At 34.7% G+C, this 72,089-nt stretch overlaps 1 protein-coding gene across 1 annotated transcript; it reads left to right on the top strand.

The window, feature by feature from the left end:
• Positions 1 to 16,165: 16,165 nt before the first annotated feature.
• Positions 16,166 to 68,973, top strand: LOC149793977 (talin-1-like). Its single transcript, XM_089967910.1, has 15 exons — positions 16,166 to 16,450; positions 19,482 to 19,733; positions 29,224 to 29,321; positions 32,256 to 32,385; positions 35,159 to 35,308; positions 36,146 to 36,295; positions 41,264 to 41,384; positions 44,998 to 45,061; positions 45,417 to 45,521; positions 46,291 to 46,380; positions 47,856 to 47,921; positions 52,589 to 52,690; positions 54,981 to 55,057; positions 59,408 to 59,533; positions 61,505 to 68,973. Exons 2-14 carry the CDS (start codon positions 19,577 to 19,579, stop codon positions 59,523 to 59,525), a joined length of 1,428 nt encoding a protein of 475 aa, XP_089824036.1. The 5' UTR covers positions 16,166 to 16,450; positions 19,482 to 19,576; the 3' UTR covers positions 59,526 to 59,533; positions 61,505 to 68,973.
• Positions 68,974 to 72,089: the final 3,116 nt, after the last annotated feature.

Here is a 72,089-nt window from a genome sequence, read left to right as displayed (position 1 = left end):
AAGGTTTTTATTTTATTAAGCTACAAACTGTGTATTGTTATAAAGTATTGTTATAAAAATCTGAATAAGTTACGTCTATTTGACCGAACTACGCGTAACTGTATACAACTGTATAGGTAATATACATTAAAAACGAACTGTGCATCATCTACAGTTGACTAGGTAATATCCAGTAAATAAAGTGATACACTATAATGATTTATTGCCAGCTAACCAATTTGAAAATATTTGTAAATATTTGAAAATATTCGTGAAACTTTATTTAAAAATTTCCAAAAAGATACTAATATATTTTTTAAACAAACGTTTTGTTGACATCGTATTGATATCGGGAATAAACAATTAACTGAAAAAGTTCAGTGTGTATATAATTGTATTCAAACAACCTCAGTCCATTTAAGTAGTTACAAATATTTATATCACAAATGGTGTTGAGAAATAAAGATTATATCATTTGTACAGAAAAATATCTTTATGAATAAAACTATACTATTTTAATAGTGCACGGCATATCTGAGAATTGACTTGGCAAAACAAGTCAAGCGATTGGTTTTCAAATTAAATACCATTATTATTACATAGTTTTAATCGAAGAAAGACACAAGGTTATTGTGTACACCGTAGTTTTAAAAACAACCGAAACATAACTTTACAATTTAAAAATTCAGTTTGGCTTTTTCACTCGAATAGATTGAAAAAATATCATCCACTTAAAGTTATGATTAATTCTTAGCGTCGTCACATACTAGCCGTAGCGTTTATACAACCGGTAAGTTATGTTACCAGTAAAGACATTTCATGACGGAAAAAAATACCGGTTTTTCTTTTTTGATGAATAAAATATCTATATTTCTGTTGATAATCATGTGTTACCATTGTTTCCTGTAGGTATGGAACAAGTGAAGTGACGTTGAAAATAATGACATGTCCTGACGGCGAAAATGCAGATACACATTTACATTTGGTAGACTAAACATCTGTAATACCATTGTTTGAGCATATTTGTTTTTCCCTCACGTGTAGAAACTGTGACGTCAGTAAAGACATTTCCTGACGGCGCAAATGCGGATACTCGTTTTTACGTTTGGTCAACAACAAATCTATATTTCTATAGATAACTGTGGAGTATATTTGTTTTCTTAAAGTATTGGTTCCTTTGCCATTAAAACATTTCCTGAGGGTGAAAATGTAGATACATGTTTACGTTTGGTCGAGAAAACATATATATTTCTGTAGATAATTATTTATTACCATTGTTGGAGGATATTTGATTCATTTAGGTATGGGATATTTGACGTTTAGTACAATATCAACTCTGAATTGTAAAACATACGTATCTTAATACTTTCAAGCAATATTTATACCTATTTTGCGATTCCAATATTTTTCTTGCCAGTGAAATGGAAACCGATATTGTGACTGGTAAATTAGCATTGCCCTCTCTCGCATCGGCCCAAGCCGCGATCGCCGACATTAATATCGAATATAAACTTTCTTCTTCATGAAATATATAGTGTTCGTAATTCGCATTCCATCAGCTTTTTCATATGCCGTGATTTCTGTACACAAAATAGTCTTATATCAATAATAACGAACAAAAATTCCGCTGCTATATGACATTGTGTATGCATAATATGGGAAATTATTGAATAATTACTTTACGCAAAATTGTAATTTTTGGTTATTATAAAATACATAAATTTTGTACGTTCGTAAAACGATATAAATAGAGAATATTTGCTTGTATCGTTTCAACGGTTGTAATTTATCTAGTGAGTAAAACGTTCAGTATTTTCACTGTACCAGTAGGTAAGCACATATTGACAAATCACTTTGCTTATGTATTTTTTGTCGACGTTAATGTCTTAATGCGATGTACAACATATTCCCGTTAGCGCTAATAGTGCCGCAGTTTTGTGCTGATAGCAACGGAACTTGGTTAGTATTGTGGTCATTATCAGAAGATGCTCACACCAATAAATCACATTGCTTCAGCAATATTGCTCGAGTTATTGCTCTTTCATCGTGTAGCTGAATGTCTTTTATAATACAGTATGATTAGAGCATGGCTTTTCTTGAGGTTTGGGATGGATTGTTGTAATAAATTCTAAATATTACGGTCATCCATATCACGGCCTATCTGTTTGGCTATCTATTTTTGCATGCATCTAGGTCGAGTGGTTGGCACTCCGTCGGTATATCTTATTGTATAACAGTAGTCAATCTAGGTCACTTTGTAATATCAGCACCTATTTGTCATCATACGCCAGAATGTCATCTGATCTCCGCTATAGTTGTGGCATTTGTTGCGGCTAGCCTGCTTATCACTGCCGTGTGGAGGCTTCGACAAAAGATTGATAATTTCAAGTAGATGTATGTTGCTGCCTTTGCTTCCTTATATATTGACTTATTTTCCAGATCTGAAACATGTTCTTAAATGTTTTTGTTACTCTGTAATGGTAATACATGTGAATCACCATCGCCAACAACTTGACTTGGCTAATGAAGTACCACAAACGAGAAAAAGCTGTTCATCGATAAATAATACAAATCATATTAAGTCTTACTAAAACTGATGGGGAATAATTGATAATTAGTTTTTTATTAATATCGAAACATACTAGGTTATATCATGCTAAGAAAATTGAAGGTTTTCTTATCCATTTTCTATTGTGTCCAGATATAAATCAAATTTTATCTGAATCTTCAAGTATTCAGTATGATATGTATTTAGAACAGATGTGGTAACAAATCGTATATGTTGGTAAAAAAATCACTTTGGGTCAAAAACGATAAACAGGAACTCCAAAAGGACTTGATCCACACTGTGATTAGTATTTTAATTTCCTTCAAGCGAGACACGTAGAGAACGTTAATTTTAATGTATGTATATGACGTAATCTTCCAGTTATTTAAATTATGCATCCACTGTTGATGATCACCACGCATAGTCTGACCGACAGGAATGTTAGGGGAAATACCAGCTTCAGTTCATGTAATTGCTACGACAACATTAAGATAACACCTACTTCTGAAGAAACTAGAATAATCTCGACGTAAAACTATAGTTCAGATAATCTGATCGTTCTCACCCATAATGAAAGTCGTGTCAAAGTTAGGTTAGGTAGGAAACGTCAATATGCACAAGGGTTAGTTTCATTTATATCGTCTACGTGATCCATAACAAATTATACATTCACTCTATGCTACCATTGTCACGTCAAAATCGTAGGTCAGAACCTACTCATGAATATGACTATATGCACGAATGTGATGAACTGCAAACTAAATGGCGGTCTGATGAACTATGTGTCCGTTCGAATTTATTATGTATGAATCAGACCGAACGTATTACAGAGCCACCATCTGCATATGATAACGTGATATGCATTAGCTATATGACATTACGACCACCCGCACTTTATCTCGCTCTAACCAAGAAAAGGATGGAAGAAATTCCTCCTGACTATTCCTGACCTTGGCTTACATGTGTATACAAGAAAACGTCATCACGAGGCAACCCATCAAATTTCGATACAACGATTAAACAAAGGAGAGCTAGAATGACCTATTGTACTGTCTCCTGTTCTGAGCTCGGACGTCGCGATTTTATCAACGAAGTGCTTTCTTAGTCTACCTCTGTCTTACATGAGAGGTTTGCAACGGACACAAACGATTCCCAATTTTGGTCAATACACAGTCGATCTCAAAAAACGAGGAACGTAAAGCGCTTTAGCTCTAGCATGTTTGCGCCTAGATCAGAATCGTCGAAACTGTAAGGTATAATGTTAATAATATTGATATAATTTTAATGGGTGAATGTTTGATCATCTTCAAAACCTATTATATTGACCTATGTTACGAGTCGAGTCTATGCTCTTAAAATAAGTAACAGAAAAGAGTGAAGACAACAAGCTGTGCACAGTTTAACAAACGATTTATTTCTCTATAATACAAAGTGAAAAAGTGAGAAAAATGAACTTAGGTTATTTCGACCTAAATCCAAAAATAATCCAAGAATTAAAATCATAGAATTTGTCTACCTTTGATAGAAAATATTCTTGCAGGAAATGCTTTTGAAACTGATCAAACGATGTAAATTCTGTTAAACAAATGGAACAATTACGAACAATATCGGCCCTACAAACGTTATATAACATCTCAATAGAATTTTACAAAACTTTATAGCGAGTATTCGCACGTTGGACGCATGTACCTTTGTATAAATAATATAGATCTACCGTCAACTATTCTAAACGTCTCTGCAAACGCAAAATCCAATTGCGTTTCCTCAGTGAGGAACTACTGAACTAATTAAGACCAATTTTCGCAGAAAGTATTTCACTAATCCATATGGTATTGTCCATGAATGCCTCTTGCATTTGGTCTCAAGTATCATATCGGCAGTGAAAATAAATCGGGGCTCTTGTATTGGTAAGTCAAGCTTATACTTCCTGCACACATGAAGCTATAATTGGGTTGTACTTATTGTCGGATGAGCGAGAGTTTAAACCTGAAGAAATTTGTAAATTATAGTTTCCATACGAAACTTATGGGAAATTTGCAAAACTGCTTACAATCTTAGCAACCTATATTGTTTATAAGTTTCATTAATTTGCTTTTTTGTCACCAGATCAGACATATCTAAGTGCAACGCAAAGCTTACATTATGAGCTCTTGTCTGACAGAGAAATACGACATCGGAGATGCCAGACATATGATGTTTTAAAAAGAAATGTGATGGTTTATTTCCGCACTCGATGGTCGAGGATGCGTTATGTTATGACCTTCTTGAATGAATATTGTTACGATACCTATTAGGTGCTATTTGTTTCATTTTTAATACAGGGAATAAAGAAAGACAAATGGTCTCCATAGTCGTTACAGTGACATGACCAACACTGAACATTTCGCCTATACACGCTCCTCTAGTTTCGAAGCGTCTACCATGTTGTCTTGACACCAATGTAAATTGTTTACAAAATAAATTTTTTAAGGATTCAGCCATAGTTCCAAATAGCTGTCTTCTGCTGCTATCTCTTTTGTCAGGAAATGGAACTCTAATTTCATGAGACGATTGCATTAATTATATAGTATGCGTAACTGAACTTTCAAGACAGTTATATTTTATCTTTGCTTTAAAAGAAGAAATGAAAACCCATTGTAAAAAATACACACCGAGGGACGTTTGTCTGTTTTACAACTTCAAAGTTTTACTGAAGCATCTGAGAACAAAAGAGTCTATACTAAACGTACAAGTACAGTATGTTCTGTTCAAGACCTAAATCATAGCGAAAGCTATGATGCATTGAGTTCAACAGAACACACTGAGATTGCATACGTCGTTTTCTAATCCAAGCCTAAACCCCGTTATATTCTTTATACAACGATTACATTTCACTAGTTGTGTATTTAAATCATACGTGAATGAACAATATACATTTTCCAAAATAGCGTGAGAATATCCAGTCTCTGTAATGTTTGGAACATTAACGAATACGTCAAATTTAAGATTTTGCGAGATGAAACTGAGTTTAAGAGGTTTCAATGTAATTCCAAGGTCCGATTGTGGCTGTAATTTCTTAGGTAAATATGAACTATGTATGAATTAATACGGATATGATGATACGTAAGCTTGCTTTAGCACTGGTTGAATATATCTTCATTGTATTGTACTTTCAAGTCATATAATTAACTGTTTCCATGCAAGAAAGATGTTTTTGCTCTATTTAATTTTCTTCGTCTATGTCCACAATGAAAGGTCCTTTAGTATTCCATGAATTCAGTATATCAGAGGAGTATGCAGTTTATTATTCATTCAGTAATCTACTAACAAAGTTCAAATGGGAAGATAGTTGGCAAGTAGCTATAGTCCTTTGCAGGTTTTGGTCATGACGGTAGTAACTCACATTTGCAACAAAATGTATTCAAAATGTTCATCAGTTTCGACCTATATTAGGTAAGTGTTCCATTTGTTCATAGCTTAAAACATCTGCTTCTTCTGAAATAGAATCCTCACAGTCTAGCAAGCCATGTAATTTCTGAATATGAAAAAGTCGTTGTAATCTACAATGTTAACCGATTTGAAATTTAAAAGAGATTTTTGCCACGTTACAATCACAGGAAAATACTGAAAATGATGACAACGAAGAACTTTAGGATGTTTACATGTATGCAGCATAACCAAATAGTTAAAAGTAAATAGCTTGTGAACTATAAAGACATCGACGAAATGTTGTGGATGCATTCAGCCATCATACCTGTTGAATAACCATTTTTCAAAAATCATACCTTTTACAAAATTCGTAATATGATCAAATCGTATTGATTAATTCACATCTTAACCATATTTATGTATAATTTCATACATTAATCATATTTGGTAACAGTGCCATACGTGTATCATATCCGATCATATACGTGATACATTTTAGTAACGAAGTCATTTTGTTATAATGGTCATTAACGTTGCGTATTATTTGTTATAGTCATTGCTGGATTTGTGTGCATGAGTAAGTTGTCAGATTTATAAATGCATTATAGATAGCTAACCGTCTCAGTCACGCAATGTTGTTAAATCTTTCCGCTGCTCGAATCACATTCAAATTCTTCTTCTTCCCTAAAAAGGAATCACTTATTTTTTCTCTCACTTTATGCGAATATGATGAGTCAAAGGAAGTCGGAAATGCGAATTCCGGTCTCTCGAGAACATACAAAGTTAAACAAGGTAGCATCCACAATATGGTCTACTTCTTTTTCTTGTTCTGGTCGTCATTTGATGCCTCCTCAAGTTAGTTGTCATTTTAATGTAATTACAACATTGATGTGCTAATTTGTCGTCTATCATGCTATTAGCAATATACCGACTTGACATGAAAGTCTTGATCTTGACCTGAATTTAAGTATACATTTTATATTTGTTAACCTGTGAATCAACCTATTACACTGTATCAACAATGGACATGGGCATAGGATCGGTAGAGGTATAGACATCATTGTTATTAATGCCACATAACTATATATAGTCGCCTGTGTCAAAATCGTACGACTTGATGTAAAGAATTACGGTTCTAAACCACTAACTGGTTTAAAATATGGCAATTTTAAATTGAGCCTATATTTTTGTCTTGGGGTTTATATGACCTTCAACATGAAATCTAATGTTAAAACTACACTTGCTAGTACGTCCTCCGCTTCAGGTGAATCACACGCAGTCATCTGTTATCCAAACACCAGTTATCTACTAGCCAAAAGCATGCTATCAGAAAAACACTTCGTTGTGATCGACAATCACCTAGTTTTCTCATATTAACCAAACAGTTACATACAATACATTGACAGTATTATTGTAAAAAGATAACCGGGTTGGATTTCGGATTTCACAATAGAACACTTTCGATGGTGATACACATGCAATATTTGATGATGAATAAATTGAATAGAAAAGAATTATGATTAGTACTGGAGTGCATAAGATCCAAATATTGGACACATTAACATAATCTGCACCAACCGAATAATGCAATAAAAAAGAAAATACAATTAAACGAACTTATACAGTAGAAGGGCTAAAGTGAGTGGTTCACAGTGATTTCACACGACGAAAAGATGATGTGTTGTACGCAAGTAGTAAACAGTGTGGTATTTTACTCATATAGAAAAATGTATTCACTCAAATAGTGACAAAGAGATATTTTACTCAAATAGTAAAATGATTAAACATGGACAGATATACAATTTCAAAACACTGGGTATTACAAACACCCACACATTAGCCCACGGCTACGCTATTACATGTATGGAGTCATACACTCCGTCCCCAGAACACATGGCTACCAGTCACACTGGTCATTCAATCAATCAGTATGCCAGGTAGTCACCCACAACCATTCAATTCCTTGGTCAATCAAGTAATCAGCGCCCACCAATCGGTCAGCAACTCCTGATCACCTGCTACTCGACCAACAACACTGTTAACGCAGCTCTAAGGCTGCTACGGTTCAGCTTTATGGCTGCTGTGGTCAACTTTTATGATTAGCTCTACAGCTGGTACCAGGTAGACTCCGATCAGCTCTACAGATGCGACTCAAATCAACTCTACATCGGCGACTCCGAAAAGCTTGCAAATACATCTAACACCATTTACTGTACATTACACGGGCATATACGATAAAACGTAATGACGTTGTATACGGTAAGTTAAACAGATTACATTATCGGCACAATAATTACAAAACAATGCACATGTTCAGAAGTAAACCTACCAGTGCCTGATGAGAATCATACATTATTAAACGTTTCTCAAAAATGCACCATTATATTATTAATATAAAACTATTGCTAAGTCACAAACAAGAATAGAAAATATTTGCATTATACTACTAAGCCGAATCTACATAGAAAATATACAAAAATAAACGTACGCGTATCTATGTTACAGCTTCATTATTTTGTATGCAGATGATGTTCACAAAATTTAAATTTATAGTAAGGTGCTTAAGACTCTCAAAGAGCAGTGTGTTCTTTTATATTACACTCGTGATTCTGGATTATCTGGATTGTCATACACGTTTACAGCATATGGCCGAAAAACGGAGTACAACATATATTTTTACTGCATTCCTTATGACAAATAAAACACACAGACTCACATGTATATATAATCAAGATCACAGATTGTTAAAATATAGAGATATTTCTGAAGTTACGGTAAATATATGAATACAGTATGTCTTTAAATAGGTTTCCTAAGAGTTGGATATTCTGAATAACGGAAGGTCAAGCAAAGACCACGTAATATCCAATCAGAACAATACAAATATTAGTTTGAGGGAGCAGTCATGATCAAGACCTCTCGATAGGGAAATATGCAACGTGGCTACGCCATCATGCACATAACAAAAGGCAACTGCGGGGAAAACTTACAACAGAGATTTGAACAGAAAATATAGGCTGAAGAATATGATTCAGTACTGGTACCTTGACCTCTTCACTACTTTGTTAAATATTGTGTCGAGTGAAACGAAGAAGCATACATGATCGCTCCAACACAATGTATTAAAATCGAATTCAATCATATACTTGCTTGATTAATAATATAAATATTTCAAATGCGATAGATTGAAAAATAAGAACAAGCATCTTAATGTTGTAATCCGTATATACTAATGTTATTAAGAACAATCAAAACTGGGAAAGTGAAACAATGCAAACAGCTGCTAGTGTTCATTGTTTTAGCGCACCACGTCTTATATGTAACATTTTGCCGTAGAAAAGCAACATTTATATTGTCCCAATAGTCAAGCAATCATAGAACTTGGTTGAAAAATATAAAAAGATTGTAGAGAGGAAGCAAAACACTTAAAAAGGAGACATATTTTCACACAAAACTTGAAATAGAGAGTAGGGACTATCATGCTGAACGCATCCAGTTATATGGCCTGCTGATGATACACATCGTACACGTTTATCACAAGTAATTAAATCAGTTCCATTATTTATGCCGAAAGTAACTGATGACATTTCTGTGTGATAAGTTAGGTATTGTTTCCCAAAATATATAAGTAAATAAATAAGCACCCGTTTGTATGATTCAATCATGGGATCCATGCTTTCATTTTAAAATCGCTTCATGACTTACATGCTCGAGAAATTCCAACGAATTCATTTAAATGTTTTTATATACTCTTACAGTCAGGATTGAAATTACTTTAAGACAAGTATTTACTCAGTTTATAACTGGATGTTACCTACATTTGCTTAGCATATATAGAATACAAAATGTATAAGCTACGCAATAATTACTGTATTTCTCAACTTTTCTGACCATAAAACCTATATAAGTCTGGTATAGTATTCAAATCAGTGTTATGTTGTCCGAACTGTGAATGCTGATTGTACAATTATCTGTCAACTAAACTGTTACAAATGAAGGCTACGATATGTATGTAAATCATGCGCTCTTCATTTCAGTCAAACGTTCAAAATTCGCAAGAATTCCGAATTTTGTTGTAAAATATAAAAGAATGCGTAGTGACTACAAAGAGCTAATAGAGACAAATATACAATGGAACTGGTGGATGAACGTACCTAAGTACAGGTCAGCTAATGTAAATTACATAGCAAATATGGCTTTCAATGTATGATTGGGTGAATAACTAACACCAAATGACAATCAAGTCCAATTGATTATAATCTTCACAAAGATACATTACTCTAAAACATAAATATCATAAAATAAAACTAAAAATAATACATTCACCATGAAACGTAAGTCATTCTAATGAGACTGTTACAGAAAGGAAGTGACATGTATCTCTAGTAAACAATAGATATCAAGTAAAAGAGGGAAATTAAATAGCATGTTTATCACAAAATAGGCGGTGCAGTCAGGAAGAAAACATCTTTACAGTAACATATTATAAACAATGCAAGTCACATTTTACAACGTTTTGTGTCCATACATCTACCAAGTTGTGCATTATAAAACCTTAGACAAATATCAAGCTCTACGTTTTATATTGATTACATTGAACAGAACTGGCTGCTATATTATTTTTTCATTCCTTGTAGTTATGTATTTGTAATTTACTTATTAAAATTATTTATTAATTTCAAATGTAGAAATGAAATGTAGACCAGAAATAAAATAGCATAATCACCGTTCTAACATTATATTTTACCACTTGCCATTTTCACTTATCATTAAAGCTCGAGGAATTAGGATGGACTTTTGCCGTGGATGATACATTGAAATAAATGATTGTTATTTGTCATTTCTATATTTGATGTTCTCATCCTTCGCAGTAAAGCAAAATCAGCCTAGAAAAATACAGAAAGATTTACTCTAATTCCGGTCACATTATCACACGCATACACTTGCGAAATTATTTCAATGATTTTACTTTCTTTGATCATTAAACACATTTGTCTGCTGTAACTACTGCTACAAGTCATTGTCATTTACCACATCACAAGTCAACATCCAATATTCCGTTTTTCACCTATAATTAAGAAATGAAGGTCAAAATATAGTCGTTTGTTTAGATATTAAACGTACCTCTACCATACGCAAGCTTATATTTGCCAATCGTGAGGACATTCAATAAATGAGAGATAATACTAGATAAAAACCGTGCTTAAGATTTCCAGTCTTTGAATCACAACACCAAAGAACAAATACACTAAATAAATCTGCAAATTTTTATTCAACTGGTGCCGTGTGGCCTCTAAATGGCTGGACATAAATAATTCTTAGTCAGGTAAGGCTGACAATACCCAAAGATCTACTACGAAATATGTTATTTTAATCAGACACGTTTCATACAAACAAGTCTCTATTTAAAACAATCATCTCCGTATTTATTATTTGTTCATGTAGTTTCTGGAGGCCAATACACCGACTTCTTAACACTCGATTTCCAGCGTAACTTGCGTACAAATTAGAGCTATATTCAGGCAGAGTAAAAAGAAAGTTGTAAGATCATTAAATCTGATGAAATTAATCTTGCTTGATAGTTGTGGTACATTTGAGGACTTCGTTATTTTTTACAATGCCAACTAGCAAGGATATTAAATAACTCTATTTGTGTTTATACAATACTTTTACAAAATTATTTTTTAATTAGAAGAATTACCAATTGTTTTATTTAAATGTAATGCTATTCAGATCATCAACACATGCATATATACAAAAAGACATGCCGACAGACAGGTTTAGAGACAGACATACATAAAGCATCAAATAAAAATATCCTAATGCAAATAGCGGCATCATAAATATCAGCAAACGGAAATGAAAATCACTTGATTTCAACCTTCAGGAGTAAACGATTTAGAATATAATTATCACAAAATTACCCTCACAACAATACGTAATCATGTTACATAAACACTAAAGCAGATATCCTTATTGGGATGATGTAGAACGAATCTGCAGCAAATAATTCGTCGTAGACGGCAGTAAAAAGTGCAGAGACTGGCTATATCTGTATGCGTATCAAATCCACATTTATGTGTCAATGTTATTTTCATGATAAATAATTCAAAATATCTCTACATTGCGCTACTGGAGGTTATAAAATCATAACATTTACCCGGGTCCACACAGTTTCAATCCAATCTGTTTGGGGGCCCCGAGTGGCCGAGTGGTCTAAAGTGCTCTTCGTTACGAATCCTTGCCATCTCACCTCTGTCTGCGTGGGTTCGAGTCTCGGATTCCGCCAATGTGGGTAAATGAGAAAGCTTGCCAGTAGCTTCTCGAGAGAATTTCCCGGGTTCTTCCTCCACCATTAATACTGGCCGCCATGTATAGCCTATCTTGTGCTGAAAAATGGCGTTAAACCCTGCAACTACAACAACAACAACCAAGATGTTTGAATACATGTGAGGTGATGTATTAGTTTATTTACAATTGGCTCCCAGAAATGCGGAATATACCTCTTTACTTGCTGCCCCTACAGTCTGTGGCGTCCGAGTCAAAACCCTGACTAAACCAGTCCAGATCGCGTGCCATGGTGCATATAGAGGAAAGGAACATTATTACCTTCCTATCGGGGTTAATTATCATTTGATATACTTGCGTACACCTATCATCCAATAAATCAATCAATCATTATTTACGTCAACAATCCGTGAATCAGATTTCTTTTCTAATTGCATTTGTTCAAGCTGCTAACAAAATGGTGGATACGATCTAAAAATAATTATATCAATAGCACAATCTAACTTTTCATAATAACTTATGTTAAACAATATATTGCATTTAACATTTGCTATAAATTGTCTAAAACAACTGCATGCGAAAGGACATACAAGACAGGTATTTTAACTTGATTGGGAATACACATGCTGCGTGAAAAGTGAGGAGTAAATGTGCAAAAACAATGCATTGTGGCTAAGCCGCGCACTTCTCAGGCCCATATACTTTACAAGTAACATGTATAGCCATGTACTTTAGTACTTCTTTATGACTAAGTCAGCTGCAGCTATTTCAGTTGAGGACCTTGTACTGAGACGATAGCCAAAACTGAATAACTTCTGCATCAACTGTACGTATTGACGTTTTTTGTATCTTATAGTAGATATTACATGAAGAGTAATTCTTGTGTCCACTTCTTCTTACATAAAGAGGGCCAAACAAAGTCATGGCTTAAGTTGCAGCAATATATATAATTTAAATTATTTTGCATAACTTGAACAGTTTTGTATAGATCTGGCAAATAACCAGCTATATATGAATGTGCAAACGTGCGGGGTTTAACAACTGCTTCATGCATTCACTGGCTGACACAACAATGTTTGCAATTACATTTCCTAAACTAATATTACATATGTATTTAACGCCATCTCAAGTTAAGAATTTTGCTGCGTCTGAATGGTCGACAAGGAGGTTCCTCCTAGTAGTCCAATTTCTTCCACCTTACTATGGTGGCTTCCCACTTGTTATTGCAGCCCCACATATCAGTTGAATCAGTAAAAAGTATTGCCCGCCAGACACTGCGTTTAGTCATTCATATCTAGCTAAACATGGAATTTCAATCCATTCCATAGTCAGTTAACTTTTGTGAGGAATTGTTAAATATTTAGACTTGACTATTACCAATGACAGTCCACACAGAAAATGACTACATGTAAATTGTCAAGTAACTATTGGAAATACATATTGCTAAATAACAGCCAACACTGCATAGAAATAACAATAATAAAAATAAGCATTTTTTTCTGGTATCAGGATTCTACAAAGACTAGGCCAGTCGGAAAATTTGTGATGACTCAGTCACCGAATAATGCGGAATTATACATATTGGCGAGTTTTATTTTCAATTCGTTGATTATAAATGTTCTCTGCATTATGAGGATGCAACGGGAAAGATGCTAAGGGTTTTGAAAAAAGAGTGTAACTGTAACTATGATTATCTCTTGCGAATCAGACATCGCCATAGAGCCTGGTAAATGAATACGAGTGACATAAATATGACCAGCGAAATGACATCGATGTGCACTTTCTGCGCTGCGTACTCAGTAAAAGTAAATGAGTACATGTGGTAGACCATTCCTGATAGTTGTTAGTGCCTCGGAATGAGTGACATTTATGCAGCATCGGTACAAACACTATTTTTAAGTCACAATGGATCAGAGAGCGAGAAAGAGAGAGAGAGATAAAGAGAGAGAGGGGGTGGAGCAAAATGTAATTTCAAGCAATGTTAGATAGGACATAAGACATTATTAAGAGAATAAGCAATGACAGTCGTTGAAGGATTAGTAGATTTACTAGACTGTAGAACAGGCACTATTATCCCGTTTAATGATGACAGATGTAAAAAAGTTAGTTACACAGAGACAAATTCTAGTGATAATTATTTTCTAACCCTGCCTAATAGTCGTTCAGCTTAATAAATAGTTATGATATGGGGGGGGATACACAAACGACCAAACTGTCATCCAAACCTGTACCTGTTGATTCAAGATGATTTTTACGAATGGAGGAAAGGTAAGGCAATTATTTATGCACGAATCATGAAGATGTCTGCAATTAGTTCGTTGTGGATGCAAGAAATGCTACCAATAATTTTGCAAATGATCGCATATTGCCACGATAATTGTCGAAAGAGATATTAGTTACTCCTACATAAATAGCTTTGTCAAAGAAAGACAAAACTAAATCACAAAAATTCCTCTAAGAGGATCATTGTTAATGGCTTTGAAATACATATAGTCTTATTAATAAAAAGGAAACGGAGTTTGCCATTTCTATTTCTATCATTGATTTAAAGACAAAAAAGTATATGTATGCAGATGCAGAGGTAGAAAATATCTCGAGTAAAACAAAAACTTAAAATATTTATAAATATATTGAAGGTCCCTTGATGCATTGAAAACATTGTATATTGCTATATAAAACATCCATCCAGAAGCAAGACACAAACAAACATGTATGTCTGTCATATTGGATGTAGTACAGGAAGTTGGTCATGTTCATAGGACCGAAAGTGACTTAATGTTACTAGGTCTCAATAGTTTGCATAGCAATGCATGTGTATTGTACGTAAAATAGTATAGACTCAATATTTAAGCACAAAATTAAATTGCTTACACATCATATAGTACCTGACTGGAGGTAGGATCAAATGTTGATCTTTGTCATGTCTCATTTTCATATGAACTATCTAACAATGTCTTTTCCAATTTCATACTGGTATCTTCCCCATGTTGCTGCAATGGAAAAGTGCAAGGGTATTGAACTCAAAAAATATATTTAGTTAGCAAGTTATTTAGAAAAATTAAATTGTTAACTGCTTATAAAAGTAAAGCTGGAATAAAAAATATGGTACATAGTCTGCGGACGGGTCGATCAAATGATTGATTGCTTGACAGACTGATTGATTAATTGCTTTACTGATTGATTGACTGACTAACTGACTGACTGACTGACTTATCGAGCGATATATCGATTGATTGATTGATTGATTGATTGATTGATTGATTGATTGATTGATTGATTGATTTATTGATTGATTGATTGATTGAATGACTGGTATGGGGTAAGCAGCGTATGAAGAAACTTTTCCAGATCTTATTGCGTCAAGAGCACCATACATATCTGGCTTCAAGACATACTGCAAATTATTAAGCAATTGAACTCTAATTACCAGTAATGGATTATCAACTATTCCTTCAGAAGAGCAACTATTGCTTGAGAAGTATTTGCTGTCTCAGTAAGACTAAAATAAACTTGTAAAATTTCTCTAACAGTGGCATAGCTAAAGACACTGAAATACAAATAGAATGATCTTATCAATATACATGAATAAATGAAACTAATATATACTGAGTTTCCTATTTCTAGAACTCATTTGAGGGACAGAAACTAATTGTTCGTCTACATGAAGGGGAGCAGCATGCATAATTTCTTTAAAAACCAGAAATAAAAATATTTCTAAATATCATACAAGCTATCAACATGTAATGGTACATTGTATAGTGTTTCAAACACTTGCATTTCAGGAACAAGACACAAGCAAATGTGAGTTTATCATATTGGGTGTTGTAAAGGAAGTTGACTAAGTCATGCTTACAGCTCTGCACATAGCATAGTGTCCGATTTAGAAAGATAACACATTTCAAAGGATATCCTCACTGGTTATTCTGATCATTTAAACAGACATTGCACATATTATACGTTGTAAACATATGGAGTGTTTCACACATGAGAATGTTTCATAAATGTTTCGCTTTGACAAAGAGAATGAAAATCTCCTGATATTTTAACAGAGAAGTTTCATGTCCATAGTCATCATTGGAGCACGTGGTTTTAAACAGCAAATGCAAAATACTTGCCTACATTAAGAGAACTTTCATGCTGTGTTTAAAGGAATTTTATGGCTATATTCTTTCTTTCTTTCTGTGAGTTCAATCTGAATAGTGGATTTTGGATCATCGAAACATTTAGGTAAGTCTCCAAAGTTCTGATAAAAGAAAGAAGACGAAAAGCAATTTTGTATTTCGTTTTTGAGGCAAGGTCAACTTTATATATTGTTTTTGACTCCTCATATCATTTAGCAGTTGGAAATAGGTAGGTCATTAATAGTATACTATTTCTCAAATTTATTGATCTCCCTCATTTGCATAGGAACAATATTTACAAATGACTCAAACATATAAAACTGCACAGATTTGTTTCAATTATTAAAATAAGTTAACAAAAATACTTGAGCTAAGTCAAATGGTTCTGTTTTAATTATACAGTTATACAAGCTCATGTCTACTTTCTCTCTCTCTCTATCTCTCTCTTCCTCTTTCTATCTGACTTGAGCTGTATTATATATTATACTGTGAAATCAATCACACCAGGTGATAGCAGGTGAGATGGAGATAATGTAATGTGGTCCCAAGGTCAACAGCAACAACAAAATATGGGTTTGTTTCCACTTTTAATGACATGACGTTTTAATTTATTATGGCCTATTAAAGGCAATTTGGGACCTTGGCAACTTGCCAAGTTTTTCACCTCTGAACTATTTCCCAAAGATGACATTGTTGTTGGATTTTAGTTTTGGTATATGACTCTTTTTGAGCATTAATGAAAACAATTAATAACAAAAAAAAATAGTACTGATCCTCATAATCCTGATCCGTTTCATGCTATCGTGAAGCTTAACCATTGGTGGTGCACTGTTCATCCACTGTGTGTCGCTTTATACTGTCGTTAAACTTTTCGGAGGATTGCTATGAATCTATACACACACATTCATCCCGAGGTCTATTTGGGTCTAAATGAAATGGTCGTCTTTGGATATCTAATATGGTTGCTAGAGTGATCATCTTGTAAATCTTATCAATACTCTTCCTGTATGGATTGGCGTATCAGTATGGAATTTTCACTAAGAGATGACATACGATAATTTAGTGGTCCCAAATGAAAATAGTGTCTATCTGATATCTAGAAAATAGTGTTATATTGAAATTAAGATTTCACCAGCAGAATTCTTTGTGTTCAGTGGGTCCTAAATGAAAATGACGTCAACCCGGCTATCATGGTGACCATCTCAACAACCTTTTATCACTGCTCTTGAACGTACATTCATATTGGCATGGGGTTTTCACCACACGACTGCTTACAATAGTGTATATAATTGGTCGTAAATGAAAACGATTGCCCACCTTACGCGTGATATGACCGCCCAACAAATCATCTTGAGAATCTTTTAATTGATACTATTTCTGAATGTAATATGATCTCCGTTCCTAAACATTCTTTGCAGCCAGCAAAATGATAGCCCATGTGAGGGACTCTCAACTGGTTATAGACCAGAAGCGTTTAGGTGATGGCTTGCTTTTTATCTGTTGTCATCCATGCATTGTCTGAATTATGTTAATGGCCTGTTGTTCATCGTCTTTTGTCATCCATCCCTCATATATCAAAAGTGATCAGACGTCATCTAGCAATGTACGTTTAGTCCTAAATTAAAAGGAGCCCCACATGGTCTAATGCGCTCATCATTAAACATCAGTCACATATCTTACCTCTCTTCACATGGGTTCAGGTCTTGTCTTGACCAATGTGAGTACGTGCGAAAAATTTCTAGTAGGTTTTCGTGCTAAATTAGACCGGGTACATCCAACAAGTATACTGCCTGTCATATATATAAATCATTTGCTGAAAACCTGACTTAACACACCAAATTGAACCTAAGTTATAATGAAAATGTGTCTTACAGGTCCATGGTGCATGAATTTACAGAACACTGATATCTCATATTTCCATATGGGTTTTATCAAACGTCATAACCAGTCTAATCTAATATGGATGAGAATTTTTGGAAGAAGCTCTCTGCATATAAAAGAAGTGATCTTGCAACTGAATATTTCCCATTTCATCGCTTTAAAAGTTGTTTAATATTATTTAGTTCTGAAATGAGTTTGATTATTAGCGACATAAATTCATATTAGTGTATGCCTTTATTTGTAGAAACGAATTCGTTATCGTAATATATTGAAATTGATACAATTGATATGATATAAAGTTTGGAAGATAATTTAACTAGGGTTGTGTTATTACAATTGTACATAAGCATTCATAATAAGATGGGCAATACCTCCGCCTGTTCTTAAAGTGTAAAGTCAGGTTAGTACCAGCTTTGTTACCTTGAGGATTTTACTTGGGTAAGCGACATCATATATGGGCACCATCTTAACAATCTTGCTACTTCTCCTAAATAACGGTCTTATCATTATGGTGTTTTCACTAAGAAACATTTGATCGTGTATAGTTGATCGCAAATAAAAATGACGCTGATACAATATCCAATATGGCTCTCATGGCAGCCAAGTTTAAAAGCTTATCAGTATTCGAATGTCCAATTTGCCAACTATGGCAACTATCTTGAACATCTTGCTAGTACTACTCCTCCTGAACTGAAGATAAATCAATATGGATAGTTATAATTCATCTTATCATGTCTAGTTATTCTTAAATAATCAAGTTGCTGATTTGACATTCAGTATGGCCATGCAAGTCATCTTGACAATCGTGTTATGACTATTCGGTCTAATTTGAAATTCAAATTGTCATAGGGTTTAACGGACTACTTATTACGATGAAAGCCTCAAACAAAAAGTGCTTTAATCGGATCTAAATTATGATCACTGTAACTTAAAAATATTGTATTGCTATCCGTTTGTTGATGTATGGTGAAATTAAAATGATATTTGAAATTGAAAAGACTTATTGTGATATCTGATATAACCCTAATGATAATGGATCTGATGTGATCTGATATATAATATTTCCACCATGTCAGTTGTCTTGAAAATAGTTTCACTAACAAAAAGTCATATTGAATTTGGGGTTGTAATTAAGTGACTTCTTATGATGTTATGGTGGTCCTAAACGTATATGGCACAAAATCTTGAAAATAGTTTTCAAAATTTGTTTACAATTTATCAGCAAAAGTCTAATAGCGAGTATGTAATTTCTACAGCTCCGTGAAGCAAAGTCAAAAGACAGAGGCATACAAACCCCAACTTTGAAGAGTTACAACGTTTTGAAGATTTCAGCAACATCAGTAGCACAACCATGGGCACCCTTTTATTAAGGGTTAGTATTGAAGGTCAGGACAATGTTAGAAGGGTAAGGACCATGCAGTTTGATCCAGCCACAATTGTGTTTGAGGCTTGTCGTATGATCCGGAACAGATTCAATCAGGCTGGCATCCCAACACCTCAGGGAAATTGTAAGTATCCTTTGTTTGGTTTCAAAGGTTTCATGTTCCACAGCTACCACTGCATGACTGAAGAAGTATCTCATTCAGCAACTTTAAGCAAATGAGATATTTCTCTTTAGCCAGATGTTGGTTTTTTTTGTTGTAATAATCTGAGGGTGGTCCATTGAATATCAAGGAAACATTTCGGGTTCCTTGTATATGTTTTGAAAATTCTAACTTTGGCATTGGGATAATTTCTCTGCCTTTCTTCTGGAATATCAGAAGACAGTGATATATGCCAAAGTCTTTCATTGTTTACAAATAGAAGTCTTTAACTACTTATATCCATTATACACGCATATGAAATTGGCATCATGGGTACACATTGTAGAAGGATTATTGGTCTGGTCTGTTCATATTTCAGTTTTTCTTACATTCCTTTGTCTATCTATACACATTCTGCCACTCCCGTGTAGTCCTAAGCCTAAGATGTAGGTTATATTTATTAACTTCATAAGGTGTCTACTCCACTACCTGTGCCTCTTCTTTTACATACAGTTTTGTAGAATATACAGATGTGTATGCATTGGTATCACTGGTGACCATGCCACTGTTGATATTTTCTTCGTATAGTTTAATTTATGTTGGTCTTAAAATCATATTGAACGCATTGGCTGCGTCATGCTGAGGAAATAGGAGCTAAGGACTTTTTTCCAAGAACGAATCTGAGGCAGTCGACCTGGAATAGTCTGGACGGTATATCACCTATGTCCGTTGGATTAAGAGTGTGATGTAATACCAACTGAGCTCTCTTTGGTGGCCTGAATATCAAACAGCGTATTAGGTCGTTTCACTAAGCATCAATGGTGAGACACTATTACTGAAAAATTAGTTTTGTAACGCATATGTTAAGCATTGTGGTTATTGTTTCTTAATGACATTTTATCCTTAAACTCTAGTTTAGATGAAACCAATAATTCATTAATGCTTAACTTGTGTTAAGGATTGCCTGATTTATCATCAGTTATTTTACTGGTGACCTGTAGATTTTCGCAAGCGAAGGTTCCAATATGATACCCATATCCACACCATGGATGATCAAACAGATATTTTAGTGCTTTTTCCTAACAACATCTACTAGATTTCATGTGTTCCATCCATTTGTATATAACGCCAACCAACCAATATCATGTAACATCCGTGCATTGCACATTGGCCGTAAATGGTGGAGGCAATCAACTTAAACAGGATGCTTTGTAAGTTTATCATCGATAGTATGACTACGTACCAGAGAGAAGCCATTAAAGGTGATATGGAATGAAAGGTAGTTGTGCAAACACGGACCGCCAGTGGAAAATCGCTTAGTTATCAGTTCAGTCAAGTTGCGTGCTCCCCTTGCCTCCATCATGTAGGAACAGTGTTCAGATTTAAACAACTTAATTTTGATTGGATGTGCTGATTTGCCGCTGCGTGCAATGAAATTCACAGACACGAATCACAGAAATATCTACTCGATACACCTATGTGTAGAAAGGATTATCCTATCGGAACCTTGGCTAGCGAAGATAGTGGCCTGGATGGCACAGTGGCAACCCAGTTGTTTCATACGTCTGCCTTTCTGAGCTTTGAGCCAAGTTTTCGCATGTGTTATAGTTAGTGTCTTATTACTGAAGGTAATTGTATTTACTTCAGGTTCCTAAGCTTCTCTCGGTCACAGTGTCCCTATTTTTATGCTAACATCTCACGTGAAAATATTTTGCGTTATTGTCTGAACTTGCACAGTGCAGTCCTGACAACCCATGAGATAGATAACATTTGTCTGTGTCAGGGATGTGACTGTGAGATGTTACTACATACGAAGTGAAGGGAAAATCAGAATATTGGATGGGTAGGAAAGGTGTATGTTTAAGTGAGGTGGCAATATGGAACGTTCTTGATTGATTAATCGATTTTTGGTTATTAACATTAACATATTAAAGGATGTGTTTTGCGAATGCAATTGAAATAATTTAGGTTGTTTTAAGACACACCATGTTAATATGTGCATCGTGGAATTGGAATCATTCAAATCCCGCCACTATTGTCTAGCGTCTGACATACTAACCTCTTAACCAGTTGGAGTCATGTGAAATTCGATTAGAATACCAAATAAAATAAATGCACCATTAGCTTTTATTGAATCAAGAACTATTTCCACCTACCCACATATATTAATTACTTATATTTAGAATACTTTTGTTGCTGAAAGACATTCATTGTCAGTGATTTCGGTATAGAATGTAATTTTAGTTTTTAAGCACTGTTCGCTCTTTCTCAGAAGACTTGCACTGGAGTCAATGGAAATTTCAAATGTAACGAGCCTAATTTACTAGATTGTTTCAGTGATCCCCAATGTAACGTTCCTGTTAATATTAAGATTGTATCATGCTACTCTTGGTTTGAAATAAATTCTGATAGTTATTATCATCCTGCAATGGTGTTATGTGCAATTCCAACCCAACCTATAACATTGTTCAGTTTATCATGTCTATAATAATTTATCATTTTTAGGTATGTAATCGTGAAATTATATGAATAATTTAATTCATTATAAGACATTCTTGCTATAAGGTGGTCTACTCTTCTGCTTCCATCGACAGTATTATAATGATGTAGTGCAAGTATAAATGACAGGTATGAATGTAAGTCCTATTATGCAATTATATACAATGAAGTCATTTGCGATAATTTCCCCTAGAATCCACTGCATACAGTGTGTGCCTCTATTTACAATGGATCTAAGCACATTTGTATGCTATTTATTTCTCTTTTGAGGAATGTGTGTGCTTTGATGTACTTGAAGAGTCGGAGTCACTGATTGCCGTACAGGTGATATGTTTTGTGGCAGTTGCTGATGGCTGGATTTTGGACAGACCCAATTATGTCATTTAGTTTGATGGCGGAGTTTAGGTGATTTTGGTACTGATCTAAATCCACTTCACATTTAAGCTACTATTGGGAAATGGGGTATGGCATACTCCAACTGTAATCAATGACCTATTAGAACAACATTTTATCTCAGTCTCCAATGAAGTGGTTTCAGGATAGCACAGGGCCTAATTATGTTCAGATGACATACTTATACAAGTCTCTTGAAAAATAAAGAGCTACTCCAAGTATTTAGCATAAATACACGGAAACCAACCATGTCATTGAAATCAGCTTTTTGCTAGCTGACTCTTACGACTTGGAACAATGACATGTGTTCTCCTTTATAGAGTCTTGTTTGCTTATTCTAAACATATATTGCAAGCTTGACATGCACATTTGTAATTGCAGTTTGTGTGTAAGCTTGTGTTAATTAAAATTGAAATGATTTCACATTTATTTGTAGTTGAGAATTAATAACATGAGATCAAATGTAAATATACAAACAATACTTTCATTTTTCATAATTAACGTTTTGTATTTGAGGATGAGATGTAAATTCGGACTTGAAAATATATTAATTACGCTTTAAGAAAAACAAATTGTGCGGAATTCAAATACCGTTTTAGTATGATATTGACATCATTCCTTGGTAGTGCTAATTTTTTAGAGCCCCATATCAAAATGGGATTTTTGTTTAAGAAGCTTGCAACATTCATTCTACGACATAGCCACTCACCCGTCTAACTGTAAGCCTAAAGTCACAGCCGTAGAAAATGCCCATGGAGGTCTTGGCACAATTGGTTGGTTTTTTTTTTTTTTTTTTTTTTGTTTTTTTTTTGCTTATCCTACCTAAACCGCTTTTCTTCATCTTTGGATGAATCTCTGTGAAGTTAAAAACATTTCATTCCATGACAAGCACGCTTCCTACTTTGACCTTATTGTTAAAGGAACAATTATAGAACATATGCCACCTTTTTCGGCTTTAAGATTGTTCATTTAACTACATTTCCTGAACAGCGTATTATATTTTGTTCATACTTGTAATGAATCATTATGAATCATTATGGAGATATGATGCAAGGTTTCAGATATAAAATCTTTCCATTAAGGATCCTGTTAAAGATTTAATCTGCTTCTCTTAGTATACTGTAAGAGGAGATTTTTTAATTTTTTAAATGACTCATTGCGAAGCTAAGACAATTCATATGTGAGATGCACATTTGCCTCTTTGATCTTGTGGTGGAGGTCACACTCATACAATATATGTTTTAGGGTTTGGTTAATGTTTTACAATTTGCATTGAATTTCCAAACCTCCTCAATGGATATTTCATACCTCCGATAAATCATTACACAACTTAGTTCTTCCTGTAACAAACTCGCTCAGCCATTTGAATTTGTCTGCATGGTCTAAATTTGTATAGCAGCATATGTTATCATGGGATCATTATGCAGGCCTTGATCATCATGATACATTTAGTTTGTCCTAAATGATAATGGTACCAATCTGACAGGTATGTTGTGAGTGTGTTCGCTCTCGCTTAGCAAGATAGTTTTGTTACCAGATTTATTATGTTATATTTTCTCAGTAATATCAGAGAAGGTTTCAGTACAAAGTAGTTTGAAAAGAAAATTGACTTAATTGGATACCTGGAAATTATGTTTTGTTAGTAGACGGGTCCCTTCTACGCACCTTATTATTCAGTTCACATTAGTGAAAAGCAAAACATAAGTGTCACCTTTCCACCAGCGATGTGTGTGTTGTAATTACCAATTTAATATCAGCAATGGCATGCTTTTCGCAATTCCGTATTTTTTCATTATGAAAGAATCATAGTTCGATGTGGATACATGATACCACTGAGTGGAAAATCGTCAATATGTCATAGTCCACCGTTTTACCTTTCATTGACTTGAGCAGTACGCACGCTGGTTTTCAATGACGCCATTATAATTGACATGTGTTCAGTCTCACACTATGCAATATATACAATATTATTAATGCGGACTTCGTTGAGCATATATTATCTTTGTATTACATGTATTCTCTCCATATACTCTTGAACATGCCGGTGAAAAATGTCCAATTTCAAACTCTGGTTCCTTAGGGACCCTCTTAGTATACCACGTTCTACCCCACCGTTCAGGGGCTTGAGTTTACATTTTAATAAAACTGGTTACGGATAAGTGTTGTATGCTAAGGCATAACACAACAGTAGTCCTAACTCAAAAAAAGAATTATCAACTACTTTAATTCAATAGGTGATTAAAGACCAGTTTGGAGCTTTTTATTGCAAAAGACAAGACATTCCTCATTTGTGAATCACTGTTTACCTTGCGCACATACGCTAAATACAACCAGGTGTGTTTCACATATGAAATAATACAAATTGTTAGTAATGTGCCAGGGAATAATGTCAGGGCAGTCGTTGTGAAAGTATGGTCACAAGTATGCCCTTGGGACGCTTACATACACATTTTCAATGTACACACGTAAAAATCAAACATTTTGCACAACATGGATTATAAAATCAGAATATATCCAATTGCAGATGTATTTACATATGTTTGACGAAACACCGGTCCCCTCATTCATCTGCAGTTGGAGGTTTTCTTTCAGACCCCAAGAATCCTCCTGTAAAAGTAAGAGCTCTTCTGTTCAGTATAGCACTCCCGGGTGAGACCAGATTCTTCAGCGACATATAAGTCCCCTCCCGTAAAAGAGAATGAATCATTCGAGTTGATCCTCCATAAACGGAGGAGTACTGAGATGGTTTCTTTTGTGATGAAGGCAGTGCAGTAATTATCTCAGGATAGCATGTTGTTACCTCTCACAAGAAGGAAGAACACCTCCGTTGGTATTAGGAAGAACGGGAGTTGCAGTACCGAAACTTGAGTGATGAAGAACTAGAGCCTTATCTATAAGTGTCTCCTGACTAGACAGTGACCGGTAAAAAAAACAACTAATGGTCAGTGCCTGTTTATCAGTCCTGTCACCGGTCACTATCTCGTTAATGGCCATTGCTCAGACCGTACGGATTGCTGATTTTACACTATTTATTGGCATGCAGACATTGACCAGGAAGAGGTTTCTCCTCTCCCTACTTTACCATCACACCAGGTACATGATTTGGCATTTGGCATAGTGGGCCCAGACTAGGGAAGGGACCAGATCAATATATCCACATCCCCTACTATTAAAATTAATCCGTACGGGAAGTTGGGCCATATGTGGTCCTCTGAAACTATCCAGTTGGACATAGTTCCGTCTGAAGTGCGTTATTAAAAACGACTCTTGGTAGCCCTAACATAAAACAATTTAAGCTATTAAGCTGAAAGACCGGCTTCCGGTCACCATAGCTTTCCATTCTGACGTATATTGTATGCTGCAGGAGGAAGTTCTGAACCCTCCTATGTTTCAGTGGGGTTTATGGCATGGAAATCACCTAACAACCTATATCAGGACGTTCTGTAACTAGCCTTTATTTCCCTTAGACAGACAACCTTTTAAACGTACACCCGATCTTGCTAAGCATTCAACTCCCAAGCATCCCTTTCTCATCTCTTTTTGGAAACTTGGTTAAGCATCGCGAACAACGGGTGGGTTCGTTCTATTCTGAGTCATGGTTACTAACTTCTGTTTTGGGAAATGCCCTTTATCTTGGAACCCACCGTTATTTAACTTGTTTAGTCTGGTGAAGTTAAGGGCAGATTGCACATTCTTCTGTAGATAGGACATTCGAGAGAGTCCTGAAAGTTCACTCTCCGGCATTCTACTCCTGATTATTCATAGTTACCAACATCTCTCCCGATTAAGCATGTGTCTTCTGGAGCAATATTTCAAGATGGGGAACACATCCATAATCCAGAATACAGTGCATCCGTAAAATTGGGCGGTCTTCGTCAACCTTTATGATGATATTTGCAAAACACGATATTTCCTTAACATATACAATACCTCCAGTGTTGCTTCGACCAGAACGTTTTAAAGTCTGGGTTCATAAGTTCGGAATTTATTCCACCTCCAGAGCATTGACCCGAGTTCAGGAAATAATAGCATCTTACCTATAATGCTTGTTAACATCGGGTCTCAAGTACTTCAACGACCGCCTGACCAACAATGTTAAGATTCAGTTCCTCCTTCAGGGTCTATTACATTACTGTGATTCCGTTGGGCCCCTTTCTCAATCTCGAGAAGTCAGAGGACATTCCATCTCACGAGTTCGTTTATGTATGAATGAACTTCCTCACGAACCTGAACTTAGTCCGAAACTCATGGAATCAGACTGCTGGAATCAGACTCACTGAATCACGGCACGTCTAGATACACACAACAGGCAAAACAATATTAATGAAACGGTCCCTTCACATAACATAAGAGAGTCCTTTTCCCACTGTGGTAAAGCCTCTGGTGTATGTGTGTGCGACAAAACCGAGCAGCAGATGTTGCTTCTATGTTTGTCCATTTTCCAGTCTTGGACCAGTGTACACTGGCAGTGGACGAATTCAGCTTTAAGAAAGATTGTCTATTCAGGTACACCTTCCCACCATTATGTTACTGAAAATTCTACGTAGAGTCAGATCTGCCACTGCTCACATCATTATCATAGCCCAACTATGATCCCATTGATCGTAGTTCAACGATCCTTCAGATCTAGCGATAGATCAACCAGATATATTTACTTCACTGGACTGACCTTATGTCGCAACACAAAGGGTCTCTCTTTCCTTCACAACGACCAACAGATGCTACACTTTCAAGCTTAACTCATTTCAAGCAATATATCCTTCAGACGATTTTAGATGTGTTGCTAGTTGGAAACACTTTGGTTCGATCTGTTCTTCTTCATCTCCCGTTGATGGTTTCATTTTTATTCTTTGTTCTCGATGTTCTGTATCAGCTACCAAGGGCTATAGAGTTGCCATTTCTAACATACATGAATTCATTCAAGTCTCAAAGGTTAGGTCAGATTCACACTTTGTTGATCTCATTACGTATTCTGAGTTGCAGACACATATCTCCCTCTGCCATACACAGGTGGAATGTATCTTGTGTTTATGATCTTTAGAACAACTCTTAACCATTGGGTGATTCTTTTGTTCAATACCTCACTCAAGACAATGTTTACTCGATTTGGCGTCTGCAAGAAGACGCCATAAGGTTTGTATATTGTCTCTTCACACTGGTTGTACTGGGTTTAATGGCAGTTATGAAACGATTTCTCTCTTCTGCTAAGTGTGACTTTAAGCCATAAATCAGTTACCTTACGTAGTTCCATTACCCTTAGAAATTCCCAGAATTAATCGACTCTGTTCTGAAGATGATTCAGAAAGACTTGTAAATCTAGTTATTGTACTTCATTTCTCTTTTTAAAATTCTCGAAAAGGAAATGGAAATGGAAGAGTAAGAAACATATTTTTCTTACTCTTGAGGGCTCCGTTAATATTTTGGCTTCCATGGCTCATTGTCACTAAAATTAAAAGAGTTAATCAGTCCCTTTCCCATAGAGACCTTGGGAAAATTAAATCTCCATGATCTTCTAGCCGTCATAGCCTCATGGGCCTTTTGTCCACGGAGGATTCATAAAGGTAGTATTCTATGTTCTTCTTCTTCTACTTCCACTTGTTTGCTCAACAAATCATAACCACTTTTCAATCTTAAAGCTATAATTGCGGAACACCAGGACATCATAAGTAGATCTCTCCATTTAATGGTGAGTATATTTATTTGTACACGGTTATTGATCGGCATAATATATCAGCATACTAACACTGATTCTCCACTAGCTTTAATTATTACACTTTGTAGGTATGTTGCACATATAAGGCATTGAAGATCCTTTTTACCCCCTGAGACAACTGGTAAAAGATCAGTACCAATGTAAGGGAAAGAAGAAAAATTGTTTCTGTAAAGCAACTCAAGCTCTCCAAAACTTCACTTGCCACAATGTGATGGATTGTACTTGGTCTGAGGAAGAATCCAACTGGTTTGAGGATGAAAGGGTATAATGTCAAGTTCGCTCTGACAAAACAAAAATGAATTTTACACAGTAACTTGAGTTCTAGCTCATATACAGCCAGAAACCTTTGACGATCAATTGCATTTAGATTGGGGACTAACCCTGTCGATTTTGCACTAGAATGTTCATATCTCAGACACTGACTGAACAAATCACAGTTATTTCCAGATAAAAATATCATTTTCACTTCACATGCGTCAGTCACACTTTCTGATGCCATGCACATTGGGTACGGAAGAAACCTATTAATTTGATAATGAAATCGTCAGATGTCAGATGTCACGGTCCCACTGAATGAAAACAATGCATTAATGCACGAAGCATATTGATATCAACCTGCAGTTATATTACAGATATATTTCAATCTAATGTTAATATTCCATGCACTTATTTTAAACGTGGTATCAAGCAGTCTTTATTTAGTAAGTTTTTTGTATTTGTATCGCTCTTTCATAAAACACCTTTCTGACTATTAATTTTCCTCATGTAACAATTTGTTGACGCTTTGTATCCTTACAGTTACGATATGCCGTAAGATTTATAATCAATCAATCAATCATCAACAAATGTGTACGTTTTTATACTTTCCAGTGAATGAATTTGGACTTTTCTTATCAGATGATAACCCCAATAAGGGTGTCTGGCTGGATCCTGGCCTCACACTGGAATACTACTTACTTCGCCGATTGGTAAATATGCATTTTTGATGATTCGATTGCATCTGTAACAATTTTCAGTTGATTACAATTCACTATTGACAGCATTTATTACACTTGTAAAACCAAGGTAGGTATAGTCTTGGGGGGGGGGGGGAGCAAATATGGCATAGTCTACTAGCGCAAATCGAAATGCTAATACATTATGTTTTCCAGCCCAAGTCGTATCAGCTGATATCTTTATAGAGGTACTAATTAATAAATAACAGTTATATTTTTAATGTGTTTATGCTCATGGAAAGTTAACTGCATATTTTGCACATTGACATTGAGAACCATTTCTGTTATTCATTTGTTTGAAAAAAGAATGTTTCATACAATATTTATGATAACATTATGTTCTTAACGAAACAGAAGATTTTTTAGAATAGTATTTTTACAGCAAACATAAATATAGATTAAAACATGCTGACTTTAATTGAATAAACCAGTCATCGCATCATATACTATGTCATTCTCATGTGACATGATGGTATTACGTCACATGCATCCCAAACATGACAATACAATGTCTAATATATAACTGAAAGCATTAGATAAATGTTTTTCTCCATGATATAATGCACAAGTATCAAAATTTGACAGGGTCAAGTCATGATATTTCACATTGTAAGATTGATATCAGGGAAGAAGGTTACACATCTGTCATGGCCTTATTTAACATATTTTCAAGGAATTTAAATATTGTTGCTGAAGTGAACTATTAGTTTGTGATGCAATAATTCTTACAGATATAATCCTAGTAAATAATTTAAAACAATGTGAGAGAGACATAGATGCATATATTACTTAAGCATGAGTAATATTAAAACAATTTATATAAATGGTAGAAATTATTGCATCGATAAAGATTATAGATAGGTCTAAAGATATATATATATATATATATTTCTGCTGATGTCAAATTTAACTGTATGAAAAAAGATATTCATTGTATAATACACATGTGTGATAGAATCTATGCAATTTTTTGTATTTAATCAGTGGAACAAAGACGATATACCCAAATTGCATAATACACATCGTATCATGGTGTATGCAATTGCTTAGGATGTAATCAGTGCAACAAAGAAAATGGACCCAAAGTGCATAATGTGCCAGAAGTTTAAGGTCTATGCATCTTCTTAGGAGTTATTATTTGCCTAACCAATAACGACTGGGATCTAATATCACATAGTGTGACTGTAGTTCAGGATCTGTGTTGTTTGGAGATGACTCTTATGAAGATAAGCGCATACAAAGTGCTTCTATAGTGCAGTTAATGTTTCTGTACTCCTCAAATGAACAAGAACCTCGGTATATCTAACACAGTGGTTTTTGAGTTATGGCTCTTGTAATAATCAAGACATAGTGGTTCTCATAACTTAGGGGTGGGAAAACCTGTGTTTTGGAGCGGAACAATAGCCTTAGACATGCTGCAAATTATATCTAGCCTGGTAACAACATTCAGAAAATAAGTAAGTTCCTTTTGGTTATTTTAGGTCTAAAATGTTGGTCTTAAAAACTTTCAGGGTTGTTAGGTAAACAAATAACTCTGGATGGGAAACATGTAACAGCTATTGTTTCTTTTAATTCAAATATAATTGAATCTTAGAATTTGTATCTGCTTGGGTCGAATTTGACACTATAATTCTGGTTCGACACGTGCTGAAATAGGTTGCATCAGTTTCGATTGGTTGTTATTGTTTGTAACAAGGTAAAATATTAACATTCAATCAGAAATGACAGTAGCTTCTTCTCTGCCCGACATGCCGGATGTATTGGCATTCAAACTCAAAGCAAACATATAGAAAGCAGCATAGATAATTTGTGATAAAGTGGCTGTTAAATGTTCTGTGAAGTACTGAAATTGTACATGGTGAATGAGTTTGGGAGGTAACCATTTATGCCGATATGTGTAATCAGAGAATGAAAGTGGCAACGAGACTTAAACCAAATTAACACAGATTAGGCAAGGCGGCAGACTCCAAACTGCATGAGATCGTAGTTACCCACCTTATTAAAGTTTTGCCAGTACTTTTCCCATTTCACTAACATCAACGAGTGGGCCTCGCCGCGGTAAATAATTTGTGTCTGCAGGAATTACAATGTGAATGATCTATTTGTTAGTTATCTCCACTCCATTAATTGATATTGTGATAGATATGATTGCACAATTTCTTCTGCATTAAAGATGACACTATAATGACTTGCAAGTTTAATTGAAACCTTAAAATCAATAATAAAATGTTTCTTTAAAGAAAAACAATGGGCGTAGTGATTCTAGATAAGTCATATAAGTCTGGTTTTTGATCAAATGAATCAGGCTGAAATGTCCCAAAACGGTGAATTAAAATCACTGACACCTAACAACTAATATATTCAGAAGCATTCTTGCTTATTTATCTTGCAAATTTGAGAATGGAATAGGAACAAGTAATAAGTATGTATCTGCTTGCAGCGGCATACAGGAAATAAAACAGGTATGCCGCCACATTTGAAAGAGGCACAATCCTTATATAGACACATCTTAAAGATTAAAAAATCATCAAGTTGATATTACAGATCGATAATGCATTATATTTTAGGCTCCGTTTCATGAATCATGTCTTTTTCTAATGACATTGAGCACATAATGTACATCCTAATTGGCTACACATTGTACAGCGACATAATTGGGCCCACATTGTACACAGTTTGATGTTTGTTATACATTAGCTAAGGTTACGATGTCAGTGTAACAGTTCACTCAAGGGCACACAGATACAACGATGTTTGAGATAAATAGTAAAATAATGATTAATATCGGACCCATGTGTTGAATATCATGCACTTCACACATTGTCAGTCATAGCTTGTGCGCAAATTTTTTGATCGATTGACTGAGGATAGATTCATAGATTAATCATGCAAATTTTCTATTTGCAGGACCTGGTGGAGTACAGGAAGAGGGTGAGGAGCGTGAAAGTTCGTACAATGGATGATACAGTCCGTACGTTCCGGGTGGATGACACAAACACTGTAGGACAACTTATGCTGACTATCTGCTCACGGATAGGTACTAGTATTCACCATTTTCGTCATGCATTATGTATCTTATTACTTACCTTTATAGTCATGCGTTGTGCTTCGCATATGGAATAACAAATATAATTAATCTTCATCTTACCTTCTTCAGTTTCATCTTCTCGGAGTGAATTAAATTGATCTTGACTTTTAAACTCTCTTTTGGGGGTTTCACTCCAGGTGATTTTCAAGTTTTCCTTTATATTAATAAGCTTGGTCTAAAACATTACTTTACCTCTGATGTTCTCATTCTTCTTCCAGGGTATATGCTCCACTGCTTATCATCTTATACAGATCGCTGGTTGGTACACTGTCATCCTGTTTTGTTAATGTTTTGACGGATATGCTGACAGATTTTACAGCAGACTACACACTTCACAAATTATATTCATGGTCTCTTCAAGCTTAAATTGTATTTGGCCCAATGTAATGTATTTTAATTTTTTTTATTTATATTTCCAGTTATCAAGCTTGCTCACGGTTTAATGACAAAGCCATTTAAGTTTCGGGTCAAGAGGTCAACGTTCGTAATCAGTTACATTTAAGTTGTTTTTTTGTACATGAAATCTCAGATCACACCTAAGAGGGTGGTTTCATTTTAAGCACAAAACTGGTAAAAATCCGCGCACTTAGAATACAGTAATAGGCACTTTTGGCTTTGTAACAAGCGTTCTGTGATAGTTTGAACTTTACATCAAGGACGATTTAAAATGAGTGTTTAAAATCTGGTCAATCGAAAAACCCGAAATGGTTGATAGCCAGCGTAATTCCTCTTTAAATGAAGGTTGCATTCGAAAATGCTAGCTTATAATAATAATGATGAAGACAATTTGTTTAAACTTATAAAAAGTTATCAGATGATTGGAGTTTGGAGACAGTTAATATAGATAAGAGCAAGTGATTTTGAATCCTAAAATGGTGTTATTATGAGTCCGACGACAACCTTCCTTGCACCGATATTTCGAAATTAAATTTAGTAACGGGGGGGGGGCTAATTAATACACAGCCAACTTAAAAGCAGAATGCTATTTTGATTTCTTTATTCAATGTATTTATTTAACGTTAATACCCCTGTCTAAACATGCCATAACACTGATGTACTTAAAACCCTAACACAGCATTATGAGACAAATACGAAATGTGGCATTTTGTAGCCAGTAAAGGGTTGATGCACGAAAGAGAAATCTGGCAGAGCTCATGCTAGCGGAAAACATATTTTGCAGTAGACGTATCTAAAAGAAAATTTATATGAGCCCTGGAAAATTGTATATAACAACGATAAAGAACAATTTCCTAACTTTTTCCGGCTGGCTAATGCACAGACAACGTATAGATTAACCACACACTCAATCAACAGAGTAAACCTAATACGATTATGTGATACATCTTAATAGTGTTCAGTAGACTTCTAACATATAAAGAAAGAGAGACGGATATTGAAGTGTTGACTTATAGCCGTATCCTCATTTGTTCGTTTCTCTTTTACTTCCTTCATAATCTGGTGACAAGGCGGGTGCTCTCCCATTAGACAAAATCCTACCATCATCTCTGAATATGGCTTGCACATATTTTTCATCGCTACTCCTCTTAGATTTATGGTCATAACAGCATGTGTTTCTTCAACAGAAATACGCGTAATGAGGTCTAGCATTCCTTAAATAAAAATGGTACTCATATTAAGGCCACTGGGGCTGCCATGGCAGTCATCTTGAAATCTTATTGGGACTCCTCCTGAAGAGTTGCTCAGAAGTCTTGTTTTCACCATAAAGCTTCGAATGATTTCTAGTTGGTCTTACTTGAACATGCTGCTGATATGGCATCTACATAGAAGTCATCTTCTACACTTGCTATACCTATTACACCAAAATGGAGGGTCGTGTCAACATATGGTTGTCACTAGAATACCTCGCATAATATCTACTCGCATTTAAATGAACTTGGTGTCAATCTGACGTCCAATGGTTACTGCAAAGCAACTATCTATAACACATCTTTTCATTGCTAATCTTCCTGAACGGTAAGTCATATTGACGTGAGGTATTCATCAGAAGACTTCTCAATATGTCTATTTAATCGTAAAGATAAACAAAAAATGGTACTTATCTGGGATCAAATGTGGTGACAGTGACCAGCTTAAACACCGTGCTCAGACTAATTCTGAACCAATGAATATTCATATTATCATGAAGTTTTCACTCCCAAAGGGATAGCTATATCATATATATTTCCACCAATACGCTTCTGTGTGAAACCTGGGTAGTCCTATATGAAATTGGTGCCAGTCCTACAGTTAATATGGCCGCTATGTCGGCTGTTGTGAATTATTTCTTTTTGTCACTACTCGAGAATAGATGAGTGTTATGATATGGGGTTTTCCTTTGTCCTAAATAAAATAAAATCAATTTGACATCCAATTTGTCTCCCACACCAGATTATTTGAAAAGCTTGTAATGTCTGATGAATACCAAATTTTGGACTCAATATTCAGCAGTTAAAAGTAGAAATGGTAGTGCCATGCATTCCTGGAGATTCTCTCTGCAGATTAGACCATCAGCCCCTTCAATGAGATCGTAGATTACACCAGGACCTCAAACGCAAAACACCATGAGTGCCACATAGCCCAAGGGCCGCACCACCATTGTGACGCCAATCATTTTGCGTGTTTGAGACCCATGGAATTACATTTAGTTTTCTTCAGACATTTTCCGTATTTTGATATTGTATTCAAGTGCAGACATATTGTAACTTGTGGTGACATATTTCAGGAATAACAAACCATGAAGAGTACTCGCTAATCTTGGAAATGTCTGATGATGAAAAAGAGAAGATGCTGACACTGAAGAGGCAAAAATCGATTGCTAAAGACCAGAAGAAACTGGAGGAGATGAGAAAGAAACTTCACACAGAAGATGACAGTGAGATTTAGATTGAAAGTTAAATTGTTATGATCAGAATAAACTTGTACCTTCTTTTAAAAAGCAATAAACATATAACAACTGTGTATATTATCGTGTTGTGTATAGCCGATTAGTACCGATACTTCATCAGATCCATTACAACAAATATCGACACTGGTTAGCATTAACACTGCATCTGATCCCATACAACACATATGGTACTGTTTCGTATTGATAATGCATCTAATCATACACGACACATGATGAGAAAAGAACAGTGCTTTATTTTGAATTAACTTTGTTCAGTACAAAACTAGAAAAAATAATTATGATAACAATTAATTAACGCTTTAGCTTGGACTTATTTCTCAATGTGGTTCCTCAGATTGAGGTTTTGCATTATCTTCTTGTGATGTTCGGAAACGTTTGGGATATTTTTTAGAGGTGGATATAATAAAATGGATGAAAACTGCCTTTTAATTTTAAAATTCAACATCCATTTATTCTTGAAAGCTTGCTGAGAACTGCCGCAAGTTTTACGAAAACCTCAGTTTGTCCTCAGAGTTAAAATTAGATTCAATAGGGGAACAACTATGTCATAATAACAGGGCCAAGAACTTTTGCAAAATGCCTGAAGCAGGAGAAAATAACTTGTAAAAGTCAAATACACCTACATTTGAATGCAGTACCGCGATTATGTTTTATAACCTGTCATTTTTGTATACCTCCAACTTTACCAGAAGTGATAATCTTGCTATCGAGCTGAGAACAATTATGTTCAAATTCTTGCCTTTTAAAATGGTATATATTAGCATAAGAACTTGGTAATCTCGCACAATTTCATCCATTCTGCAGCAAACTGGTTGGATCATTCCAAGACTTTACGAGAGCAGGGTGTGGATGAAGAGAACACCGTAATACTCAGGAGAAGGTTCTTTTTCTCTGATACAACTGTGGATGCCCGGGATCCAATTCAATTGAACTTACTCTTCTCTCAGGTAAGTGGTTATTAAGCTTCTCTCTGAAGATTCGTTTGATACCTGTAATGATATGATCATTGGGACATTTAGTCTTTGTGAATCCACAGCTATAACACTAGTGCAACAAGTAAATAAAATACCTGTTGAAGGAAATTTAATTTTAATCCTACAAATTTCATAAGAGTTTAAAGATTGTATTTTTGGTGTCAAATGTTATAGTTTCATGTTAAGATTTTGATAGAATCATTCCTGTTTGTTACATCAGACGGCACGAGTATGATCACAAATGATGCTGATCTTGTATCAAATATGGCTGTTGTTACTAGTGTCTTAAAACATTTAAAACATTCTAGAAATTCATTCAACTTAATTCAGCTAAACCCAACCGAATGACTCGTGCTTGCAAGGCTTTCATATTTGTTCAAGTAATGTCAAAGCTCAACTAAAGACAGTGCTTTTAAATAAATGAAGACTTCTCAAAAGATGCTCAAAAGAGTTGCACATAAAGAATCATGGCATAAGAAGTTGTCGGTGCAAATTATGTTGATTCCATTCAGAAACTGATTAGTAACAATAGAAAAATAATATCTAAATCCACTCAACTGCACTTAACAAAACTGAACATAAAAGATCCAGTCTAAATGTTTTTCCTTTCTTAGACATAATTTTAATCTGCCATCTTAAATTTACCTTCGTTAGTAGAAACAGATACCCCTTTCTTTAAATGGTTTCTTTTCAAAACCCATACAATATAATTTGACTAATTCAACATATGGTATCATGACATGAAGGACTTTCAAGTTGATACAAAAGATGCGAATCTACCACCAACTTTGGCTGCCATTACAAATAACAGAAACACTGTTAAACAACGTATTTAAGGTCTACTCAACCAAATTTACATGTTGACAGAGGGTATCCTGATATAAAAACCTTCCAGGAGATTATAATCAAGATATTAAAAATAGAGAAAGCTTGAAACAATCATTTTAACATAAAATATGCTATCAACAGCATACTAACAACCTAGCGTGCATGGCCGGATTCACTTGCATTGGCTATCAGCCTGATCTCAGCTGAGTGATCTTGGATATGTGTAAACGGAACGCAATGTTACCAATTACGTCTGTGTTTAAATTCAATTAGTATTACAAATTGTATAGCCTTTTTAAAACTTTTCATATCTTCAGATGATGTCCTGTAACTGGCATAGCTCAAGTACCATTTAGCAGATTATGATGCAGTTTGGCTAAAAGACCCAACATTGAGTCAGTGACCAATATGTGTTATCTAGTGTCTTATCTATTGTCAAGTCTCGATTTAATAGGCCCTTAACAACTTCTTTTCATCACATGGGATGTAGCTAATACCGTCTAATTAACTCCATTTTGGATAGACCATATCCTTTGAGAATTATTTTCACCTCTTCAGATGCTATTTGTAACTGGCATCGCCCAAATTTACTCACCATATCTTGATGCAACTTGATTCAAAAACACAACATCGGCTCAGTTAGCAAGATTTGCTACATATAGATTGTATCATGTCAGCTTCTTTTAAGACAGAGTTGTGGTCCTTGACAACTTTTAAACTTCACGTGAAGGTAGCTTCTATCCATCATAGCTCAAGACACCATTCAACCTATTCAGATCCGATTTTGCTTAAATGTTGTCTAAATGAACTAGATGTGCATTTTACAGACTTTGTCTTGTCAGCTCTTTGTTGCATACATGCTTGGTTGTTATCATGGGTTCAACGTTACTTTTCAGCACGTGATATGACACACATAGCAAACTGTTATTTGCTGGTGTAAGAATCCCGGAAAACGTCGGGAACAACCATCTACCCACATGAAGATACTAGCAAGCTTTTTCACGTACCCATGTTGACCTATCCAAGACTCAAACAAACATGGACAGAGTTGAGTTGTCAATGATCTGTCAAGTCGTATGTTTTAGTCGGACACCTAGTTATTGCCTTTGAAAATCAACTTCATACCGTCGTATGGATATTGTTTGAAACTGCAATCATTCAAGAACCATTACACATATTGTGAACTTTGTCACAAAGACATAGAAATGCATTTTCATTGGTTGTGTAATGTTGGCTCCGTTTTGGCTAGAGTTTTGGCCCTTAACAAATTAACTTAACATTGGATGTTGTATCTAACCAGTACAGCAAATTAATCATTTAACATATCCTAATACAATTTGGTTATTTGTATTGTATCATTCACATGTTACTTATAGCTGAAATAAATCAAGAACCATTCAACATATTCTGATGAAATATCTTAAGTGAATTTGTCTTCTTTGCAATTTGTTTTTTATAGATTCTGTCTCACTGACAACATGTTGCAGTTTATATCTTTATATTGTTGTTAATTATAATTAGTATCATCTACCGGAATAGAGTTGTGGTCTCCATATCTCTGCATGAAATATTTCTCTTGTATTGATGAGACCCTGTATGAGGTGGAATTCAAATATTCCAGGTGATCATTCAGAGAAGGAATGGCAATCGCCCGACCTTCGGTTTCAAACGCAAAATCCTTGTTAAGACTTTTCAGAGCAATTTGTAGTAATTGCGTCCTTGCCAATACAGTCGTCAATAATAAACCTAAAATGGCATATAATTATTAAGAACCTATCTTCAGATGATGTGTAAAGTCATGTTTTGTCTGTCCATTTCAACTTTGGTCTTTATTAGATGCAGAAAAATATGTATTTACATAAGAATTAATCCAACAACAATGTTTTATATATTAAAGGGTTAATTGTATCAGAGTTTCCCCTGTGGTTCCAGAGTTGTAGAATAGGCCCAACGTGTTCTCGCTGCATGAAGTAAGATATTGACGACGACCTCTTCGCCCTAGGTTGCGAACCGTGTCGAGGGAGGATAGGATCCTGGTAGTTGAGCAAAACGGCTTTCCGATGTAACACAGTTATTGAGTTATACATCTTACTAGACAGGGGTGATTGAGATGCGGACGACCACATCGAACTGGATGGTCACAACAAGCAATATGAGGGTTTCCTTCATTTGTTTCCTCACTTTTTCAATATAATTTTCCTCGCATCAATTTAGATATCACCAAGGCCTTTGAAGTCTGCTCAAATTTTTTTATTCTGTTGTCGGTCTCATAAGATTGTGGTGGCTGAACGGGTCAATTGGGAGATATATTTACTTCAAGAATATACCATACACGTATTCCTGACATTTGATAATTATCCCTTTGTTAGACTTCAAGGTGGTCGGGTGAGTACGAGTGATGAATGTAAAACAAAACAGAATGGAAAATACATTTTAAAAAATCAGCTAAAGTGAACCAAATATCTCTCCGACTGGGATGATGAATCATGTTGCGCGGAGTGATTCCCACGCTTTTTGATCACGCAAAACATATGCCTAACGACAGCTTGCCATCCTTTCAAATTTGTAGTTAAAAACACGCCAATGGGTTCCTTGGCACTACAAAATCGTGCAAACATATAATCGGATTGCTGAATATGGAATGTGAACGACAAGGACAATCGTAACATATTCTGAAAATAAATAATTTCTTTGATATACTAGTAACCTGGTTTACTCATATATCACTCAGCTTTACAAAGGGAATGATTTGCTGTCTAGACCTGGCTGGATCAATGATAAAGAAATCATTGAAGGGAAGACAAAACAAGGTGTCACTGTTACCATAGAATTGTATAAAACGGAACGGCATTTTTCAGGAAAATAAAACCATTATAACTCACCTTCGACACACCAGCAACAGCTAAAGTAGTTAATTTTATATTATTAAAGGTCAAGGTCGAGATATACATCCCCCTACCAGCTTCGATGTTTCAAGTGTCAGCTGTACGGTCACCACGAAGACGAATGTAACAAAAACCCAACATGGGGACAATGTAGTTATCTTTCTCATCGGGAACCCCAGTGCAATACCATCCCGGATTGCATCAACTGCCAAAACGAGCAACAAGGGCTATAACATCTGGAACACGAGAAGGAAATTCAAAGGGTGAAATGCATTTCCAATATCAGAACAGATTGTTCAAATTATAAACTAATTACACTGCCCAATTATATTTGGAGTATGTGCAATAGGTTATAGCGCCCCGTTTTAAGAAATTCTTAGATTTTTCTGATTATTTGTATGATTTTTGGAATTCGGTGCAATATAGATATTACTTTGCCCGAAATAATTAGCCAATTACAAGGAGCAAACTTCACGGAGTAAAGTGTTAGTAAGTTTCCATGATACCATGATTCACTAGTAGTAGATTCAGGCCCAAACCGAATGAATATTCATGGAATAATTAAGTCCCTACTAGAGGTGTACGTTGATGATGCGACTGTAATGGCAGTATTATCGGTAGGAAACCGGTACGCTACACACTGAGATCAATAAGAAGGGACTCGGCAGATACCGTTTATTACGCCATGGTGGCAAATGTAGTACAGATATAATGTCGGAAACTGCATGGAAGCCAAAGCTGGAATGGCTTAAGGTGGCGCAGTTAAAATAGTTCCCTGTGTTAAGGGACAGTTGCATAGTTTCTGCTGCGAGAATTGCCTGCGGTACGGACAACTTACGAAGAGAGGCCGTGCGGGTGTGCGGTTGGTGGATATTTAGCAGGTTGGTCGATATGTGGTCTTGTATTGATCAGAGTAAAATTTATGTATATAATGGACACGTCGGACTTTCTAATTTACAACTATGTTGTTTAGAAGTCTTTGGAAATTTGGGGTAAACTTATGACTTCTAGCGGGAATCGCGCCAGGGTTTGACACTGCTCGGTCAAGTAAAGACCTGGCTTGTAACAAGAAATATATATATATATATATATATATATATATATATATATATATATATATATATATATATATATATATATATATATATATATATATATATATATATATATATATATATATGTGTGTATGTATAAATCATATTAGACTGAGATGTTGCTATCATTTTAGACTCTAGATGCCATACTGAATGGAACCCATCCAGTATCAGAAGAAAAGGCCACTGAGTTAGCTAGCTTACAGTGTCAGATCCAGTTTGGAGATCACAATAAGCAGAGATACAAACGAGGATTTCTGGAGTAAGTGAAAATACAAACTCAATTAATTGTATCGAAGCTGTTTTATTTTCAGTAAGGTTTTGGCAATATTATAATACTATATATTTGTCTTTCATTTAAACACACACTGTGAATTCACTTTAATTGCTATGTGGAATACGTTTCATATTTTTGGTACTTTCTGTGAAGGATTAAACACAATCATAAAGGTTCTGAATCTTTTCGTAATTTAAACATTTTTTCCTATGACATTACCCCCGAGTCTGATGGAAAATCAATTTTCTTCCAAATATAGTTTGTATTACTAATAATATTAATAAAATGTTACGGTGTTCCTTTGGAATAGATCCTTCTGTTTTTTATGTTACTTTTATATGTCAAAAAGGCATCCCATTTGTAAGAAAATGATTAGACCTTACTGTAATTATATTTCTTGGATTTTGTTCCACTGATAGTAATAGTTGACACAAGAGTATAACATGCTTTTAAATGGAAATCAAAACATGAATTGCTCATCAGATGTTTATAATTGTAATATACATATATCAGTAAAAAGAAAGAAAACAAATTGAATAGTATCATAATCATTTAGAGGAGTATTATTGTGTGCAAAAAGACCACGAATAGCAATACTAATGGAATTGTATCATATCATCTGGACATCTCCAACTATTAGTTTCCAACACCCATTATTTCAATATTTTATTAATGAAATAGTGGCAAACCGATACAGTCCTTCAACTTATCGATGCGATTAACGATGCACAGTCTATGATATGAAGGATTATCGATATACATACCTCATTGGATGGTCTTGTCGACTTTAGAAGGTCTGTCATTTGTGGGGTACTGGTTGATATTGGTTATATTTATACTTAAAGGTTTACATACGGACATGGGTGTATCATTTACATCCTTGTCAAGATATACAGAGTAATTCTAAACATACTACCCGATTTGTATGTACCATTTAAGGACATTTTCATTTGATCCGTTACAGATCTTTTGATTGGGGGGTGGGGCGAGTAGCCGAGTGGTCTAAAGCCCTCTCCGTTACGGATCACTGCCATCTCACCCCTGTCTGCGTGGGTTCGAGTCTCGGATTTGCCTAATGTGGGTATGTGAGAAAGCTTGACCATTAATACTGGCCGCCATGTATACCCTATCGTGTGCTGAAATATGGCGTTAAAATCTACAACAACAAGATCGTTTGATCCCTACCCACTTTGTTTTGCACTAAATCAATGTATTATTACCACTACTCTATTCATCTTTACGCTATATTTGGAAGTCAGCATATTGCTAATGACCAACATTTATATCCCACATAATGTGCTTTATGAAGATGCCAAAACCATTGCCCTGGACACAGGCACTCGTTTCAAACAGTGAAGAAGGAAACTGTTCAAAATAAACACTCAGTTTCTGAAAATTATCAATGTTACTATAACTTGTGAGGTATATAATCCGTCTCTTGCAGAGTCTGTTTTAACGTTTGTTTCAATCCTGTCGGCAAACTCAATCGCAAATTTCATATGTCATCGTTAAACGAGAAATACCAATTGTATTCCCCATATATGATTTTGATACCTTACAGATCATTTAGTATCAACTTTTGCATGACGAATCTATTTTGCTCCGTATTGAAATAGAACTAGTTTGGATGCCAAAACTTGCAGCTTGTCCAAGTTAGCTCTGAACGCGGCTATTGTTGCATTTTGGAATTGAACAAACAATAACTATCAGTCAGAATTAAATATAACACATTTCTCGGCATGTCACACCAGAAGTGTAGCCAATAAAATCGGTACAAGTGGTCGAAATAATTAAATGATACGCTGAGAACAAATCTGGTTTGTCTTCTTTTAACAGAGAAGGTGTAGTCAATTTATTTTCTGTTTTAATAACAGACATGAGTGAACTTTCCTCGCCTGATGTCTCAAATGAATTCTCTGTTAAAAGAATGAACAAGCTAATGAAAATTAATTCTTCATTGCAGTTGAAATTTAATGTAACTTGTTTAGGGGAATTATTGTTTTGTAACGATTCTACACCACTTTTATTAATATGAGTATCTAGAGGTAAAAAGTCTCGATGCATTGATCTATCGATTAATATTTTCTTTCGTAATAAGCAGTCATGGAAGACAGATGTGATACGTATCATTGATAGTTTTTGGGCACTTTAGGTAAGGATTGACCCAATCAATTTCAGGCACATAGGTAAAAGTCAAAGGTAACGCTGACTAAAAGAAGACAAATGAAATGCATTTCTTACAATAACTGCACTATTCCATCACGTACAGTTCCCAAGTTTTGTCGATGGAATTGTGATAAAGAAGAGCTCGATACTTTTAGAATCAAAACGTCGAAGTTCAACGTCATTCGGTATAAAAGAAGGCTAACGTTTCCGCAGATTTACTTGATCTATATACATCGTCTGTGGTTACCAAACATTGGGAATGGCTTGCACACAGAGAAAGAAAATATCTTTTGATTTTGGAGTTTAAAGGTCTGTGTTAGAGTCTACTGATCACATGTTTTATTTATACAAAAAAGAACAATTTCTCAACCAAACTTTCTTGATCGCTTGCACTTTGAATAATAAAGAAGGATGTTGATTTTCTGGTTAAAATATCAAAGGTCAAGGTCAACTCTAAATGCGAAAAAGTATTTCTACACAAAAGAAAACATTAGTTCTAAATCAGTGACATGGCCATCACTTCGAGGAGTTCTTGCACTGAAAGAAAGGAAATATACTATTTATGTTATGGTTGCATGGTCAAAGTCAAAGTCACTATGATCAAAAAATAGTCTACATAAAACATAATAACTACATATTGTATCTATATTGGTATATTGGACTGCAAATAGTGTTAATTTCCACCATACGTGCATCGACATATTGTCGGTCTTGTCATCCCTTGCAACTCTCAACAATGGCGACTTGTTTGTACAGAATGCATAGTAAATCTTTGTTCATCCTAATCTTTTCACAGAGTTGAGTTATTATAATTCTAGATATAAAATCAATTAGCGGTCGTTATCTTGAAAAATTCCCAGAATTTAGGTTTGTAGTATTTGTTTCTAAACTGGAATTCTGATTGTCATACACATAGGAGAAATCCCAATATTAGGTCTCCTTACATATAACAGAGTCTCAAGAGAAGACAGAGTTAAGAAGACAAAAATTAAACTATAAGCACAAAAGGCTTATTTAGTTAAGATTTGTCCACACGTTTCCAAATCGTTATCCACAAAAAGAGATCTAAGGGACATTAAAGTTATATTAAACCTTGAGTTCTTGTCCTGTAATATTATTTTGAACATTCTACATATTTTACCAATATATTGCAATATACTTTGCACTACGCTGTCCTGTATCATAATCTCAGACAAACGGTTAGGGCTCGCAACTCTGATATATACCTGAGAGGAGCCGAATTCTCATCTCTGGTAACGTATATCCTAGTTATTGACAACCGCATTATTTGTAAATCCTAAATTGGTAACCGCTACTTCCTGTTTTTCTAGGATTATGTTCTACCAGATAATCAGACATACACAAATGCTATTGTAATTTCGTCTTTGACGATCTGATTTGAAAATTACTTTCAAAGTTTTCATTTTTTCAGACTTAAAGAGTTCCTTCCCAAAGAATATTGCAGGGTTAAAGGCATAGAGAAAAAGATCTTAATGGCAAGTACATCACACATTTGCCGGACTGATTTTATCTTCGTGAATTACGTGACATTACTGATCTAAGCATCGTTCCAAGCGAATCCAAATCACATTAGAAACATGAAAATCCATCACTTTTTTAATTTTGCATCATCCACTACTTTGACATTATTTTGATTCATCAAGTTCTTGAATAAACTAAGATTCATTTACAAAAGGTTAAGATCCATCATTGGTAAAGTTCTATAACTGTTTACATTACACTGTTTGTTTTACTTTATATCTCCAAATTAGTATTATTTTGTGGAGTCGTGTTACTGATTTTGTACTTTTCTGTATTGATTCAAAGAATCATATATCTGGTTGCTTACAGGAACACAAGAAATGGATTGGATTTACAGAAATGGACGCCAAAGTGAAATATACACAGATGTGCCAAGACTTAAAAACTTACGGTATTACCTTCTTCTTAGTTAAAGTAAGTATATTGACTTCATTACGTGTAACAATCAATAACAACATCTGTCTGTAGCTTTAAAAAGCTTTACATCAATATGGCATGTAGAACATGGGCATATATCCAACGCTGTATGATATCAATCTTGACATATTTTTTTGTCTCTTTCTGTAAAAATTGTTTGGTTTCCTCAGCATAACCTTTCAACTTTTGTGCTCTTTTTCAAACAAAACTTGCATACATATCACGGAAATTGTGTACATTTACCTATTGACACTTTAAAATGTTTATTTTCTGTTTTACTGTGGAAACAGAATTTTTGCATTATTAGTATATACAACGGAGAGTGTTTCAAAACACAGGTTATTAGCATACGCTCTGTTAGAATAGAGTGCTGTACAATTGTAAAAAATGGTTTGCTGACATCATCACTGTGGTGTATGTGTCATCATTATCTCTATATTTCCTTTTCTTTTTGAAGTCAGTGGGGAGGGTTGTTGTCATTTGCAAAAGTAATATTATTTACAGAGTGCACTAAGCACGAATCAAAGAATACCTTGACAAAATAACGTTTTACTTTAATTTTGAAACATGTTTTTGATAGACTAATGAAACATACTGTTATAACAGTGATATGAGTATAGGAAATTTTTCAAAACACATATGGTAAACTTTTGAGGCATATTGGTTTTTCTTTCTTCTCTAATTTGGAAGTCATTTGTTTAACACCATTTACCTCCTTGTAATGCTATCATGACAGTTAACTCTACCTAATGTTTTCTTTCTGAAGGAAAAGATGAAGGGGAAGAGTAAACTTGTTCCACGGCTTTTAGGTATTAATAAGGAAAGTGTAGTGCGAGTGGATGAAAACACGAAAGAGGTATATTTTAGGTATTAATAAGGAGAGTGTAGTGCGAGTGGATGAAAACACCAAAGATGTATCTTTTAGGTATTATTAAGGAAAGTGTAGTGCGAGTGGACGAAAACACCAAAGTCTGGTGTGACATAGGGCCAATAAAAAAATTAAAGAAAATGTATTATGATATATCTCTACATGTTACATTGTCTTCATTGTTCAATATGTTTTTCAAAAGTGACCATTGACATCACTTCCTCCACAACTCACCTGAGGCAAAAGTTGGAATTAGACCTTGTTAAATACATATAAATATATCAACTGTTGGGCTAATTTGTAATACCAAATCATTTAACAAAGATGGCACAACGTTTACAATCCTTCGCTAAATTACATTGAAATTAAATGTTAGATTACCAACCTAATGGTGAGGATTTTTTAAAATAATTTAAAGCCATTGTATCAAAATATATAAATCTCTTTCTTTATATTAATATATGCAGTTGAGGAGAGTAAATTTAATTTTTTTTGTAAAATTCAGATTAGTCACATAAAATGGATGTGAATGTCGATAATTAGAGCATTTTTAAGAGTGTGTTTTAGTAGATAGTCATCTCTGATTAAAATGTCATGGGAGTGTGCCAAAACTATAAACATTTATGTTTGTTGCTGATGATATTCTCTACGTATCATTTATGAACGTAGAAAGCGTCAATTTCACCAAAGAAAAGCCTGGTAAACACCTGGAAAAAAACAAAGCTTCAAAAACTAAGTGGCAGCCAAATACTTAAACTGAATTAGAATTAATAAAAAAGTTTCCTTAAGAATTTTAAAAATGTGTTCACAAAGAGCAAAATAATAAAACGGATAGGCATTAGGGCATTTCTTGCAATTGGCTTAGAGGGATTTGCATGACTCAAATAGATGCAAATGATTATTCGCTATAGTGGTTATCTCCCTTCGTCCGATAGTATTTTACTGAGACTCTTGAAACATTAGTAAAATATGCTTTGTGAAGGAAATCTCAAAACTTCCTCCTTGAATGTTTAAGGTAATATGTTTTTTCTAATGAAATATAAAGAAATAAAATCAGATTAAAACGTGCAAAGATAAGATAAAGTGATTTTTACATTCGTATCAAGGACCATAAGTAACAATATTACTGGACATATGTTCTACCATAAGCTGATCAGTTCGTTTCATCTTCAAGCCATCAATATTATCAGTACTTCGTCTCAGTCAATGTTAATCGAAACATATAGCTTCAAGCTAAACCTCAGTAATTCTCTTGTTAACGTCACGTTTTGTAATATCATATCAATCATATTTTGTGTGTCTGTTCAATGTTTTTGAAATAAATTGATTGGTTGAAACAAATTTGTTATGTACTTGAACATTAAGAGAGCCCTTAGACTGCATTTAAATTTTCAGAACTGACTTGGAACTTGACTGGGGCATCGGTGTTATATATGCACCTATCAATTTTGTTTGCTTTTTAGATTTTAACGACTTGGCCCATCAGAATGGTTAGACGTTGGGCAGCGTCTCCAAACAGCTTTAGCTTGGTAAGTCACGATCGTTGATACTTTTTGTCTTTGATGTATTGCAAAAAACAAAATGCATTTGAAGCTGCCCATGTTAGAGGAAAGTGAAAAACAACAGTGATTATTTATTTTGTTTCAATGTTTGCATTTCTTTATATTTTTAAAATCTTTTATGGATTCATATCATATTTTGGATCTTGAGGTCACGGTCACAGTCATAGGAAATCTTTATTAAGATATTTTAAGTTTATCATTTGTTGATACAGGTCTCATTCAATATAATGCTGTATCCGGAATACATGGCCACCAACTGCATTATAGTGCGAAATAAGCTATGTATCGCCTCGCAATATGATGATAACAGTGTTATATATATGTTTATACATCCGTATGATTTTGGTCATGGGTTCCATGATGATGGCCAGTTATTTCCAGAATCGTTTAATGACGAGGTGCTTTATAATGGGAGAGAGTTCATTTATTGAATTAATGATTATAAAGCGTAGATAGTTCATTATGTGATGTGCTTGCTTAGCCATTTGACAGGAAAGTGAAGTATGCGTTTTACAACAATTATCTGAACATGGGCGTGACCTGCATGCCATATATCTTTTTTACAACATGTATTTATGTCCATCATTCATGTCTTTTCCTCCTGTTTCTGATATTTATATATTTGAATTTATAATCGATCTGTGATAAAAATGGAAGTTTGGAATAAGAGAATCTAATACAGTCTGTATATTAAACACGCAAAACACACAACACATTTCTGCTGTAAATATTGTCAGGTTGATTTGTCATAAAGGAGGATACACTATCTAGCTATTTTTACATTGGCATAAATGAAATGCAATCACTACATGCTTTATGTTCTTAGCTGCAAGGGTTATAGATCAGATTAGCGTCAAACACAGCCTTTTATCCAGTGTCCGACATCTTGGGTCCAAACTTTCTTACCATTCACAAGTTTGGTATTCCAACTGTAACTGCACTATGCAGAGAATTAGCACCTAAATGTAAAAACATTCCAAAGTCTAGACCGTCCAACATAAACATAAAACCCCTCAGAAATCCAGGCCGCCACAGCAGTCATTTTACACATCGTTTCTCTACCACTCCTAAATTGATGGTCATATCAACGTGGAATTTTCAACGAAAGACTTGCTGTGATTACTAAGTGGTAAAATGGACATTGTGCCAATTTCACATACAATATGGCAGCCATATTTATCATTATGAAAATCATGTATTTGGTACTTCTCTTTAAACAATGATTGTATTAACACACACTTAAACAAGACACCTTTCTGCATTATATGCTTGATCCAATATTCAAATGATACTAACACAGCCTCCAAATGACAATCATCCTGTCCATCATTTAAAATCAAATATTACCACGTTTCCTCTGGAAGGGGATCTGGTTTTGATATAGGGTATTTAATAAAGTACCTCGTGGAATATGCACATTTAAATGAACATATCAATCCTTCTAGTGTTAGGGGTATATAATAATAATAATAATGATAATAATAATAATAATAATAATAATAATAATAATAATAATAATAATAATAATAATAATAATATAAAAACAATAATAATAATTATGAGGACTTTGTATACAGCCTAATGTTTAGAAGCTCTAACCGCTTTACAACATTAGACAACACCTATAACATACAAAACATATAACGATATGATTACAAAAACAAACACCGTGAAATTAGAAAACATTAAAAAAGACATGCTAAGCATACTTAAGGTAGGAAATATTATACAGCATTAGGTCTTTAAGTTTGTTCTCGCAGTCGAAATAAGTGAGTTTTGAGAGCCCACTTTAATGCGATGTCTGTGTCTTTGTGTCTAAGTTCACTGGGCAATTCATTCCACGTTGCTGCGCCCTGGTATGCAAAAGAATGCTGTCCATATGTCTTTGTTTTCATAGTGGGAATAATGAGTACACGATCTTCAGAAGAGGAGCGTAAGTATATTGGGGGTGTGTAGACATGGGTGAGGTCAGATAGGTATATTGGACTAGAGTCCGACAGTGAAACGCAGCACAGAGAACAAATGCTGTGTTTGATTCTGGATCGAATGGATAGCCAGTGTAGGGTACAGAGCAGCGGGGATGTGTGCTCTGATAGTGGTACTTTAAGTATGACCCGAGCAGCTGTGTTTTTAACTTTTTGAAGTTTCTGGAGCAGATATCGAGATGAACCAGACATAACTGAGTTACAATAGTCTAGTCCTGAAAGTACTAATGAACACACAAATGTTTAGTGGCGTCAACTGAAAGATATTTGCGAATTGAGCTGATGCGTCTCAGCTCAAGATATGCAGCCTTGCATATGTTCATGACATGTTGGTGCAATGGGAGGGTACTGTCCGGAGTAACACCTAACTTTCGTACTAAATGTGTGAATTTAATGTTGGTGTTGCTGATATTTATTGTTTGGGGTAAAGGATGTGAATAATAAAGTCTTTGTGTTGTGATCAGAATGGCCTGAGTGTTATCATCATTCATCTGCAGCTTGTTACATGTCATCCATGATTTCACATCAGAAATGCACCTCTCTACACCTTGGATGGTAGCATCAACTTCAGTTGGGTGGCTAGATTTGTATAGTTGGGTATCATCAGCGTACAATTGGTGAGACACTGGATGATGATCTATGACACTTGAGAGCGGATGAGTGTACAGAATGAAGAGAACAAGTCCAAGAACAGACCCCTGTGGAACACCACAAAATAGATCAACTGGGCTTCCATTTGCAGATACAATGTGTGTCATGTTGACCAAGTAGGACTTGAAACACAGTAAGACTGTATCATGAATCCCAAATACATGCTGGGGACGGTGAAGTAATCTAGCATGGTCTATTATGTCAAATGCTGCAGACAAATCAAGGAGGGTGAGAACTGTAATCTTTCCGCTATCTAACGCATAGAGAATGTCATTGACTACTTTTAGAAGAGTAGTTTCAGTACTGTGGCAAGGGCGCTAAGCAGATTGTACATTGCTATAAAGACTGTTTGAATTTAGATGAGATACAAGCTGGGATAGAACAGCCTTTTCTAAGACTTTGATATGAATGGGAGATTAGAAACTGGGCGGTAGTTCTTTAAATCGTTATAGTCTAGTATTGGTTTCTTCAGCACGGGCTTTACAATATCAGTTTTAAAAAATGATGGGAATTCCCCGGATGAGAGAGAGGTATTAATAAATCAGTTAGTGACCGCAATACTGGATCTAAGCACTCAAGCAGCAGTGATGTTGGAATTGGATCAAGTTCACATGACTTTGGTGCACTCTTCATCACGATTGTACGTACGAAATCCATAGAGACAGGTTCAAATGCTGCTAATGGTTGCCACTCAAATTCTGTATCCCAACTGTAACATGACGACGAGTAAATTGAAATTGTGGTGTCAAGCTTATCTCTAATGGTTTGTATTTTGTCACGGAAGAAATCTGCAAACATATCCGGAAGATCGACTGGAGAGAAGGTACTTGGAAGTGGTGTAGATTTGTTCCTTGATATTAGCTTGTTAGTAATCTCGAAGAGCTCTTTGCAGCAGATTTTTCCATGATCTTAGTAGTGTAGTGGGCTAATTTCGCTGCATGGACTATATTTGTGACATTCTTCTTAGCGGCTTCAAATATTTGCTTATGAATAGTGAGTCTGGTCGAAAGCCAAAGCCTCTCAGCTTTAAGGCGGTTTCCTTTAGCAGTGCGAAGCTGGTCCATAACACTGCTATACCATGGAGAACACTTTTGAATTGATACTCTGCACTTGGTAGTTTGAGCATGTTTGTCGAGCATTGAACGAGTTGTTCTGCTGTAAGAAGTAAGTAAGTTGTTAGGTTAGCTTGGATGTCGTGCATTAGTTTGGTTATATTTATCATACGGAGGTTTCTCTTAGTAGCAGATAAAGGTGGAGGGTTAGGGACTGATACGATGGCATATAATGCAGAGATGACCTGATGCAAGGATATTAGATACCAGGGAGGATCGTATAATATTATCATCAGGTCTATCAAGAATCCAGTCTAAAATGTGACCATGTTTATGGGTAGGTTAAGTAACTGACTGTTTGAGGTTGAAAACATCAACGGAGTCTATGAGTTTTGATGTATCTGGGTTTCCGCGACAGTTAAAGTGAAAGTTGAAATCTCCAAGAATAATCAGGTTGCCACCTATCGAAATTACATAGTCCAGGAGATTCGGAAACTGCTCCAAAAGAGAGTGTCAGCCAGCTTGTTTTTTTTCTACTAGGAGGACTTCGGTATAGGCAGAAACAATGGACTGACATTTGCTCCAGTGTGAGTGTGGTTTGGACTAGCTCAAACGATGTGTGGTCGAAATTGAATGTTGTGGTATGGTTGTGACGTTTGATAATTGAGTTCTTTGTGTTGACAGCAATTAAACCTCCGCGTGAATTACGGGGGAACGACTTGATGGATTAGCCAGTGGGTTATATATATATATATATAAAGATTGATATAATATTTTGTCTGTGGAAGTTTCTCTAGACTGTCAATGATGAGTTCAGTACTCAGATATTAAAATAGATCAAAGGATATAAAACAACATCTTTCCTCTCAATACATACAATTAGTTTAAGGCAATCAGAGCAAAAGTCCTTTCGGTGGATTCTAGCATAAGATTTTAATAATTTCAGGACTTTGGTGACCATGCAGATGCATATTATTCAGTGCAGACGCAGGAGGGAGAACAGATGGTTGATCTCATTGCAGGATACATTAATATGATTCTCCACAAGGTTAGCATTGCCCATTTGCACTATATTTTAGTATTGTCTCCTTTTTATACGACCCATACATAACCTTGTAAACATAGACGTGGAGAAGGGTGAACCTGTGTCCGCTTGTCTGTTGTTCATTGTACTTTTCTTTACTTAATCTCTCCAGAAACATTTGAAGTAGTTTCATGAAACTTGCTGTTATTTAGACTCGTGAATATATTTATGTCCTACAAAATAGATCTGCCTCGTGATCATTTGCAGACATGCTTCCATTATTATCAAAATCACTGTTCATCTAAGATATTCGTGAAATTTAGTACATTTTTACCTGTTTGAGATATATTCATGAGAAGTGTTATACATTTTGCTGTTGGAAATATCTTCATTAAACATTTTTTCATGTCAGATTGAGCTTTGGAGTAAGACTTAGTTTTATTACAAATTGTGTCCACCATTTGTCTGTCTATCCATTACACTTTCTAAATTGTCATAGTCAGTTTCAGACGTCTTCATGAAACTTGCTATGCATTTGGATCATGACAAAATATGTTCCATGCAAACTTCCTTTTCTCCAGCTTAGTACATTTGCGGTTGCCTAACTCTAATTATTCCTGCTTAATACCTTTATTTTCATTATGTATTCCACAAAAGCAGTGCTTATTTACTGTTTGTAGAGTACACTTTTAATTGTTGGGATTTGCTTAAACTTGTTTATTTTTTAACCTCTCTACTTTCCTAGTTTCTGATCCATTTAATTGTGGAAATTTGTTCATGCATGGTACACACTTTTATTTAATTACTTATTTTGTTTATTTTCATTTCCTTCCTTTTCTCTTATCATTCACTTAGTCATTTACAATACCTTTACTGCAGATATGTAACTAGCATATTTGGTAAGTGTCTGTCTGTTGTTGTACTGGAACTAGTGTCAAAAGGGGTTGTCATCATCCAACATTTCTGGGTGTATCTATTTCAAATACGTCAGATAAATAAAAACTGGATCTAGCTCAGGTACTGCAGGTAATCCCCAAGTATAAAATGTTTTCCATCTTTCTCAGGATATTGAATATACTGGCTATCAGTTGAATAGATCTTTCTCTTATAAACATAGAAACTGCAAAGCAGCTGTGATGCGAGAGCCATTTGCCAGCCCAAAAAAGCATCTTCATCTTTACCGAAACCCTCCTTCAGTTCATATTTTCAAATTAAGTGTAAACATTGACTTAGAAATGTGATGTCTATGACAGAGATGAGATATTTCTTGTGCTTAAGACATCTTTCTTTGTTATTTGTTAAGACTCTTCTGAGCCTAGTTAATAGTTTGAACTATACAATTTTTGAATGGTTATGGACTCTTCTTTTGCATAAGTCTTTAAAGGATCCGGAATTATATTTTCAATCCATCCATCTTTTCTAGCGCATAACACTTTTCAAGCAATGAAGGGAGCTTAATGAATCAAATTATAGCTTGGGTATAGATTGTGTGACACACAACATATCCATGAGTTCAGCCTCAATGTGAAGGTCATATCAACTGAAAAGTCTGTTTGGAATATAATGTTGTAACCACTTCAAATATTTGTAATAAAACGTTAACTAATTGCACATCGTGAATAGCTTAACTATCAAACAACATAACAACGTCCACTGTCTCAAGGTCAACGCCACGGTAAGGGATAGTATACACCAGTGACTTATATCCATGTATTCATACAGCTCTTGAACAAACAAAGGAATTGTAATGAAACTTAAGCCTGTTATATACTTTGATTTTACGACATCCGCAGTATCAGTTATACCCCGACCTCAAAGCCAAGGTAGCAACGAGGAAAAAATAATTCAGTGGTTTGTTTCTTTGTCTAGTGTGGACACTTTATAACCCCTTCATATATTGTAATGTCACTTTATCTACGTTTCACACCTTGTAATGCAGTTGTCAGGTCTCAAGCTCAGAGGTAAAGAAGGTCATTTTAGAGAAAAGGTTAAGAGATGTTAAGGTTTAGAATCTGTTATTTGAAATATGTTCTTCTTTTCCTTTACAATCCATCTCAGATTGTTGAACAATAACAAACACTAATTATATTCAATTATGGAAAATCATAACTGAATGCATGGTTGTTTATCATTTGAACACAATTTACTCTCTTTCTTATATTAACGATTCAAAGTCCATTGCGTAGTCTCGAATTAGCTGGTACATCAATGATGGGTTCACGTGGTTCACATATAGAAATTCATTATTCATAACCAAATAGAGTATCCAATTATGATCCGTTTGCATTTGTGTCTGTCTTATTCTCCTATACAGCAAATGTCAAAGGATCACTTGGGTATTGGTGGAGATGATGAAGCACCAATATATGAGGAGATGGTTTTCCCAGCAAAGTAAGTATTCATATTAGTGGTTCTCTAAACTGACATCTTCCTTTTTATTTGTAGTTAGTAGCCAAGTCCAGGTAAAGTGAAGCTTTAAAAAGCTATGTATAGGAGCGTCTAGCGTCAAGTGTTCGTTAAGTAAGGCTAGTATTATACACTGTTGAAGTGACTCGGGGCTTTATTAAGTGAGGCTAATGTTGTACATTGTTAGAGTATCTCGTGACTTCATTAATTATTTCTAGTTTATAGATTAGTAGCGTTTATCAACTTCATTAAATAAGACTAGTGTTTTACATTGCTACACTATCATGTGGCAACATTAATAATGGCTAGTGTTATATACTGTTATAAAATTTCAGGCATTGTTAATGAGCCTGGCCTCATCTACGAGAGTTCAGAATTGGTATAGCTTTGATTTACTTTTAATATGGTATTAACAAACAAATAGTACTTACCAGTAAACTGAATATTAGCGTAATACGCCGAGTAAGCAGTTCTAAATGTTTGTCACGTTATTAAGGGCTAAGAAATTTCTAAGTAAATCCAATTGCATATCAAAACTCTAGCAAGCTGTTCTGCAAGTGAATTATAATTTGCATGCATTGTTTTGGCAAGGTATTTCTCCCCTGTAAGCTTGTTATCATACAGATCACATACTAACAATGCCTATAGTTGTAATATTGGCTTGAACCCATACCCACAACATCAACAAGCAGCCTGACTATAAAACAATGGGCAGAATCTTAAGGAAATGTGTTTTGATCTACTGTAATACAGTCACATGATCCTATTGGAAAAGTCTACAATGTATTTTGTAAACAAATCTATACTTGCTACTATTAGACTTGGAATTATAGTCAACCGTTGATGCAAAACAGCATTAAAATATAACCGATAGGTTTTTTCTGTTCTAAAACAATACCATTTTTCAGTTTTTAAATTAAAGAATTAAAATATATTTTAAAAATTCAAAATTGAGAAAAACAAACTTTTGAAAATGCATGGCTTGAAATTATCGTTAGTCAACTAGCCCGCGACTAGCACATTTCCTTTGGCCCATGTAGTTTTTATGATTTTAATATTCTAATGATAAAATTAAAAAGAGACATCAACAGTCCGCTTTTATTTCCGCTCTCATACATAGTTTTTCTGTAATCAGATAAGTCAGTCGGTATACAGGTTCTGTTGGAGCTAATCACGTAAATCACCAAGAAAATCATTCCCATGAAAATTAGAACATTGTAGATTTTACAGACTGTATCTCGAAACGATGTCGTACAATCTTTATTGGTTTTATATGAAGCAGTTGCATGTCAAAGACGATTAGTCTGATTTTTTTCCTTCCCCAATTCAACTATATTTTTATTTATGCTTGGGTTGTATGATCAAAGCACATTGATTATTTAAAATTTAGAATGCACCACCTGGTGTCGGCATAGGATAACCGCTGCCTACTGAGCCACCCAATTAACTTTAACAATTTTACGTCAAGTCCTATCCACAAGAAATCAATAGGAACATGGTTAATCTACTAAAACATGCATGCAAAACATTGAACACAACATTACCAACTTCTCTATCGACAATGATCTCTGAGTTCACACTACAACATAAATGTCACGATACCTAAAATGGGATTTGAAAAGTCGTAGATTCCCCAGATGGAAAGATTCAAAGACAAATTAATGAACATGTCAAATTATCATTATAATGACGTAAACGGAGATCTGATCATGATCGTCAGGGGAAATTAAGCTAATACTTTCACGAATGAGGATTGTCTCCCTTTAGATTCTCATCGTGTAACCTGTATTGGAAGAAATACAAAAGACGAAACGACCATGATAGTCATTGGATTTGTGTCCATTTGTCTCCCCAACCAATGCGAACCTCAATTGACCATCGTACGATTCTGTTCTCTGTAGCTCATAATTATTTGTAAAAATTTGCCTTACCAGCGAATTTCAACCAGTTTGGTTTGTATATCTCTGTGCAGACACTTTTCCAGCATAGGTTAACATGAATTACAATCTTTCAAGTGGAGATTTTGAAAGGACAACTCGTTTTTGACGGGTTATAGTTATGTGTTTTGTTCAGATGAGTGACTGATCCTTTTAAAGAAGGGACGGAAGAATTTTCTTCTAAAGGAATAAGACCTCACAATACATGTAATCACAAGTCGAAAAGATGTTCAAGATTATAACGCTTTCCTTGTGGAACACGAACATCAGCAACATCGTGTCGTCTCCATACATAGTCTTTTGTGTTACTATTTCGTTTTGTAGTTATACCTATAAAGAGGATCGGTGTATTTGAGCACTGAAACGAGTTTCCCAGTTCTCCTTCAAAATAGCTGAATACTTAATACCTCCAGCCGAATTGTCCTTTTATAAGCAATAATTCTTTTTTTAATAATGTTTCGATCATCGCGTACTCTCACAGTATGTTGTGATGTCCACATTCATGCTTGGTTTTATTTTTAAGTATCTGTTCTAGCATAGAATCCCCATACAATAATGTAACATATTTGGAGATTATAATAGTTATGTTAGCTTTATTTTCTTGGTTTTAAAGGCGCTTTTAAAACGTCTTTTAGCAAATTAATTTATACAATGAAAATGCACTATTTTTGTAACTCCGCTAACCAAAATATAGCTTCATTTAAATATGCATGCATATATATATATCTTGATCTACAACTCAGAAAGCATTCTCCATACTTATCATTCTGATCTTATATACTGAAATAGAGCTTTCAAAAATATAATATTTCCTTCTTATTAATATTTAGCAATCTCCTAAATGAAACATGCACTCTTAGGATTTTTTAAATATATCTGCTGTAGAAGCACTTCCAAACATGTTCCTATTTTAGACGATTTAAGTGTAGACTTACTTTGTGGTCATTTTTTTTTACAATATTGTCGATACAAGAACAGTAAATAATATGGAAAATATTATAACTGAGACATCGAAAGTAACTCTTTAAGGTCGTAGCATCTTTGCACATAATCTAAATGCTGTTGCTGCTGATAAGAACAGAATTGCAGCCTGTGCACGACATTCGCTAACCGTACAGAAAGAAGTAACAGCCACAGTCACCCTTTGGAAGATGGTGTAAAATTGTGTTGCCCTAACAATTTCATCGGGGCATGCTTGTTCGTATCATCAACGAAAACGAGCCACCTGAACCGTTTCCAGTCACTATTGAAATCAAGGAAAACTCTGCGTTAGCCCAAACCATATCAGCATCATATTCTCTGTTATACTGTTTGATGCTTTCCATGTCTATGACGCTGATATTAACATGAGATACAAGCTTTATGACAAGCTCTTCAATCTGAAGAGAATGCAGGAGATATGTTTGTTACAGGAAATGAACGTTTGTGCCCTATTTGGTGACTACTGCTCCTTGAATGACAAATCAGAGTATGACATGGAACAGAGTATGGATCATTTCTCTTCAGCTTGTGACATCAATCTCGAGAGGACAGGGATATGCGCCAACCCGCAATACGATCGCCTTACAGAGAGCCTAACCCATCAGTAAATGGAACAGTGAAAATAACACGAGTGTTGCTAAAGCAAGTGGGGGCCCTTATCAGACAATCTACAAATATATGTAGAGACATCAGTCTAAAGACAAAACTTAAGGTCGATTAAGGCTTTTAGCCATTTTAAACTAGTTTTTTAAAAAAATGTACTGTCCGTGGATCAAGTATGTTATTAAGAAGAAAATCCTTTCAAAGATATGTACATTGCCGACACAAAGAATAGATGTCTGCATTGAAAAATTTCACAAAACAAAATATGCAACCATGGCTGACCTTATAAAAAGATTCTGGCAAGATGTCGGCATTTGTAACTCCAGATAGACTTTGTCAATATAATGTGGAGCGTTTTTGGTATGAACATATCTGTCAACATCCCAGCGTTTAATGAACAGGATAGCATTTGGTCTAGACAATTACTACCATCATATACACGACGTTATCATTTACAAGTATACCTGCAAAGATCACGTGTAATTCAGTCGTAAATTCGTTTAGCTATTCAGTATTTCAAACGTGACAATCATTTTAGGTACAAACGATTTTTACGTGCTTTTGCCACAATTTTAGAACATTCTGTTAGAAACGGTCAAGTTAAACCAAGTTACGGTCAATGCTATCGCTGGTTTCAGTGTGCCTAATTGTAAAGAAAGCAAGTGATACTATTTAGTTCATATTATTTGAAATTGTGCTCATTTGTTTCCATAACTGATGAACCCCTGACCAATTTCTTTATTAAGAAATCTATGTGCCATAGATCTCAAAAATGTCAATAGAGTTACTTTAGCGGAGTAACGTTTCTTTTCAGTGCATCCTGTAGCGGCGTCTGTGAAAAGCTTCAGCTTTATGAAAATCAACAAAACAATATGTACAGTTCTTTAAGACCAGAGAACATCACTGCGGTATGCAATAGATCTACCATATGATTGAATCGGTAATCTAACATGCATGTTCTTTACCCATTATCTTATGAAACAACAATATTGAAACGGTCAACTAACAACCAAGTTCTTTACCATTATCTTAAGAAACAGCCATTTGAATCGGTCAACTAAAAACCACGTTCTTTACCAATATCGTATGAAAAAAACAGTGTATCTAATTTCTTTGAGATCTGACAAAAGAACAAGTATGTCGACCTATTTTGCCATTTTACCACTCACGCCATCATATTTTGATGTTGATTGTGCATTTGTGTGTGTGATTTGGCTTTTAACGAAGCTTTAACAATTTGTCAGTCATATCGCCACAACGTCTGCAGTGTGGCAGTTTATAGTGATGTCTAGCACTGAGACATCATGCCAAAGACATGTGGCATGACGTCCCACCCAGTCACAATATCCTGACACCAATTGTCAACTAGTCCTACCACTAACCTCTTATCGCCAGGCGAGGCAGCTCTTAGTACCATTTGTATAAGTCTTTGGTATGACTCGGCCGGTGATGGAACTCACGACCTAACGCATCTGAGGCGGAAACTCTAACTACTAGGGCACCGATCGGCTTAATGTAGATAATTGTTTCATACAAGTAATAACCGATGGTGCAAATAAGGTAAAGATGATAGATGACATAAGATTCTTATAACTTCGTTATAGAACTGTCTTTGTGCTATTTCCTATTATTAATAGTGGCTAGGTGAATTTCTGCTTGAATAAAGATCTGCATAATCTACGTCATCTCATTTGTAATTATGTATAGAAACAACTTTTTAGATTAGATTTCGTTCTCATTTTTCATACTTCCGAAGACCCATGAAAATTTAAAATGTTGTATGATTTTGGTAATGATAAAGAAACTTAGTAATATAATACGGCCTACCGCTATGAAAGTATTGAATGAAATATGTGTTCAACATAAAAACAGCAGATATTCTTAACTACTCAAGTCCTTAACCTAACCTATAAGGTCTTTAACATTAGTATACAATATGTGAATCAAATCGTGTCCCATCTAGCTTTGATATATACAAAATAAATCTCCAATGAACTTGTGAAATTGATGTATGAGAACATAATTTGTTTGATACAGGTGAAAACCGATCAGAAACTCCAATAGCCTTTATTTGTACTTAGCTATATTTAGTAATTCGTGACTTGCTCAGAATAGTGTTTTACTGCTAGTATGTCTTCATACACTCTCCTCAGAAAATGATATACAACTCTATTTAGAAAATAGTCAGAATTAATTTTAGTAAAAATGTAGCCTTGAACATGGTATTGGATTTCATACAATCCAAGGTCTCAAAACTATACAAATGTAATCTAAACTTTAATTTAAATTATACAGCTAAATCGATCCTATTGAAAGGAAGTCAATAATGTCGATATAGTATTGCGCTCCGCTTGATTTCTTCGCCTGATTTGACTTTGTAATAAATGTGTATTCGTCAATGTTACGTATGAAAAAGTACAAACTCTCAATGCAGAACACAACTTATAGCAGTCATTCGTCATAAATGTTTTAAATTTAACAGGTGTTCTACATTGTGAAAGGCCAACTAATTTATTTGACCACAGAAGTGTTCAAATTTTAACAGTCCACACGATCTTCTAGCCATTAAAAAAATTATCCATTCAAATGTCATGATAAAATTTTACATATACATCTACAAAATTGTTCCAATAAAACGATTTAAAAGTATCGTTTATAAACTTAAATTCATAAATACTACTTGCATTGAAGAATTAGCTTTGTAAATATTTTGATACAAATATAACACTTTATTCAGTTATATTCCCTTATATTTCCATGCATAAATAGTACACGGCATGTGGTAATTCGATGTCGAAATGTATCCAGACTTTCTCGGCATATAGAAAGAGTATAATGATTTTAAATGCAATATATATTATAGGTTTGGACCTACACTAACTTTATTCTTTTTTTAATATATTCTTTCTAGGTGCGAGACTGTTCGTTGGGAAAGCTTCTACCGGTGCACCGAGTTTATGGAAGTCTTTACAGCGAACCTCTAAATTGTTCAGAAAGTTTGTTCTAATTTTAATCACGAAATATATAGAATGTATGTGTTTCACCCAGTACAGATGTGCTTATTTAATGGAAATGTTAGCAACAATGTAAAAAGGAAACAAATAAGTGGTCTCAACAGTTACCAGGTCAGCTGACCACAATGGTACCTACAAACGATTTTTCACCCGATATTTTTTCAAAAAGTTTATATTCCAGAATATCCTTACATTCCGTTATAGTAGAATGTGAAACTTTGTTTAATATATCATATGAAAACAGAATGACATTGTTTTGTATTAAAGAAAGAGACGGTAGTTCTAAAATGATATCTACAAAATGTTATATGAGACATGGATGATGCATGATTATTGAGAATATTAGACTAAATTAATTGTTTACTTGCTATAATGAACAGGATCAAAACCAGCTGTTGAAACTTTATCTTAGACTAAAAAACATTTAATTGATTCAGGTTGCAGCACATCTTCTATCGAAACACACATTTTTCATTATTTATGTGTGGAACTTTTGGCAGACATGAGGTCGGGAGTTCGAAATTCGCAGTGGTATCCATTTCTTTTACATTTTTGTGTTTTTATGTTCAAACTTATGTTAGGCTCGCTCATCCAAAGTTTTGTTATTCTTTATAATTTTACTTCCCCACCTATGACGGGCAATTGACCTAGCAGAGTGATATAAACAAAACCTTTTAAGACGTATCTTGTGTGCCTATAGAGTTCAATCTTGTGCGTCGTTTGCCAAATGCTATTGTAATGATAATACAATATCATTATATCACTTATATATATTTACATTGCTTAAATAATAATTTTTTTCTTCAGTTACTACAATTCAGCAATCTGTCTGGCCAGGCCGTTTTGAATATTATTTGGTACATACCTGTATGGACTCAATTGTTTTAGCCACGCCCAAGTATACTAAGTTTCTGTACATATACTCAATGAATGAGAACTATATTTAGAATAAAGGATCACTCAAACTCAGACTTCTTACGTTAACATTTTAATAATGAACCAAATACATGACATTTTTCATATAAATGGGATATCTTTGCTAATGCTACAAGTAAACTCCATTTTAAAAGAATAATAAATATCGCCTGCTGACATATCTTGATGTGTAAACATAACGACATCGAGCTAAATTCATCAATGTATGGATGCTATAATATATATGAACTCTGTATACCGTTACAAAATAGAAATTTGAATTTTGTCTTGTAAAACAAAATCAAATGATAATAGAAGAAAATATCAAAGAAAATAAAGTGGTCACAGGGACAATCGAACTCACGTCCTTTGCATTAAAAGCTCGGCGCAGTAACGAGCTGAGCAAGACAGTTTATTGATAGTATTAGATAATATGCAAAAGCCAGTATAGACTGTGTACAGATTTTATTTATACACTTTAATTTAAGGATTGTTTTTATTGCGAAACAAATTGGACTCGCATCCAACACATTCTGGCTTCTAACATCATCCAACCGATCCCAGTTTTATATTGACGTCAGCTGGTGTGAATTTATATGATTGGCAGTAAATATATCAATATGATTTACTGTTATGTATTATTACTGCTTAAAGATGCCCGAGATCCCAGGAGGGAGGATGCAGCTTCGCCAAATTAGCATACTCTCCGATCTGCCTCCATTTCAAGAAGAAAAACTAGGTGCACTTAATTATTATAATCTATGATGGAATTTAATTTTAAAGTTAAACATATTTTGTTTTCCTACGAAAGGAAGGTTTAGTATCAGTTATGATTTATATCTCTCGGGAACTGGAAACTAATGGGATTCATAGCAATAAACTGTACCAAACCATACGAGTAAACAAATCTAATTATTCCAGATATTCTGTGTGTGGGCGGGATTCGTGGTGGTTTAAATAATAGCAAAGTTATATTTTAAAATGATAGTAACATACCAGCCAAATCCTCTTCGAAAAAGTAATACAGATCTGCAAAACTGTTCAAGGTATTAAACGCTTTATATCTATAGTATTCTCACCAAGTTACGTGGAAACATCATAACAAGGCAAGGTTGAAAGCACATATCATGACAATATATATCTGTAAATTCGCTCAGCTATTTGATATTGAGGAAACAATACCAACTTTTTGTTTTTGCATCTTTACACAAATCTAATGAAATAGATCGATTTAGACTGACGAGAAACACATAATTTATTATCAAATTTGTCCAGATCTGTGGTTGTATAGGAATGGTAAGACTTATTTTACCGATATGGAAAAATTATGTATAGGCGCACGCACAGACAGGTGGAGACTTATTAACAAGATACCTACACATTTTATATACTGTTGGATAGCTTGGACTATATGCTTCATTCCTATGGTTTTATCACCAAAATATGTGGATTATGAAAGCAATATTTAGGAAACAATGCCAACTTTTTTAGTTTGCGTTTTTATACAAATCTAATGGCAAAGATCGATTTAGATTGCCGAGAAACGTATAAATTAATAGTAAATTTGTGCAAATCTGTGGTTGTATATGAATAGTGAGACTTACTTACCTATAAGGAAAAATGATGTATCGGCGCACGGACAGAATATGAAGAGTTATGTAACTTGATACCTACACATTTTGTATACTGTTGGATAGCTTAGACTATATGCTTTATATATATAGTATTATCACCAATTTACGTGAAAACATCGTAACAAGGCAAAGATAAAAGCACATATCATGAATATTTCTATCCGTAAAGTCGCTTAGCTTAGCAATATTGAGGAAACAATACCAACTATTTTATTTGCATTTTTACACAAGTCTAATGACATAGATCAATTTAGATTACCGAGAAACATATAAATTGATATAAAAATTGTCCAAATCTGTGGTTGTATACGAATGGTAAGACTTATTTACCTATACGGAAAACGTATGTATAGGCTCATGTACAGACAAATGAAGACTTATTTAATAATAATAATAATAATAATAATAATAATAATAATAATAATAATAATAATGATAATAATAATAATAATAATAATAATAATAATAATAATAATAATAATAACAATAATAATATAAATAACAAACTATCTTTAACGATGATACCACATTTGGTCATGGCTGATCCATCTACCAAGTGGTCCTCAGTTTTTGTAATAAAATAATAAAAATAGAAGTTCATGCACATAACCATGTATCGTCGCACACTCATTCGTACATATTTGATATGAATGACTATGTGTGGGAAACATACAAATATATATATATATATCAATTATGGATATAATTTTTAAGTTTTCTATTCAGAGCTTTTAATATATCATTCCAGCTGGTCTAGAAAGAATTTCTTTAATGATAATTTAAAAGAAGCATAGGATGTTGAATTACGTATCCCCAATGGTAAGGAATTCTATACAGTAGGTGCTGATACAGAAAGTGAGCTTTTGTAATGATTGGTTTTCGACCAAGGAATCTGGAGATCGTTGTTTGTCGTCGATCGGAGATTACGCTCAGTATTTGATGATCTTAGTTCAATTATGTTAGATATATAATCTGGAGAAAGACCGCTTAAAGACTTGTATGTCATGATTCCTTTAAAATAACGAATACGTTTTTGTATAGGTAGCCATTTCAGAGGTGAAAACGAAACATTTGAGGGAGTCATAACAGGAAGTTTCAGTATTATTCGGGCTGCCCTTTTCTGGAGACTATCAATTCAGTACAGATTATAATTTGATGTGTTTCCCATATGGTACAGCCGTAGTTTATTAGTGGTAGTATATAACCCGAAAAATAAATTTCAAGTGATTGTGGAGGTAGAAATTTGGAAAGCAATTTTAATAGAGTTATTCTTTTGACTACCATTGCACATAAGTGATTGATATGCGCATTCCAGCTGAGGTGTTGATCAATGTAGATATCAAGAAGTTTTTGATTTTTGACAATAGATACGTCTAAGCCATTTTGAGTTCGAAGTAAATCCATGTTAGTAGATAGACGTTGCCTTGTTCCAATTCTTATTCATACATTTCGTTTTAGAGATGTTAATATGCATTTTGTTTTTATGACACCAAACGGATATATTGTTGAGGTCGGTTTGAAGTTTATTTTTAATGGAGTCTAGAGATTTATCAGATAAATGCAATGTCGAATCGTCAGCAAAAACATCTGTGTTAGCGTGTGCTGGATACAAGGCTAAGTCATTGATAAATAGTAGAAAAAGAAGAGGCCCTAATATAGATCCTTGAGGAACACCACTTAAGATATGACTTGGTTCGGATATATGTTTACCCGTGCAAACAACCTGGTGTCTGTTTGTGAGATTCGACGTGAACCAGGCAACTGAATTTGGAGAAAACTTGTAGGCTGAAAGTTTTTTAATAAGCACCGAATGGTCAATCAAATCAAATGCTTTTTAAAATCAATGAAGATTGCACCAGTAAGTTCACCTGATTCTACTGCTAGTAGCCATTGGTCTATAAGTTTTGTCATTGCAGTCTGACATGAATGATTCTTTCGAAAACCTGATTGTGATCTATGGAGGAGTTGGTACTTGTAAAGATATCTGAAAATATGTTTGCTGACATGTTTTTCCATATTTTTTGAAAGTACGGATAGAACAGATATGGGTCGATAGTTGGATGGGTCATTCTTTTCATTTCCCTTATAAATTGCGAATACTTTTGCCAACTTCAATGACTCCGGGAATTTATTGTAAGTGAAACTACACTTGATTATTTTTTTCAACGACTCTGAGATTGATAAAGCCGACGTTTTCAGAGTTTTGGGTGAATTCCATCTAGACCAGCTGATTTGTTTGTGTCAAGTTTATTTATAATATCAAAAGTGTCATTTATTGTTATTAAGGGAATCTTAAAACTAACTCGATCGGGTACCCTTTCATTCACGAATTTAGTAAGTTTGTCTAAATTAGGCTCTGTAATCTTAGACCTGTCAAGCGTTTGAGAGATATTAGTAAATAAAATGGTTCAGCTGGTTTGCAATATCGAGCTCTTCAGTATATTTAGTGCCATCGACTATAATTTCACATGGAGCTAGAGGCGCAGGTTTCGTTGAAGTTAGATTTCGTAAGTGATTCCAGATGGATCTGTTATCGGACTTTGATGTGATGGCTTCTTTGAAAAAGGAGCGTTTGTGTTTTACAATGATTTATTTGACTTTGTTTCGCCATAAACGATAGTTTGTGAAGTCTTTATGTTAATGGTAGTAGTTTCGTTTGCGTTGTGCCTCTGCGATTTCATTAGTATGCCATTCTGGTTGTTTTGATCGTTTAATTCTCTGGATGCGTATGGGGGCGTGTTTATTTAGGATAGTAAAAAAACAGTGATTCCAGTTAGACAAGTCATAATCTGGGTCTATGTTAGGGAAATATATTGCGTTAATGTTTTGTGATAGTTCGGAAAGAAATTCATTTTCAGAAAAGTTTTTGAAACATCTGTACTGCATGTAGGAGTGTAAGTTGTTTTTCTTTGCGCTCTGTTGCTTACGAGTTGCACATATAGGATAGTGATCACTAATAGGGAAACATGATACGTTTATCTCGTAGAGATTGGTGGGATGGGTAGTATAGATGTGGTCGATCAGAGTAGAAGTACAGGCTCTTACTCTTGTCGGAGCATATATTACCTGTATAAGGTCGTGCAGTTGTATCATATGTAGCCATTTAGTGTTAGTATCAGAGATGAGGTCAATATTAAAGTCCCCCATGATAATTACTTCATTGTTGGAAGATAAAGCAGCCTCTAACTCGTGTTCAAATTGGTCAGTCCATGAGGAGAGGGAGTTAGGGGGTCGGTATGCTGAGCAGATATAGAGTGATTAGCTATTGAGGAAACTTAACTCGATCCATATTAATTCGATAGTAGAATTTTCAAAATCTGTTCTTCTCTTGTATGTTAAGTTATTTGAAACGTACATGACTATCCCTCCTCATATGCCTTGTGGTCGATCTCCTCTTTCCAAAGAAAAGTTGCTAATAGAGATAGCTCTGTCAGGTACATTACAATCTAGAAACATTTCGCATAGTCCAACTACTGCAAGGTTGGGTTCATTTTGTATCGTTAGTCTTCATCGATCTTTAGTAAGATCTGTCTTACATTGATATTGATAAGTTGCAAACCTTTCTTTTTCAAACCAAATGATGTACAGTTTGAATTTTTCTCAGTCGTTATAGGCAGATTTATTAGCTATTCCCGAGTCCGTGGGAGAGACCTCATAACCTTGGCATGTACAATTAGAATTTGTACTTTGAACAGAGATGCCGTGGGAACAAATATCTCAGAAAACATGATACTTATTATTGGTTGAGGTGTATGTATAATAATCATTGTATTGAGATGGACATAACTAATGGTTATAATTATAGTTTGGTATGCCACGTCTGTCATGTGCGTACTGTTGTATGATCGAAGTGTCACTTTTCCAAGGCCTTGTATAACGTTCGAGTCTGCCTCGATAACCATGCTGTGTATTCTGTGTATTATGTTGATGATTCTGTTCCCACTCATTTCGGGCTTGCATTGCAAGTCTGTGGCTTTTCTGTTGCTTATGTTGGTATTGAGTTGTTGGGTAGTGCTTACTCACGTTGGTAGGTGTTGTTTTGAACATGATACCTACACATTGTATATACTGTTGTATAACTTAGACTTTATGCTTCATATGTTATCGCAAGGCTAAATTGTGTGAAATGAGCAACTGCTTTTCTGAAAGATTGGACACTAAACCGTCAGTCCGAAACTTCTTTATGGTAACTATGTTGCTTGATATTGCATCACTAAGGACTTTGTGTTAAGCGTCGTAGAGTCTGGGATAAATGCTCTATTGAAGATTCGGAAACATGAGAATAAAGAGAAGAAAAAATAATTATGATGGAATCTGCATGGATCCTTACAGATCTATATCCATTCATTCTGCTAGATAGTCTCTTTATATGGAAACTGTTTGGTTTGCACAACGAAGGAAAAAGGAGAGAGTGTACATACTGTATTCGATTATAAATACTCAAGTATGTAACTACTTAAGCCACAAAAGATATATGAGATATATAATTATCGTCTACGTTACACTCAAAGTACCACACCAGTCTCTTCCAGATTTTATTTTTTCAGACGACCTTGTACCAATATACAATTCGTCTTTGGAACTCTCTCCCTGACGATATCCGAAATCCTCCAAAATCTTTATATTTTAAAGAAACGTTTCTCTAATTCACCAAACGGAGCATCACACTAGTATGGTACTGGCAAACATCATCTTAATATCCTACGAGCTAAACTTAGATATGCGGGTAGTCCCCTGAAATCCGACCTTTACATGGTGAATTTAGTTAACTCTTCCACGTGTGCATGTGATTATGATAATAAAGATGTCGAATAATTTGTTTGTCTATTTCCCTTTACTTGATACCCAAAGATCCCAGCTCTTTCGCTCTAGCTTTTTTCAGTACATTCCAAGTCTAAGTCAAGAGTTATTATTAGAATGTGACGTCAATATAAGTAAAGGAACACACTATGTAATATTTCCAAATTTTCATAAATATATTCTCGGAACTAGACATTTCTAGTGCTTACAATTATAGTCTAAGTAACGAATCTATAAAATAAACGAAATGTACAATAGTGACTATAACCAGTGCAATGTCTTCACCCCCTTCTCTCTCTCTCTCTCTCTCTCTCTCTCTCTCTCTCTCTCTCTCTCTCTTGTACATACGTATATGTCTCTTATGTTTGTCCTTTGAAATGTTACATATCTTTTAATAGATGAAATATCTTTACCTCACTTTTCATAGACACTCGAATCTTTGTTAAACGAATGGTAGCTTTGGACCATTTTTGTATCTTTTGGGGAAAAATCTAGATGAGTTTGACAACTCACGTCCAATGCCACATTATTAAAATAAATGACTATAAAATACGTATGCAAAAAAAAAGGTGTTTAACGGTATTATAAACTAAAATTTGAGCAAACTACACGTTTCCTTCACGCCCTCCATCCCTAACTAATAGTAGTCCCATTTTAGTTTCTGTGGTCCATGTTTTCCTGGTGGCTAACGTAGAAATTCAGAGTATCTTCAACTTAAGACACATAAACTCCATGGATGAATCGAGTCTGATGTTTGTATGGCCAGTCTCTAGATTGCACACGCTTTTCTTTGTTTGGAAAATAGCCGTGATTAATAATTCCTAATATGTAAAAAGACATTTGTAACTTTCATTTATGTAGGTCTAGAAAAGTGAAAATAATATACTATCACAAAAATCTTATCCAACTCCATTTATTTTATATAACATAAAATGGACAACACTCCCGAAATTTGGCAGAGTATTTCTAATGAACGTCAGTCAGTTACAGTCAGAGCTGGATTAAGGCTCACTGGTGCCCTAAGCACTCTCAAATCTTGGTGCCCCCCTCCTTTCCATGTGCACCTGGGAAGATAACCCTAGGGTGCACCATGATCAAGAAACAGAACATTATGATCAATTTGCACTAGTTTTATCATTTTGTTTTACAAATCTTCATTCTTTTTTTTTTCTTTTTTTCACCCTTTTCTCAACTTTGTGGTGCCCCCTTTGGCCCTGGTACCCTAAGCACGCGCTTAGTCTGCTTAATGGTTAATACGCCCCTGGTTACAGTGTAGAGTTATTGTTTGAATCGGTCTTTATATCCGGCATGCACTGAGCGAATATATTTGTTCAACATCCAGCGTCTCAATATTTGTAATAATGTGCAAATTATGTAAGCAAGAGCAAAATGAAAATAATTAGCTTGTTTTCATGCATAACATCAATATGAATGTACCATTTTATTCAGAACATAATACATAATTATATGAAAATTTAAAAAATAATTGCATACATATTTGATTTAAGATGGCGTTCTACAGTTTCAAAATTTTGCATAGGTTAGGATTTTAAATGAAAAGAACTTCCCGGCTTTCATTACTGGTTATTCTAGCTATTTAAAACAGACCTTATATATTTTAGGTATAATTCAAATAACCTTTAATTCCCTATATTTTGGTGTATAATTCATGGTTGTAATATGGGATATCGAGTACACAGCATGGCTTTACTCCAGATGTGCACTTTTCAAACAAGTGCTAGCTCCACTTGCTCATTTTCACTTCCTGAACTTCAGAGGTAAATTGTATAAAAAAGAGCCGATAACTTTTTCTTTACATATATTTGGTAATTCATTCATTGCACTTTCAGAAGCTTGTATTGTCTAGTCTGGCTAAATTCATTTTCTTTATTTTGATTGCTGCTATAGATAGTGTACTTTGGACTAATTCAGGCTGATTTTTAGCACAAGAGAGCAGTCATTTTAGTTAACAGTGTGTGTAAATCATGTACAATTTCCAAAAGTACAATATCCAAAGAAATATCATCCACATTACATTAATGTAGCATTGAGGTATGCCAACATTCAATCCACTGTGCGTGTTTTAAATGCAAACAACTTCATCTTACATACGTCACTATCTAAAAAGTAATTATTTACGAGATATCAACAATGAACTTTACAGTTTGTAAAGGGATGGAACATATCAGGTTCATAAAGGTGAAAGATCAAAGTGTAAAATATTTGCCTATTGTTTAATATGGAAGAACTGAATTCACTTTCTCATCATTTATTTTTTTTTATTTCATTATATATAAATGAAAATATCTATTTACACAATATACTTCTTTTACTTATTTCAACAGTTTTTAAGTTAAGTTGACTTTATTCTTATATTCATAGACTTCTAATTTCCCCATAATTAAGTTCACTGCTCACACAAACATGCCTCATGACAAATTTTGTAAGCAAGAGAAAAATGAGCATGATTAGCTTATTTTCATGCTTAACATTAATATGAATATACCCTTTTATTCAGAACATAATACATAAGTATATGAAAATAAAATAAAATAATTGCATACAGTTTTACATTTGCTTTAAGGTGGCACTTTACAGTTTCATAATTTTGCTTAGACGTGGAATTTAAAGAAAAATAATTTCATCAGCTTTCCTCGCTGGTTATACTGGCTATTTAGAAAAGACATTGTATATCTTAGGTATAATTCAAAGAACCTTTCATTACCTCTGTTTCGGTGTATGATTGATGGTTGTAATATGGGTTATATAGCATAAAGATTGGCCTTACTTCAAATGTGCACCTTTCAAAAAAAGGGCTAGCCCCACTTGCTCATTTTCAGATTCTGAGCTTCAGAGGTAAACTGTATAAAAAAAGAGCCAATAACTTTTTTTTACATTTTATATATTTGGTAATTCATTCATTGCACTTTCAGAAGCTTGTATTGTCTAGTATGGCGAACTTCATTTTCCCTGTTTTAATTGCTGCTATACATAGTGTACTTTAGACTAATTCAGGCTGATTTTTTAGCACAAGGTAGCAGTCATTTTAGTTAGCAGCGTGTTTAAATCATGCACAATTTCCTGAAGTACAATATCCAAAGAAATATCATCCAAATTACATTAATGTAGCATA

The sequence above is a fragment of the Sinohyriopsis cumingii genome, chromosome 8 (genome assembly GCF_028554795.1).
Source record: "Sinohyriopsis cumingii isolate HCF-2022 chromosome 8, ASM2855479v2, whole genome shotgun sequence".
In the NCBI taxonomy this organism is placed as follows: Eukaryota; Metazoa; Mollusca; class Bivalvia; order Unionida; family Unionidae; genus Sinohyriopsis; species Sinohyriopsis cumingii.
The sequence above is the reverse complement of the archived record's forward strand: the minus strand, read 5'-3'. Positions and strand labels throughout refer to the sequence as shown.

Coding starts and splice junctions, on each gene's coding strand:
- LOC149793977 (XM_089967910.1), top strand. CDS start 19,577: ATGGGCACCCTTTTATTAAGGGTTAGTATTGAAGGTCAGGACAATGTT. Junction 29,322..32,255: donor ACTACTTACTTCGCCGATTG/GTAAATATGCAT, acceptor TTCTATTTGCAG/GACCTGGTGGAGTACAGGAA. Junction 41,385..44,997: donor TACAAACGAGGATTTCTGGA/GTAAGTGAAAAT, acceptor TCATTTTTTCAG/ACTTAAAGAGTTCCTTCCCA.